Source organism: Pristiophorus japonicus, chromosome 27 (assembly GCF_044704955.1).
Source record: "Pristiophorus japonicus isolate sPriJap1 chromosome 27, sPriJap1.hap1, whole genome shotgun sequence".
Taxonomy (NCBI): Eukaryota; Metazoa; Chordata; class Chondrichthyes; family Pristiophoridae; genus Pristiophorus; species Pristiophorus japonicus.
In genome coordinates, this window is record NC_092003.1 from 8,732,862 (window position 1) to 8,804,950 (window position 72,089).

General features: G+C 45.0%; 1 protein-coding gene across 3 annotated transcripts; it reads right to left on the bottom strand.

Annotated features, from left to right (window-relative positions):
* Nucleotides 1-3,153: 3,153 nt before the first annotated feature.
* LOC139239466 (neuroblast differentiation-associated protein AHNAK-like) lies at nt 3,154-52,908 on the bottom strand. 3 transcript variants are annotated; one of them, XM_070868234.1, is made up of 6 exons: nt 52,799-52,908; nt 27,752-27,858; nt 25,272-25,425; nt 23,860-24,050; nt 13,817-21,980; nt 3,154-13,228 (listed from the first exon to the last, which is right to left on the bottom strand). In XM_070868234.1, exons 3-6 carry the CDS (start codon nt 25,423-25,425, stop codon nt 4,635-4,637), a joined length of 17,103 nt encoding a protein of 5,700 aa, XP_070724335.1. In that variant the 5' UTR covers nt 27,752-27,858; nt 52,799-52,908; the 3' UTR covers nt 3,154-4,634. The 3 variants fall into 3 exon arrangements, with proteins under 3 accessions (XP_070724335.1, XP_070724333.1, XP_070724334.1); XM_070868232.1 differs by having other exon boundaries at nt 3,154-21,980; XM_070868233.1 differs by lacking the exon at nt 27,752-27,858 and having other exon boundaries at nt 3,154-21,980.
* Nucleotides 52,909-72,089: the final 19,181 nt, after the last annotated feature.

The following is a 72,089-nucleotide window of genomic DNA, read 5'->3' on the forward strand; positions in this document are numbered from 1 at the left end:
TTCCAAAGATTCACGACCCTCATCACTTCTGTCTTAAATGGACGACTCCTTATTCTGAAACTATGCCTCCTAGTTCTAGATTCCCTCATGAGGGAAAACATCCTCTCTGCATCTACCCTGTCACGCCCCCTCCGAATCTTGTATGTTTCAATAAGCTCATCTCTCATTCTTCTAAACTCCAATGAGTAGAGGTCCAACCTTTCTTCATAAGACAACCGCTTCATCTCAGGAATCAACCTCGTGAACCTTCTCTGAAGTGCCTCCAATGCAAGTATATCCTTCCTTAAATAAGAAGACCAAAACTGTATGCAGTACTCTAGGTGTCCTGTACAGTTGGAGCAGGACTTTTTTGATTTTATACTCCACCGCCCTTGCAATAAAGGCCAACATTCAATTTGCCTTCCGGATTACTTGCTGTACCTGCATGCTAACTTTTTGGGTTTCATGTACAAGCACCCCCAGATCCCACTGTACTGCAGCATTTTGTAATCACTCCCCATTTAAATAGTAATTTGCTTTTTTATTTTTCCTACCAAAGTGGATAACCTCACATTTTCCCACATTATACTCCATCTGCCAATTTTTTGCCCACGCATGAGCATATCTTTTTCACTTTGTAGATTCTTTATGGCCTTCTCACATCTTGCTTTCCCACCCATTTTTGTCTCATCAGCAAACTTGGCTACATTACACTCGGTCCCTTCATCCAAGTCATTAATATAAATTGTAAATAGTTGAGGCCCCAGCACTGATCCCTGTGGCACCCCACTAGTTACAGTTTGCCAACCTGAAAATTACCCATTTATCCCGACTCTCTGTTTTCTTAGTATCGCCTCAAAAAACTGTCAACCTAATTTCCAGCCTGAAGAATGGAAATCCTATATGTAAAGTTTCCTGTAATGATGTAGTGCAGGCTCTGACCAGTAGATGACACTATGATTCTGAAGTCTCTCAACTCTGCGGAAATCGCGGCCTCCCCGGGTCTGTACGGCGTGTGTACGGACCCTGGAAGGCATCACAAAAGCCGGTTTTCAGCGCACAATACGCATGCGCTGAAAACAGGCTTTTCCGATCTGTCAAGCTGCAGCTTGACAAATCCTCCGCATCTTGGGAGCTAGGTTGCGGTATTTACCCATATCTTGCCCAGCAAATGTCCTGAAAACTCTTGCGCCTGATAAAAGCGTAAGTTTTAAAACATACACAAACATATTAAAATAAAATTTAAAAAACACATTTTATTGTTAAAAACCCTGCCCACTATGGTAAGTTTATTTTAAATCATAATTTAAAAATATATTTTTTTGTAAGACATAAATAACTAATTTAAATTAATCTTAAATATGTAGTGTATATTTTCTATTTTTTATTAGTGTTTTGTGTGGGGGAGGGTTCTCAATCATGATAATGGGAATTCCAACTTACGGAGTTTCCATTATTATGAATGAGAAAATACTGTACCTTGATTGGCTGCTCAGAGCCATGTGACTGTAGCTCCAGCTCTACGGATGCCCTGACGTGCACGTGCTCCGATGCGCAGTGAATGAAGGCCTCAGGACCGGGATCTCTCGTGGGCGCAGCAGGAACAGGTAGGTGCGCATCTTTCCTCTAGAATTGAGTCGAATGCCAGCGGGAAGAAGAAACCAGGATTTCAGGGCCAATATATTCATCAATGCCACCAGATTGGTTTGGAGATTCATAAGCACGATGATGAGTTTCTGCAAGTGTCAAGTCACCCAGCTGACCAAAAACATATATACCATGTTGCCATCCCTTTCTGCCTCACTTTATGGCAACCTTGAGCTCGCTCAATGGGTCAGTGAGTAAATATGGAGTATTTCCTGGTGGGGTGTAGCTCTGAACCAAGTGGATGAGGAAGATCCCAGGTTTGTCCCAAGAAAGCAGATCTTCAATTGGTCTCAATGAGAGCAAAAATAAATCAGTCAGAGTTCCTGATCCTGAACATTATCCAGTGATCATTATTGAAAAGTGAGTGGTGGTCGGCTGAGGGACACTGGACTTGGCTACTATGCTCTTCACGGTAAAATAACCTGCCAGTGCTCACTGTCTAGGATCACTTCTCAAGCATTGCCACTTGGCAAGGTACCAAAGGACAACCGTACTCCTCCAGGAGAAGAGAATACTCCGCTTCACATCTCTCCGTCAGATGGACAAAACTCCCTTCTAGGTTTATTATTAGGGATATATACAAGGTATATCAGAAATATTGCAAAGCAATCAGACAGCCTATTCTTGGAATAGGGAAGTGCTGGAGCAGGTGCTGTATGTGCAATAGCGTGTAAGATCACGGTGTGCCCCTGTTCTGAGTTTTTCCTCCCCACACCCCCATCACCCTCCATTTCTCCATTCCTTACCTGACAGTTGTGATTCCTGCCAGGGCGCAGGCTGCTCTTAGTACTTTGTCTTCAAGCAGCCATTCTTCAGGTCTGAGAGTGGACATTAGAACCCTGAAATTGATGGCCCTAAGAGGGCAGAACAAGGACGCAGATCAAGCAATGGGAGGGAAATAGAGTTAATTAGGGATGGGAACTGATTTGGTGAGTCTCTGACCCTTTTTCCTTACGTTGAGAAATTCAGACGAGAAAGGTTGGGTGCTTCTTGTGTCCACTCAGTTCGTTATAACGTAATTAAAAGAGGTGGGACTGACAGGATTACATTCCCTGTCTGAAATCCCACCAGTTCTTGTGACCAGGAGACAGTATGCCTGCAGGATTTCTTCTGAAAAGATGACTTTTTGTCTGGAATAGCCAATCTCCCACCAATCCTACTGGATCCTCCGTGGGGCAGGTGCCCATTCACACCGGGCCATGCCGGATGCCAGAAGTTCCACCGCACCACACTTCCACTGGCGGAGTGGGGCTCCAGAAATCTCAGGGCCTAGGTGTTGGAAGGCTGCTCGGCCATGAAGGGCACCACAGCCAAACCTAATGCTCCCCTCGCCCACGATTCACATGTGGACACACACTTTCCAGCAGAACTCAATGAATAGTATTCAGCAGCAAGGGACCCCGCTTAAATTATTTTTTCCACACCTCAGTCTTCAGGCCAACTGCAGCTTTCCTTCCGCTCAAATCAAAGATTCAGTCTTTTATTTCTTAATTTGAATAAAAACCAAGAGAGGGAGACAGACCAGCCTTTAATTCAGGGTAATGAACAATTTATTTGATTTATACAAGGTACACACTTGTCTTACATTCCCATCGTCTACTGTTTGCCGCAAAAGGGCAGACAGAATTATGAAAAAAAAGTTCTATTAACAACAGTTGTGGAACAAAGAAATGGTAAGAAAAACCTAGCAAAGTCACAATTCTCGCCATTCAAAACGTAAGGAAACTGCGTGTTATGTTACAAGGAATATTGGTGTTATCTGTAGACTAAGGCAAGGCGGTGCTTTACTGCAAGACAGTGAATCCTCATTACCCATGCAGGATAGGTATGTTCTCGTATTCTGCTTTACAATGCTAGCAAATTGGATGTTACAGACTCCTTCGGCGGCATGCCCATATGTGTGATCAGCTAACTCAGCTCACACCAGGCAATCCAACCTGAAATCTCCAGGGTTTGTTAGGCTCAGTTACAGCCAAGGCAGTGCACTTGCCAACCGAGCCATTCTAGAGTGAGGGGGGGGTGTGGGGGCGCAGGGAGATGACCTGGAAGGGGATGGGGCATTTGAAATGCAACTAAATTGGATAATTAATTTAGTTCTTCAGACGTTTTAATATCTGTGACTCACTCCAAACTATATGGTTGAGTATTGAGCAATTTACTTGGCTTTCACTCTTGTGGCTTTGGGTGGAAGGACATGAGAATAAAAGATTACAGCAGCAGCACTACCACGAGTTAAGGGGTGGGGGGAAGGTTGGTGGCATAAACACTCAAATTCACAGTGGAAACACGCCCTGACTAGATCCACAGACACTTACACATTTACAAAGCAGAAGAATTTAAGCTACCCAGAATAGAATTTTTTTTTGCAGCCCTGTTAATTTGAAATCGGCCAAACCTTACTTATTGCTGTTGGACCCTGGCAATACGGCCCCAATCACTGGACGAATTGAGTTTATTTTGGCTATTGCCAAATTTCATCTTGTATAGATTGGATGACATCTATTTGTCTAAAGACAGCTTAAACTCTTCCTCTACCAATGTCTCCATTTCTATTTTCCTCAGAAATCAATATTCAGTAAAACCTCTCCTATATTAGCTGGAACTCCATTGAATAAAGTAAGCTAGAGAGAGCACCAGTGATTACATGTCTTAACACCTCCATTTTACCAGTATATGAAAATAATAAACCGCTACATAGAAAATGTATCAAAATAGGTTTTATTTTTCCTGCTAGTAAGCTATTGCTCTCAGCTTGTAGTAATAGAACTTTAGTTTGTTTTTTTAGCTGGTACAGAAGTGTACTGAAATATCCGCAGGTCAAATCTGACTATGGTTCTATTCCTCGCATTGTAAAAAAAAACAATAGCTCAACACTTTAAATATTCCATCCTATTTTTGACCTGCAAATGAGATAGGGATGAAGTCGAATGGATCTCCATGCCTTGGCTTATCAGTAAAAAGTAATGCAGTTAATTTCTATTTACAAAGACTCAGCTCTATTTACAAAATTATGCTTTGTTTTTATTGATATTTAGTTCTACTTTAGGGAGGCGGAATCCTGCTCTGGATCCGCTCTCATTGCTAGAAGAGGAGGACATGCGGGACTTTTTGGAAACTAGAGAGATTCCGCTGCCCTCTACTGCCGCCTCACCTTCATTCAGAGTGACCTCATAGGAGCCCTTTGACTTGGCCCCGAAGCCTCCAAATGTTCCAAATTTCAGCTTTGACTTTTTGCCTTTTGCACCCGCAGCCCCTTCTCCAAATTCTATTCTGCCCTTGGAGGAAGAAGGTGAAAGTTCATGCTCATCACTCAGAGATGACGACCTATGACGTTCTGACTTTTTGCTTTTAAATAACGAGAAATCTAGTGTGCCTGATTTCCCTTTTGGGGAAGTGCTTGTGTCCAGACTGGAACCTTTCCCAGATGCTGAAATTTCTGGTCCTTCCATATCAATGTCACTGAAACCCAAGCTACCCTTTGAGCCCTTTATATCAATCTTGGCCCCAGACGCACTAAATTCACTCTCTGATCCTTCAATACTACTTTTCCCTTTAGACTTGGAGAAATTAAATTTGGGCATTTTAATTTTGCCTTTCTTTATTCTGATCCCTGAACTTTCCATCTCACCTTCTGGCAGGTTAACACTTGCCTGTGGTCCTTTAATGTTGACACTTGGACCTTGTGCACCTGAAACATTTAGCTGAGTTTCTGGAACACTGACACCCATTGCCATTTCTGGTCCTTCTCGATTCGGCCCTTTTGCTTGAAATTGAGAATGTTTGAATTTAGGTATTCTCATTTGGTCCAATGAAACACCAGCTATTGCTGTTTTAATATCTGCACCTGTGTCAGGAACTTGATCAAACTCTGCGCCTTTCAGGTCACCTTTGGAGCCAGGCACCCCAACACCGCCTTTTACATCAAACTTCACATCAGCTGTAGGGATTTTCACTTCAGAGCTCTTTACTTTACCACTTAGGTTCACATCTGGTGCACTGACATTTATATCTCCCTTCAAGTCGCCCTCGAACTTTGGTCCAGAAAATCCTATGTTGGCTTTTGATGCATTAAAATCAACACTGGGACCTTTTCCTTTTAGACCACCAAAGTTGATGTCTGGTCTGTCCATTTTCACATTTGGCCCTCTAATGTCTACTTTAGGGCATTTTATGTCAGTGTCTATCTTTGGACCAGAAAGATCAGCATCCAAATTCCCTTCTAGTTTAGGTCCCTTCGCGTTAATACCGAAATCAGACACAGTGACCCCAAATCCTGAAGAGTTGTCGCCTTTTATCTTCAGTCCTGTAGTGTCAATATGAGCTTTTGGAAAGTTGATCTGAGGCATCCTTAGCTTTCCTTCTGAACCTTTAATGTCAAAGTCTGGAGCATCAACATCTACACTGGGACATTTTACATTCACATCTAGTCCTCTGAAGTCTCCTTTGATATTTGGACTGGAAATATTGACATCGCCTTTTAGTTGTGGTTTCTTTAAATCTATGTCCAAATTAGGTGCTGTGATACCAACTGATGGCATTGCAATCTGGGTGCCTTTGAATTTACCATCAGCATTTATGTCCATTCCGGGTGTCTCAACATTTACATCTAAACCTGGTGTCTTAAAGTCACTTCCTATCTTTGGTGCATTTATGCCGAGATTCAGATCAGAACCTTGCAGTTTAGTACCAGAAATATTCATTTCAGGCATTTTCAGCTTTCCTTCTGGACCCTCAACATTAACATCTGGAGTCTTAAGATCCAACTTTGGTCCTTTCATGTCTATTTTAGGTCCTTTGATGTCACCTTTTAGATCGAAGTCAGGTGAGCTGATTTTGGGTCCTGAAACCTTCCATGATGGCATCTCAAAACTTGATCCTTTTACTTTAGCATCATGACCATCAATATGTAGATCTGGAGCAGAGATCTTGGGTTGAAGATCAATACTGGGTGCATTAATGTTAACGTCGGGTCCTTTAATTCCACTCTCTAATTTTGGTGTACCAACATCAATGTCCACACCTGAACCTTTAAATTTAGGTCCTGAAATATTAAACTTTGGCCTCTTCATTTTCATTTTTAATTTACCTTCTGGTTTTTCAATATCAACATTTGGAGCATCAACGTCAAAATCTATTTCTGGTCTCTTTATGTTGAGCGTTGGGCCTTTTACATCTCCTGATACTTCACCTTTCAGATTTGTGCCCTTCAAATTAATATCCAAATCTGGCTCAGATATTTTGGGTGACTTGATGTTCACTGAAGGAAATTTTAATTTTGTGCCTTTCGCTTTGAAACCAGATCCTTTCAAGTCAACATCTTTGTTGACATCTATTCCAGGTGCTTTAATGTCAACATGTGGACCTTTTATATCTCCAACTGAAAAGTCAATATCAGGTGCTTGTAAATTTCCTTCAATCTTTGGACTAGGTAGTTCACCTTTAATTTTTGGTGATGCCAGATCAAACTCAATATCTGGAAATGATAACTTCATTTTTCCAAATCGCGGTTTCTTTACTTTTGATGGCTTGATATTTAACTGTCCATCTGATGATCCAAGGCTTACATTTAGATCTGGGGACTTAATATCCACTTCTGGGTTGGATAAATCAAGGTCACTCTTTGGAACGATCACCTTCACATCTCCTGCAGGTTTCTTCGATTTGATGTTGAATTTAGGCATTTTAAATTTGCCCTTTTTCCCCTTAGTGCTAACATTTAAGTCTGGTGAATCAACATTCAAATCTACATCAGGACCTGTCATATCAAGAGATGGAGCATTTATGTCTCCTTGTGGCCCTTTCATTCCAAATCCAAATTTTGGCGCCTTCACTCTTGGCATTTTCAGATGTACTCCTTGACTATCTGTATCCAATTCAGGTGCACTAACACCCATACCAAAATTTGGAGATTTAATATCAACAGTACCTTCCAGTTTTGGGCCTTTGAAGTCAACATTCATGTCTGGTGAAGATATATTGGGAGCTGAAATGCCCAATGAAGGCAGCGAAAACTTGTGACCATTTCCTTTTACATCAGGCCCCTCAAAGTTCATGTCAGGCCCCTTGATATCTACTTTAGGACCTTTAATATCAAAATTTGGGCCTTTGATGTCACCCTCCATATTAATGTCAGGAGCATCAACATCACCTGTCAGTTTTGGACCTTTAAACCCAAGATCAAAGTTAGGAGCTTTAACTTTGGGTAACGAGATATTAAATCCTGGCATTTGAAATCCAGGGCCTTTGATTTTACCGTCAGCATCCATATCTACCTCAGGTACTTCAACCCCGCTTTTTATCTTTGGTCCAGATATATTAACATCTGCCTCGGGAAGCTTGGCATCAATATTCAGATCTGGACCTTCTACTTTAGCTCCCCCCATTTGGAATTTGGGCAATTTGATTTTTGGCATGCGGAACTGTCCATGTGCACCCTCCAGGTCAACATCAGGTGTTTCTACATCTACCTTTGGTCCTTTGATTTCTCCCTCTATATTTGGTGAAGAAATGTCAATATCTTGATCTCCTTTAAGCTTTGGGCCCTTGAAACTCAAATCAAGTTCTGGAGCCTTTATGTTGGGCAGATGTAGGGAAGGCATTGAAAACTTGGACCCACTTCCTTTGACATCAGGTCCCTCGATATCTAGTTTGGGACCTTTAATATTCACATTTGGGCCCTTGATGTCACCCTCCAGATTAACATCAGGGGCATCAACATCTCCTGTCAGTTTTGGACCTTTGAAGTGTAGATTAAAATCAGGCTTTTGGATCTTGGGTGCTGAGATATTGAAATCTGGCATTTTAAACTTAGGGCCTTTGATACCACCCTCCAGATTTACATCAGGGACATCAACATCTCCGCTCACTTTTGGACCTTTGAGCTCCAGATCAAAATCAGGCTTATGGAACGTGGGTGCTGAGATACCGAAACCCGGCATTTTAAATTTAGGGCCTTTGATTTTGCTCGAACCTCCATCAAGACCCAAATCTACGTCAGGTATTTCAACATCTCCTTCTATCTTTGGTCCGGATAGCTTAACATCTGCCTCGGGAAGATTAGCATCAATATTCAGATCTGGACCTTCTACTTTAGGTCCACCCATTCGGAAACTGGGCATTTTGAATTTAGGCATGTGGAACTTTCCACTAGGACTTTTTATCTCGCCCTCTGGCATATCTACATCTATCTTTGGTCCTTTGATCTCTCCCCCTATACTGGCAGAAGGAAGGTCAATATCATGGTCGCCAAATGTTAATTCGCGATCTAGTTTAGGACCTTTAATAGTCAAATTTGGGCCTTTGATGTCACCCTCCAGATTCACATCAGGGTCAATAATATCTCCGCTCACTTTTGGACCTTTGAGCTCCAAATCAAAATCAGGCTTATGGAACTTAGGTCCTGAGATCTTGAATCCCGGCAATTTAAATTTAGGGCCTTTGATTTTACCAGAACCTCCTTCAACATCCAAATCTACGTCAGGTACTTCAACACCTCCTTCTATCTTTGGCCCAGATAGCTTAACATCTGCTTTGGGAAGGTTAGCATCAATGTCTAGATCTGGTCCCTCTACTTTACCTCCACCCATTTGGAATTTGGGCAATCTGAACTTAGGCATTTGGAACCTTCCACTGCCGCCTTCAATGTCAGCCTCTGGCATATCTACGTCTACATCTATCTTAGGTCCTTTGATCTCTCCCCCTATATTTGCAGAAGGAAGGTTAATATCATGGCCACCTTTCACTTTTGGGCCTTTAAGACTCAAGTCCAATTCTGGAGCCTTGATGCTGGGCAAATTTATGGAAGGCATTGAAAACTTGGGTCCACTTCCCTTCATATCAGGTCCCTCGATATCTAGTTTAGGACCTTTAATATTCACATTTGGGCCTTTGATGTCACCCTCCAGATTAACATCAGGGATATCAACATCTCCGCTCACTTTTGGACTTCTGACGTGCAGATCAATATCAGGCTTATGGAACGTGGGTCCTGAGATATTGAAACCCGGCATCTTAAATTTAGGGCCTCTGATTTTACCAGAACCTCCTTCAACATCCAAATCTACGTCAGGTACTTCAACACCTCCTTCTATCTTTGGCCCAGATAGCTTAACATCTGCTTTGGGAAGGTTAGCATCAATGTCTAGATCTGGTCCCTCTATTTTACCTCCACCCATTTGGAATTTGGGCAATCTGAATTTAGGCATGTGGAACCTTCCACTGCCGCCTTCAATGTCAGCCTCTGGCATATCTACATCTACATCTAGCTTTGGTCCTTTGATCTCTCCCCCTATATCTGCAGAAGGAAGGTTAATATCATGGTCGCCTTTCACTTTTGGGCCTTTAAGACTCAAGTCAAATTCTGGAGCCTTGATGCTGGGCATATTTATGGAAGGCATTGAAAACTTGGGCCCACTTCCTTTTACATCAGGTCCCTCGATATCTAGTTTAGGACCTTTAATATTCATATTTGGGCCTTTGATGTCACCCTCCAGATTAACATCAGGGACAGCAACATCTCCGCTCACTTTTGGACTGTTCAGGTGAAGATCAATATCAGGCTTATGGAACGTGGGTCCTGAGATATTGAATCCTGGCATTTTAAATTTAGGGCCTTTGATTTTACCAGAACCTCCTTCAACATCCAAATCTACGTCAGGTATTTCAACACCTCCTTCTATCTTTGGCCCAGATAGCTTAACATCTGCTTTGGGAAGGTTAGCATCAATGTCTAGATCTGGTCCCTCTACTTTACCTCCACCCATTTGGAATTTGGGCAATCTGAATTTAGGCATGTGGAACCTTCCACTGCCACCTTCAATGTCAGCCTCTGGCATATCTACATCTACATCCAGCTTTGGTCCTTTGATCTCTCCCCCTATATCTGCAGAAGGAAAGTTAATATCATGGTCACCTTTCACTTTTGGGCCTTTAATATTCAACTCAAATTCTGGAGCCTTGATGCTGGGCAAATTTATGGAAGGCATTGAAAACTTGGGCCCACTTCCTTTTACATCAGGTCCCTCGATATCTAGTTTAGGACCTTTCATATTCATATTTGGGCCTTTGATGTCACCATCCAGATTAACATCAGGAACATTAACATCTCCACTCACTTTTGGACCTCTGAGGTGTAGATCAATATCAGGCTTATGGAACGTGGGTCCTGAGATATTGAAACCCGGCATCTTAAATTTAGGGCCTTTGATTTTACCAGAACCTCCTTCAACATCCAAATCTACGTCAGGTATTTCAACACCTCCTTCTATCTTTGGCCCAGATAGCTTAACATCTGCTTTGGGAAGGTTAGCATCAATGTCTACATCTGGTCCCTCTACTTTACCTCCACCCATTTGGAATTTGGGCAATTTGAATTTAGGCATGTGGAACCTTCCACTACCGCCTTCAATGTCAGCCTCTGGCATATCTACATCTACATCCAGCTTTGGTCCTTTGATCTCTCCCCCTATATCTGCAGAAGGAAGGTTAATATCATGGTCGCCTTTAACTTTTGGGCTTTTAAGATTCAAATCAAATTCTGGAGCCTTGATGTTGGGCAAATTTATGGAAGGCATTGAAAACTTGGGCCCACTTCCTTTTACATCAGGTCCCTTGTTATCTAGTTTAGGACCTTTAATATTCATATTTGGGCCTTTGATGTCACTCTCCAGATTAACATCAGGGACATCAACATCTCCACTCACTTTTGGACTTTTCAGGTGTAGATCAATATCAGGCTTATGGAACGTGGGTCCTGAGATATTGAAACCCGGCATTTTAAATTTAGGGCCTTTGATTTTACCAGAACCTCCTTCAACATCCAAATCTACGTCAGGTATTTCAACACCTCCTTCTATCTTTGGTCCAGATAACTTAACATCTGCTTCGGGAAGATTAGCATCAATATTCAGATCAGGACCTTCTACTTTAGGTCCACCCATTCGGAACCTGGGCATTTTGAATTTAGGCATGTGGAACTTTCCACTAGGACTTTTTATGTCAGCCTCTGGTGTCTTGATATCTAGCTTTGGTCCTTTGATCTCTCCCTCTAAACTAGCAGACGGAACTTCAATATCATGGTCACCTTTTAGTTTTGGGCCTTTAAGACCCAAGTCAAAGTCTGGAGCCTTAATGCTGGGCAATTGTATGGAAGGCATTGAAAACTTGGGCCCACTTCCTTTTATATCAGGTCCCTCGATATCTAGTTTAGGACCTTTCATATTCACATTTGGACCTTTGATGTCACCCTCCAGATTAACATCAGGGACATCAACATCTCCACTCACTTTTGGACCTTTGAACTCCAAATCAAAATCAGGCTTACGGAACGTGGGTCCTGAGATCTTGAATCCTGGCATTTTAAATTTAGGGCCTTTGATTTTACCAGAACCTCCATCAACATCCAAATCTACATCAGGTATTTCAACACCTCCTTCTATCTTTGGCCCAGATAGGTTAACATCTGCTTTGGGAAGGTTAGCATCAATGTCCAGATCTGGTCCCTCTACTTTACCTCCACCCATTTGGAATTTGGGCAACTTGAATTTAGGCATGTGGAACCATCCACTGCCGCCTTCAATGTCAGCCTCTGGAATATCTACGTCTACATCTACCTTTGGTCCTTTAATCTCTCCCTCTAAACTAGCAGACGGAACATCAATATCATGGTCACCTTTTAGTTTTGGGCCTTTAAGACCCAAGTCAAATTCTGGAGCCTGAATGCTGGGCAACTGTATGGAAGGCATTGAAAACTTGGGCCCACTTCCTTTTACATCAGGTCCCTCAATATCTAGTTTAGGACCTTTAATATTCACATTTGGGCCTTTGATGTCACCCTCCAGATTAACATCTGGGACATCAACATCTGCACTCACTTTTAGACCTTTGAGCTCCAAATTAAAATCAGGCTTATGGAACGTGGGTCCTGAGATCTTGAATCCCGGCATCTTAAATTTAGGGCCTCTGATTTTACCAGAACCTCCTTCAACATCCAAATCTACGTCAGGTACTTCAACACCTCCTTCTATCTTTGGCCCAGGTAGCTTAACATCTGCTTTGGGAATGTTAGCATCAATGTCTAGATCTGGTCCCTCTACTTTACCTCCACCCATTTGGAATTTGGGCAATCTGAATTTAGGCATGTGGAACCTTCCACTGCTGCCTTCAATGTCAGCCTCTGGCATATCTACATCTACATCTAGCTTTGGTCCTTTGATCTCGCCCCCTATATCTGCAGAAGGAAGGTTAATATCATGGTCGCCTTTAACTTTTGGACCTTTAAGACTCAAGTCAATTTCTGGAGCCTTAATTTTGGGAAAATGTATGGAAGGCATTGAAAACTTGGGTCCACTTCCTTTTACATCAGGTCCCTCGATATCTAGTTTAGGACCTTTAATATTCACATTCGGGCCTTTGATGTCACCCTCCAGATTAACATCAGGGACATCAACACCTCCACTCACTTTTGGACCTCTGAGGTGTAGATCAATATCAGGCTTATGGAACGTGGGTCCTGAGATATTGAAACCCGGCATCTTAAATTTAGGGCCTCTGATTTTACCAGAACCTCCTTCAACATCCAAATCTACGTCAGGTACTTCAACACCTCCTTCTATCTTAGGCCCAGATAGCTCAACATCTGCTTTGGGAAGGTTAGCATCAATGTCTAGATCTGGTCCTTCTGCTTTACCTCCACCCATTTGGAATTTGGGCAATCTGAATTTAGGCATGTGGAACCTTCCACTGCTGCCTTCAATGTCAGCCTCTGGCATATCTACATCTACATCTAGCTTAGGTCCTTTGATCTCTCCCCCTATATTTGCAGAAGGAAGGTTAATATCATGGTCGCCTTTAACTTTTGGACCTTTAAGACTCAAGTCCAATTCTGGAGCCTTGAAGCTGGGCAGATTTATGGATGGCATTGAAAACTTGGGCCCACTTCCTTTTACATCAGGTCCCTCGATATCTAGTTTAGGACCTTTAATATTCACATTTGGGCCTTTGATGTCACTCTCCAGATTAACATCAGGGACATCAACATTTCCGCTCATTTTTGGACCTCTGAGGTGTAGATCAATATCAGGCTTATGGAACGTGGGTCCTGAGATGTTGAAACCTGGCATTTTAAATTTAGGGCCTTTGATTTTACCAGAACCTCCTTCAACATCCAAATCTACATCAGGTATTTCAACACCTCCTTCTATCTTTGGCCCAGATAGCTTAACATCTGCTTTGGGAAGGTTAGCATCAATGTCTAGATCTGGTCCTTCTGCTTTACCTCCACCCATTTGAAATTTGGGCAATCTGAACTTAGGCATTTGGAATCTTCCACTGCTGCCTTCAATGTCAGCCTCTGGCATATCTACATCTACATCTAGCTTTTGTCCCTTGATCTCTCCTCCTATATCTGCAGAAGGAAGGTTAATATCGTGGTCACCTTTCCCTTTTGGGCCTTTAAAATTCAAGTCAAATTCTGGAGCCCTAATGCTGGGCAAATTTATGGATGGCATTGAAAACTTGGGCCCACTTCCTTTTACATCAGGTCCCTTGATATCTAGTTTAGGACCTTTAATATTCATATTTGGGCCTTTGATGTCACCCTCCAGATTAACATCAGGGACATTAACATCTCCACTCATCTTTGGACCTCTGAGGTGTAGATCAATATCAGGCTTATGGAACGTGGGTCCTGAGATATTGAAACCCGGCATCTTAAATTTAGGGCCTTTGATTTTACCAGAACTTCCGTCAACATCCAAATCTACGTCAGGTACTTCAACACCTCCTTCTATCTTTGGCCCAGATAGCTTAACATCTGCTTCGGGAAGGTTAGCATCAATGTCTAGATCTGGTCCCTCTACTTTACCTCCACCCATTTGGAATTTGGGCAATCTGAATTTAGGCATGTGGAACCTTCCACTGCTGCCTTCAATGTCAGCCTCTGGCATATCTACATCTACATCTAGCTTTGGTCCTTTGATCTCGCCCCCTATATCTGCAGAAGGAAGGTTAATCTCATGGTCGCCTTTAACTTTTGGGCCTTTAAGACTCAAGTCAATTTCTGGAGCCTTAATTTTGGGAAAATGTATGGAAGGCATTGAAAACTTGGGTCCACTTCCTTTTACATCAGGTCCCTCGATATCTAGTTTAGGACCTTTAATATTCACATTCGGGCCTTTGATGTCACCCTCCAGATTAACATCAGGGACATCAACACCTCCACTCACTTTTGGACCTCTGAGGTGTAGATCAATATCAGGCTTATGGAACGTGGGTCCTGAGATATTGAAACCCGGCATCTTAAATTTAGGGCCTCTGATTTTACCAGAACCTCCTTCAACATCCAAATCTACGTCAGGTACTTCAACACCTCCTTCTATCTTTGGCCCAGATAGCTCAACATCTGCTTTGGGAAGGTTAGCATCAATGTCTAGATCTGGTCCTTCTGCTTTTCCTCCACCCATTTGGAATTTGGGCAATCTGAATTTAGGCATGTGGAACCTTCCACTGCCGCCTTCAATGTCAGCCTCTGGCATATCTACATCTACATCTAGCTTAGGTCCTTTGATCTCTCCCCCTATATTTGCAGAAGGAAGGTTAATATCATGGTCGCCTTTAACTTTTGGACCTTTAAGACTCAAGTCCAATTCTGGAGCCTTGAAGCTGGGCAGATTTATGGATGGCATTGAAAACTTGGGCCCACTTCCTTTTACATCAGGTCCCTCGATATCTAGTTTAGGACCTTTAATATTCACATTTGAGCCTTTGATGTCACTCTCCAGATTAACATCAGGGACATCAACATTTCCGCTCATTTTTGGACCTCTGAGGTGTAGATCAATATCAGGCTTATGGAACGTGGGTCCTGAGATGTTGAAACCTGGCATTTTAAATTTAGGGCCTTTGATTTTACCAGAACCTCCTTCAACATCCAAATCTACATCAGGTATTTCAACACCTCCTTCTATCTTTGGCCCAGATAGCTTAACATCTGCTTTGGGAAGGTTAGCATCAATGTCTAGATCTGGTCCTTCTGCTTTACCTCCACCCATTTGAAATTTGGGCAATCTGAACTTAGGCATTTGGAATCTTCCACTGCTGCCTTCAATGTCAGCCTCTGGCATATCTACATCTACATCTAGCTTTTGTCCCTTGATCTCTCCTCCTATATCTGCAGAAGGAAGGTTAATATCGTGGTCACCTTTCCCTTTTGGGCCTTTAAAATTCAAGTCAAATTCTGGAGCCCTAATGCTGGGCAAATTTATGGATGGCATTGAAAACTTGGGCCCACTTCCTTTTACATCAGGTCCCTTGATATCTAGTTTAGGACCTTTAATATTCATATTTGGGCCTTTGATGTCACCCTCCAGATTAACATCAGGGACATTAACATCTCCACTCATCTTTGGACCTCTGAGGTGTAGATCAATATCAGGCTTATGGAACGTGGGTCCTGAGATATTGAAACCCGGCATCTTAAATTTAGGGCCTTTGATTTTACCAGAACTTCCGTCAACATCCAAATCTATGTCAGGTACTTCAACACCTCCTTCTATCTTTGGCCCAGATAGCTTAACATCTGCTTCGGGAAGGTTAGCATCAATGTCTAGATCTGGTCCCTCTACTTTACCTCCACCCATTTGGAATTTGGGCAATCTGAATTTAGGCATGTGGAACCTTCCACTGCTGCCTTCAATGTCAGCCTCTGGCATATCTACATCTACATCTAGCTTTGGTCCTTTGATCTCGCCCCCTATATCTGTAGAAGGAAGGTTAATCTCATGGTCGCCTTTAACTTTTGGGCCTTTAAGACTCAAGTCAATTTCTGGAGCCTTAATTTTGGGAAAATGTATGGAAGGCATTGAAAACTTGGGTCCACTTCCTTTTACATCAGGTCCCTCGATATCTAGTTTAGGACCTTTAATATTCACATTCGGGCCTTTGATGTCACCCTCCAGATTAACATCAGGGACATCAACACCTCCACTCACTTTTGGACCTCTGAGGTGTAGATCAATATCAGGCTTATGGAACGTGGGTCCTGAGATATTGAAACCCGGCATCTTAAATTTAGGGCCTCTGATTTTACCAGAACCTCCTTCAACATCCAAATCTACGTCAGGTACTTCAACACCTCCTTCTATCTTTGGCCCAGATAGCTCAACATCTGCTTTGGGAAGGTTAGCATCAATGTCTAGATCTGGTCCTTCTGCTTTTCCTCCACCCATTTGGAATTTGGGCAATCTGAATTTAGGCATGTGGAACCTTCCACTGCCGCCTTCAATGTCAGCCTCTGGCATATCTACATCTACATCTAGCTTAGGTCCTTTGATCTCTCCCCCTATATTTGCAGAAGGAAGGTTAATATCATGGTCGCCTTTAACTTTTGGACCTTTAAGACTCAAGTCCAATTCTGGAGCCTTGAAGCTGGGCAGATTTATGGATGGCATTGAAAACTTGGGCCCACTTCCTTTTACATCAGGTCCCTCGATATCTAGTTTAGGACCTTTAATATTCACATTTGAGCCTTTGATGTCACTCTCCAGATTAACATCAGGGACATCAACATTTCCGCTCATTTTTGGACCTCTAAGGTGTAGATCAATATCAGGCTTATGGAACGTGGGTCCTGAGATGTTGAAACCTGGCATTTTAAATTTAGGGCCTTTGATTTTACCAGAACCTCCTTCAACATCCAAATCTACATCAGGTATTTCAACACATCCTTCTATCTTTGGCCCAGATAGCTTAACATCTGCTTTGGGAAGGTTAGCATCAATGTCTAGATCTGGTCCCTCTACTTTACCTCCACCCATTTGAAATTTGGGCAATCTGAACTTAGGCATTTGGAATCTTCCACTGCTGCCTTCAATGTCAGCCTCTGGCATATCTACATCTACATCTAGCTTTTGTCCCTTGATCTCTCCCCTTATATCTGCAGAAGGAAGGTTAATATCGTGGTCACCTTTCCCTTTTGGGCCTTTAAAATTCAAGTCAAATTCTGGAGCCCTAATGCTGGGCAAATTTATGGATGGCATTGAAAACTTGGGCCCACTTCCTTTTACATCAGGTCCCTTGATATCTAGTTTAGGACCTTTAATATTCATATTTGGGCCTTTGATGTCACCCTCCAGATTAACATCAGGGACATTAACATCTCCACTCATCTTTGGACCTCTGAGGTGTAGATCAATATCAGGCTTATGGAACGTGGGTCCTGAGATATTGAAACCCGGCATCTTAAATTTAGGGCCTCTGATTTTACCAGAACCTCCTTCAACATCCAAATCTACGTCAGGTACTTCAACACCTCCTTCTATCTTTGGCCCAGATAGCTTAACATCTGCTTTGGGAAGGTTAGCATCAATGTCTAGATCTGGTCCCTCTACTTTACCTCCACCCATTTGGAATTTGGGCAATCTGAATTTAGGCATGTGGAACCTTCCACTGCTGCCTTCAGTGTCAGCCTCTGGCATATCTACATCTACATCGAGCTTTGGTCCCTTGATCTCTCCCCCTATGTTTTCAGAAGGAAGGTTAATATCATGGTCGCCTTTAACTTTTGGGCCTTTCAGACTCATGTCCAATTCTGGAGCCTTGAAGCTGGGCAAATTTATGGAAGGCATTGAAATCTTGGGCCCACTTCCTTTTACATCAGGTCCCTCGATATCTAGTTTAGGACCTTTAATATTCATATTTGGGCCTTTGATGTCACCCTCCAGATTAACATCAGGGACATCAACATCTGCGCTCACTTTTGGACCTCTGAGGTGTAGATCAATATCAGGCTTTTGGAACGTGGGTCCTGAGATATTGAAACCCGGAATCTTAAATTTAGGGCCTTTGATTTTACCAGAACCTGCTTCAACATCCAAATCTATGTCAGGTACTTCAACACCTCCTTCTATCTTTGGCACAGATAGCTTTACATCTGCTTTGGGAAGGTTAGCATCAATGTCTAGATCTGGTCCCTCTACTTTACCTCCACCCATTTGGAATTTGGGCAATCTGAATTTAGGCATGTGGAACCTTCCACTGCCGCCTTCAAGGTCAGCCTCTGGCATATCTACATCTACATCTAGCTTTGGTCCTTTGATCTCTCCCTCTATATCTGCAGAAGGAAGGTTAATATCATGGTCACCTTTAACTTTTGGACCTTTAAGATTCAAATCAATTTCTGGAGCCTTAACTTTGGGGAAATGTATGGAAGGCATTGAAAACTTGGGCACACTTCCTTTTACATCAGGTCCCTCGATATCTAGTTTAGGACCTTTAATATTCACATTTGGGCCTTTGACGTCACCCTCCAGATTAACATCAGGGACAGCAACATCTCCGCTCAATTTTGGACCTCTGAGGTGTAGATCAATATCAGGCTTATGGAACGTGGGTCCTGAGATATTGAAACCCGGCATCTTAAATTTAGGGTCTTTGATTTTACCAGAACGTCCTTCAACATCCAAATCTACGTCAGGTACTTCAACACCTCCTTCTATCTTTGGCCCAGATAGCTTAACATCTGCTTTGGGAAGGTTAGCATCAATGTCTAGATCTGGTCCCTCTACTTTACCTCCACCCATTTGGAATTTGGGCAATCTGAATTTAGGCATTTGGAATCTTCCACTGCTGCCTTCAATGTCAGCCTCTGGCATATCTACATCTACATCTAACTTTGGTCCTTTGATCTCTCCCCCTATGTTTGCAGAAGGAAGGTTAATATCCTGGTTGCCTTTCACTTTTGGGCCTTTAAGACTCAAGTCCAATTCTGGAGCCTTGATGTTGGGCAAATTTATGGAAGGCATTGAAAACTTGGGCCCACTTCCTTTTACATCAGGTCCCTCGATATCTAGTTTAGGACCTTTAATATTCATATTTGGGCCTTCGATGTCACCCTCCAGATTAACATCAGGGACATCAACACCTCCGCTCACTTTTGGACCTCTGAGGTGTAGATCAATATCAGGCTTATGGAACGTGGGTCCTGAGATATTGAAACCCGGCATTTTAAATTTAGGGCCTTTGATTTTACCAGAACCTCCTTCAACATCCAAATCTACGTCAGGTACTTCAACACCTCCTTCTATCTTTGGCCCAGATAGCTTAACATCTGCTTTGGGAAGGTTAGCATCAATGTCTAGATCTGGTCGCTCTACTTTACCTCCACCCATTTGGAATTTGGGCAATCTGAATTTAGGCATTTGGAACCTTCCACTGCTGCCTTCAATGTCAGCCTCTGGCATATCTACATCTACATCTAGCTTTGGTCCTTTGATCTCTCCGCCTATATCTGCAGAAGGAAGGTTAATATCATGGTCGCCTTTCACTTTTGTGCCTTTAAAATTCAAATCAATGTCTGGAGCCTTTATGTTGGGCATCTGCATGGAAGGCACTGAAAACTTGGACCGACTTCCTTTGACATCAGGTCCCTTGATATCTAGTTTAGGACCTTTAATATTCACATTTGGGCCCTTGATGTCACCCTCCAGATGAACATCAGTGACATCAACGTCTCCACTCACTTTTGAACCTTTGAACTCCAGATCAAAATCAGGCTTATTGAACTTGGGTCCTGAGATAGTAAATCCCGGCATTTTAAATTTAGAGCCTTTGATTTTACCAGAACCTCCTCCAAGATCCAAATCTACATCAGGTATTTCAACACCTCCTTCTATCTTTTGCCCAGATAGCTTAACATCTGCTTTGGGAAGGTTAGCATCAATGTCTAGATCTGATCCCTCTACTTTACCTCCACCCATTTGGAATTTGGGCAATCTGAACTTAGGCATCTCAATTTGTTGACTTCCATCCCCTAGTTGAACTTCTGGTGCATGTACATCTACCTTTGGACGTTTGATCTCTCCCGTTATATTTCGAGCAGGAAGATTAATATCCTGAGCCCCTTTCAGCTTTGGGCCTTTAAAACTCGAATCAAAATCTGGAGCCTTAATTTTGGGCATATCTATTGAAGGCGTTGAAAACTTGAGCCCACTTCCTTTTACATCAGTTCCCTCGATATCTACTTTGGGACCTTTAATATTCATAATTGGGCCTGTGATGTCACCCTCTAGATTGATGTCAGGGGCGTCAAAATCTCCTGTCTCTTTTGTACCTTTGAGGTGTAAATGAAAATCTGGCTTTTGGATTTTGGGTCCTGACATACTGATTCCTGGCATTTTCAATTTAGCACTCTCCATATTAACATCAGGGACATCAACATCTCCTGTCACTTTTGGGCCTTTGACTTCCAGATCAAAATCAGGCTTTTGAATCGTCGTTCCTGAGACACTGAATCCCGGCATTTTAAATTGAGGGGCTTTGATTTTACCAGCACCTCCTTCACCATCCAGATCTACATCAGGTATCTGAACACCGCCTTCTATCTTTGGTCCAGACAGCTTAACATCTGCCTCGGTAAAGTTGGCGCCGATGTTCAGATTTGGTCCTTCTACTTTCGTCCACTTGGTTGTGACTTGGGCATTTGGAATCTCTTTCACATTGGAACCTGAAATATTGAAGTTTGGTGTCTTCGTTTTGATACTTAGTTTCCCATCTTGCGCATTGAAACCTGAACCATCAACATGTATTTTTGATGTTTGAACATCAATCTTTGGACCTTTTAAATCATGATTTCCAGATGTATTTAGATCGGCTTCGATGTTGGGAACAGAAATGTCTGTTTTTGCTATACTTGTCTGAATATCAACAACTGGACCTCTCACTTTTGACCCAGAAATACTCAACTCCGGCATCTTGATTGAAGGCATTTTGGTTTTCCTATCTGAACCTCCAATGTCAACATCCAGTTTTGTTCTTGTATCAGTAACAGGTATTTGTAGATCTGTTGTAACTTTTGGTGCAGAAAAATCCACATTTGTCTTTGCATGTCTGACATCAAAATCTGATGTTTGCACTGTTCCTCCTGATAAATTGATCTGGGGCATATGAAACGTAGTCTGTCCATGTTCTGTATCCGGTCCAGATACCTCTACAACTTTTGTTTTCACAATGTGCATTGTGTGTGTTGTCCGCTGGCTGTCTCCCATTGGAAAGTGCAGACCTTCAGTGCCCGAGAGATTAACATCTACATCCATCTCTGACGTTTCCAGTTTTGGTCCTGATCGCTCAACGGTGACTTGCTCATATCTTGGAACTTTTATTTTAAAGTCTGGATTCTGGATGTCCATGTCTGTCATGACTGTGGGGCCGGATGTATGAACTTTACGTGTAATGACCTTTCTGGTGATATGTACACTGGAAGATCTGTCACCTTGATCTGATGCCTCAATACCATCTTCTGACTTCAGACGAGGCTTGATTTTTGTTCTGAAAATCCTCTGATAGTCTTCATCATCTCCACTCTAGAGGAAATAGAAAATCTGTGTCATATCCAGCTTCATACTTTAGTTTTTACTTAAGAGAAACTGTTAAGCTCCCATGTAGGCCAGGAAAGTCCAAGTTTCAGGCCTGTGTTGAGCTAGCTGAATTCAGCTAGTGTGGCAGTGCAAGAGCTAGGAAGGGAAAAAAAGGTCAACCAGTATACCCACTCTGCTCCCTGTCCAGTGATTCTGTTGAAGAGCATATGTGTGCACATCCAATGAGGATAGGAACAAGCTTAGCTGTGATGTCCTCCCTTGCCCAAAGTTGAACATCCTACCAATATTCATTATCTTGACGCACCCACCTCCTAGTCTTATGTCTCATTGTACGTCCTATGGTGTTCTAAATCCAGTCTCCAGTACTTCCTTCCTTACCACTCTCCACCTGCCCACCTTTCCACGCGCAGTGGTCGAGCCTTCAAGCCTCTCAGGGCTACACTCTCCTTACAGCCCTCTACCTTGCTACCTTTCTCCACACATTTAAAAGCCTTTTAAAAACCGCTTTCAGTGAGCTCTTCTAACTATCCCCTATTGCTCGGCATCTGTATTCTCCAATACGAAGTGCCTCAAGAGGTTTTCTACGTTTAAAGGTATTTCTATAAATGCGAGATGTTGCTGCTGTTTTTTTTGCCTTAAAAATGTCAAATAGCCCTTGAGTGAGGTACGGAGGATCCCTTGCCTCAGGAAAAATCAGTTCCTTCAGGAGAGACATAGAGAAAATGGGGGAAATTTATTTGGGAAATATGATATAGTACTAGATGGTTACCCATGATGCTGCGGCGGGAGGGTGTAATTACTGTGTGATAACTTTACATTGGCAGTCTCCATTTAAATGTGGATATATGAATTTATAACAGAAAAAGTTGACGTGAAATATGCACGGATGTTAGTGAAGTGCGATAAGCAGTGTGGGATTAGTCAGGAATTCTGTTTTTACAGAGAAAGATGTAAAAAAGCTGTGTGTTATATTACAGTACCTTTAACTTACAGCTGTCACCTGTGGCAGCATTGTAAGGTAAATGAGGAGGTGTAACCACCCATGTGAGCATTGAAACTCTACTGAAGAGGTGCTTTTCACTGGTGCCTCCAGAGGGCAGCATTAGTAGCAGAGGAAACGGTAAGTCCTTGCTTCTCCAGTTATTGGGGAAGAACATAGGAATTTTTGGGAACAGGATTTTAGGCCATAAACTCCCTCCTTTATTTCTTTTAATGTTTTTCTCTACAATTTTCTCCCCTCCCTCCAGGAGGCGCTGTGTCCCTTACTTACCATCTGGTACTTCACTCAAGTTGCCAACTATTATGTTTTGTTTGGCTGTGGGTGAGCAGACTATCCAACTGTGATGGCATCACAGCCAAGCCCGATCCTGTCCGCATGCATACTTCCAGTAGATGTTGCTTATTTCAATCAGGAGTAGGAACCCTGGCCAATTTCCCCTCCCCCAATCCTAGGCACCGAGACCAACTGTAGTGACCCCAAGCACTGTCCCAGTTGAGATCAGCTAACTCAGCACAGACCATGAGGGAATCTTGATCCTTCCTGGTGTGCATCACATCAGGGAGTCTGCCTGTCCTTTATTTCATAGATCAACCCCACATTCTTACCAGCTAACGTCAAGCAGCCAGAAAATAAATCTGCTAAATGCCACTTTCAAATGCTAGACCTGCATGTGCTGGCTGCTCTTGTGCCACGAAATGTGCCATACAATGTAAATGGGCAGATTCCACAGCACCGGTGGCTCTGGTCTACTTCAGACCTACTCTTGAAGCAGTTATGCATTATAAAGGTGGTGGTATCCTGTAATACCAACTTGTTTAAAAATAAGCTTCCTTTTAATGTGACTTTACTCAACACTGCACGTACCAGTACAGCATCTGGACTTGTAGCCCCAAGCCGATCGGGGTCCCAAGAATAACTTCCCCCAGGAGAAAGCTTTTCTCCTTTCCGATGTAACTTCAGTCCCACAGTGTGTCGGTCCACTGTCCGTAGTATTTTCTGTGCTTCTTCGTATCCCATTTCATCAAAGTAAATAGTTGCACTCACGATTTGGTCACCTGAAAAGGAAAGGGAAAAAGAGCTCATATTTACATAGCGCCTTTCAGGTTGTCAAAGTGTTGAGGCTTGAAATAGTGATGGTAAAAGCCTAGCTCAGCCAGTGAGTTAGACAACAGCAGGCTGCACAAAAGGAACAAGGGTGCTATGGACAGAAACTACCAAAGCTCACCTGGTGAGTGCACTGTCCAATGTGGAACTGAGACACAGGACTATCTTGGGTTTGATCTTAGCTGAGGGGGCAGCAGTGATGTTATAATTGGCGTCAGTGCCCCAGTATTCATGTGGCTGAATTCTATTCAGTGCTGGAAAGTGCATGTGTTTCTGGATATTAGTTGAGGACAAAATTGGCTGTGATACCTTCCCCCCCCACCTCCCCCCTCCACCCAGCCTCCCCCTCCAGTCACAGTCAAATAGCTTGCCAACACTCATTGTCTGAGTGCACATATGAAAAGTAGTCACCTGTGTACAGTACCAGAGGCAGACTGGTACTTTGAGCATGAGTCAGTGTCTTCAGAAAGAAAGTTGTCCGTAGAAATTTAAAAAAAGCAACAATTACCCGTTAATTCATACTTATTTCTTACACTTTGACAAAACATCTTAGTTCCTTTTGTCCATTAGCAGCGGAAAATTAATAATTTAAACTTACTGATACAAGTGACATAGAGGCCGACGTAGAAAACAATCTTATCATGATGCATACCTTTGAGCTAGAGCTTGAATCTGACTAACAGATTTCAAAGTTCCCTGACAAAGCAGCAATTATTCTCCGAGTGACCTCAGCCTGCATTTACTTAACAATACTTGAACCTTGTAGCTTTAAAGGGGCATCGCTACCATAGTAAAAAAAAATGTATAATATATAGTGTAACATTCATGTCCTTATAAAGCAGTACATCATCCAATTTACAATAAGTACAGCTGTGGAAGATCCATCAGTATATCTTAAATTCTGTGACTATGGGACTGTACGAACCCAGAAGAGGTTTCTGAGCACCTATAGGATTTTTAATAAGCTGCTTATTTTTAAATTACTCACAGCAAATTCTCTAAGAGTGAAGGTAATTATGAATTTTTAATTTATTTGAACAAATTGCACAATAAAATGTGGGACGTAGAGGCTGCCTTTGCTTAAGACCATCAGTTCAGAGTGTTCCATTTCAACCTTAACTACTAGGGTGCGGTGTGAGAAAGGAAGACTAGTTGAGAAGCCGGGACCATACCTTCCTTCATCACTCCACTCTTTCCTACTGGGGAATTCTGCACCACATCCTTGATGAAGATCCCATCATCACTACCACTTATACTGAACCCGTGTGCAGCTGCTCCTGACCAGTTTGGGAGCAGCACGTCTAGATCGTCCTCCTTTTTAGCCATCTGTCGAAATCAGAAGGAGCAAAGTGTTAGTCAGCCCTTTTTTCACTGAAGGAAAAATGCTTACTGGAAGGTCCGAGATTTATCACTGTCAGGGTGTCTGTCGCCAGATTGGTGAAGGAGTCTGAACTCTTTAACAACGGTGTTAGAAGCCAAGTTCAACACAGAAAAGTGTGAGGTAATACATTTTGGTAGGAAGAATGAGGAGAGACAATACAAGCTAAATGATACAATTTTAGAAGGGGTGCAAGAACAGAGACCTGGGGGTGCTTGTGCACAAATCTTTGAAGGTGGCAGGACATGTTAACAAAGCAGTTAATAAAGCTTATGGGATCCTGGGGTTATAGAGGCATAGAGTACAAAAGCCAAGAAGTTATGCTAAACCTATATAAAACACTAGTTCGACCCCAGCTGGAGTATTGTGTCCAATTCTGAGCACCACACTTTAGCAAGGATGTGACGGCTTTGGAGAGGGTACAGAAGAGATTTACAAGAATGGTTCCAGGGATGAGGCATTACAGTTATCTGGATAGACTGGAGAAGCTGGGGTTGTTCTCCTTAAAGAAAGGACGGCTAAGAGGAGATTTGATAGAGGTGTTCAAGATCATGAAGGTTTCAGATAGAGTAAAGAGAAACTGTTTCCAATGCTGAAGGGTCGATAACCAGCGGGCACAGATTTAAGGTGATTGGCAAAAGAACCAGAGGCAACATGATGAAAAACTTTTTTATGCAACGAGTGGTTAGGATTAGGAAAGCACTGCCTGATAGAAACAGATTCAATAGTAGCTTTCAAAAGGGAATTGGATAAATACTTGGAAGGAGAAAAATCTGCAGCGTTATGGGGAAAGAGCGGGGTAGTAGGACTAACTGGATTGCTCTTCGAAAGAGCCAGTGCAGACTCGATGAGCAGAATGGACTCCTTCTCTGCTGTCCTATTTCTATGATTCTAATTTCGGCTCCCTTTCCACCTAGATGGCTCAGTGGGTGGATGCACTGCCTGGTGTGGTACTAAATCATATAGACAAGGAAGGTCTCAGGTTCCAACCCTGTCTGAGCTAAGTTAGCTTATCAGGCTAACAGTAGTGGCCTTACATTTGGCCTTAGTACTCTTGAATTAGGAGGGAGGGAAGGGGTGGGTGTGGTGGGGGTCCCTCTCCTGATGCTATGGATTGAAAGTGCACGTTTGTCGATATTGGATGGGGACAGATGTCAGTTTTGAGAGTGATACCTCCACAGTTGAAAAGCTTGCCAACACATGAAGGAAAGTTGACCACTTGAGCAAAGTGGCAACAGTTGTGCAACAACACTCTAGCAACCTTCAACAGAGGAAAGGAGAAAGATAAATTATAGCACGACATAAGAAGGTTGCCAATATAACTGTGTATATAAGAATTTATAATGGAAGAAGTTGACACAGAAGCATGACAAAAATGTGACAATAGGAAGTAAGGATTTGTAGGCAGAAATTGCTTACAGGTATTAGATTATCTTATTATTATTCCAAGTATGGCTTTCAGGTAAAATGGGATGAAAGGACAAGGGGTAATTGGACCAGGTTGCATGGACATAATTCAGTCTCTATTTTAACAGATACTTTCTATCCTTGTTTTGTATGATTTTATAGTTAATTAGCAAAGCTTAGAGGAATTTTGGAAGTAGAGTTGGTTGAAGCACTGGAGTTTCTCTCCAGTGCAGGCTGAGGAGAGATGTAAATCTGAGACAATGCAACGACACCACTGGCAGGAGGGTATGATTACTGCATGACAAGTTAACATTGGCAGTTTCAATTAAAACCATATATATACATATCTAGGAATGTAAAGTGGGAAAGTTGACAACAGGCTTTGTAAACAGGAAGTGTTTTTAATATATTATAGATTTTTTATATATTATAAATCCATCTGTCTCGCTCTAGTTTTGAGATATGTCTGTTATACTTCAGATTTTATGATTTGCATCAACCATTTTAAAAACTTAGCCAGCAACAGAAAATATTCTCTAATTAACTTCAGGATGTTCCTCAGAGCAATTAGCCTCTAACTGTCCTGGAGATAAACAATTTACAGCAATTGGACTTTGGGATCTTAAAGGGACAGATCAGACACACACATATGCTCATTAGCAGCAGAATAATACAATGTATGTCACATGGAACATGGAACAATGCTCCTGTTCTTATAAGGCTGTGCATCATCTGACTTACTGTAAGCAATGCCATGGGAGAATGTATTTATGAAATATGCAACCACTTTTAATAACAATGTTCACAAAGTTTTCTCTGCGCCACTGCACCTACGGGGTTGAGGGGAGACAATCAGAAAGGACATACGTTTGTGTAGTTTCCCCGTCTCTGAAAGTATGAAACAAAATCGCTGCCGCTTCTTCGGCTGGTACAAAGTCTGTTGCTTTACTTGTGCTTGCTTCAGGCTCACAGCACTGGAAGAGAGAAGGAGCAGCAGTCAGACTCGGCAGACGTCAGAAACTGTAAGGTTTATTTCTAGCCCTGCGCACCATTCATAAATCTGGTCATTTGTGGGATGGCACCAGAAAAATTACCATAAAAGTTTCTGGAATGTCGGAAAAACCGAACTGGTTCAGAGAAGGGAACCTGTCACCCCTACCTGGTCTGACCTACATGTGACTCAGTCCCACTTACTTGGTACTCTATGCTCACTGAAGTGGTCTAGCAAATTACTTAAGAAGACCCACCACCAATTTCTCTGTGGCAATACAACAGATCCTGAGTTTCAAATGGTTTCCTTGTACCTTACAAATCTCCTGGTCTGTCAGGAAGGGCACTGAATTCCTAGCACTATCCGGATCTCAGCACTGCACGACAAACCTCCCAACTGAGCTGTCCCAGTGCAACAAGTAATGACTCGTAGGCTCTTAGGGTCTGTATCTTGCTTTCTGTCAGATTAATGATGATGACTAAAGCCCCACCCCCTCCCCGATGGCTCCGTGATCAACTGAGCCAAACAGACCCAGGTACAAACTCCAGGAAATACTGAGTTAACTGATTACAGTAGTTAGGCCTCTTCAATTGGTGTTGATGCCCTCAGCCAAGGGAAGGCTAAATCAACTAAGGATAATTTTCCGACTTGTTAGATTTCTAGAATGTGAACATCAAGTGACGACAGGATCAGGCTCGGCTATAATGGCCAGCACGGTTTATTGGCCTGCTGATGGTCACTTACATAGACTCCCTTGTAAAGTAAGGCCACTCAATGAAAGACTTGCATTTCTAGAGCACCTTTCACAACCACCAAACGTCCCAAAGCACTTTACAGCTAATTAAGTACTTTTTTGAAGTGTAGTCACTGTTGTAATGTAGGAAACGCAGCAGCCAATTTGTGCATAGCAAGATCCCACAAACAGCTCTGTGATAATGACCAGATAATCTGTTTTAGTGATATTGATTGAGAGATATTGGCCAGGTCACCGGGGATAACTCCCCTGCTCGGTTTAACGTCTTATCCGAAAGATGCACTTCCTCAGTACTGCAATGGAGTGTCAGCCTAGACTTTGTGCTCAAGTCTCCGGGGTGAATCAAAGGCGTGGGTGCTGCCAACTGAGCCACAGCTGACAAAGTGAGGCAAGATAGGCAGAACAACATCCAAGGAATCGTTCACCAGCACGAATCAGTACCTTCAAGAGAAGGAAATGCTTGATGTTGACAATTGGGAGTTGGGGGGGCTAAAATTCCATGCGCATTTCACTGGAGTCCCGCAGTAACTCTGGTGGGAGATTTGCGAAACCCTTGCAGAATCTCAGCATCTGGGTGCCTGAAATGGTAAGTGTTGTTTTCCCTAGTTCGAATACTTTGATGAGCACTGAAGCTTCAAAAAGACTCTAGACCAGAACAATCTGCTTTGGAAACAGAATTATTTTTTGCACCAGTTATATTCTACGGCATAAAAGGCTTGTGTTTTGACAGCTGTGAAGGAAGTACCGTTTACAAAGGGTGAAATTCGGTTCTATCCAGTGATTATCCAGCAACGCTTCCCTGGTAAACAGCATGTTGGGGCCAGTCTCATATTACTGCCAACATTAAGTCAACAACTACTCTTCTAATGTGACAAAACTCTGCCTTAATCTGATTAAAACGTCTTTCTGACTATCACAAAAAGAAAAAGAACAATCTTTCAATAACTTGTGAGTTTGCAACCTCCCAGCCAAGTCAGTAGTTTGAGATCAAGGGCTGCCTCACTCATTCTGTTCAGTTTTATCAATTCCTGCCTCCAATCTGCCAGTGAATTTTGTCATCCTTTCTGAAAAAAGATCTACCTTCCCTGGAGAAGGAACCTGCATGCTCAGTGACAAAACCTGTCTTGCTCATTCAGTTCACTCCACCAGGATCTATAATAGTAAGCGTGCGTCCATTGTCAGACTAGACTGTTTGCAAGCAGTCTGTGAAGGGTGAGGAAACTTGTCGTAAACGGACAGAAACAGTAAACATTCTAAAAAGGCTCTGCTCCCTCAATGTGTCAATGCACTGCCTAGATGTGGAATTGGGCTATATAGACCATATGATCCCAAGATCGATTCGCTGAGTTAGCTGACTTCTGCCAGAACAACATTGGGCGGCGCTACAATCAGCCTCAACGGACCTGGGTAGGGATGGGGGAAATTAGTTGGGATTCCCGTTCCTGATCGCTATGTGGATATCAGGGGAGGACAGGATCAGGGTTGACTCAGAACCACCCTGCAGTCAAACAATTTGACAACACTCATTATCTAGGCCCATATATGAGGAACTGGTTGAGGTATCGAAGGGCTCCATGTGGATCTGTACCTCAGCACGAGAGAGGGCGAAAAGGGCACTGCATAAAGTGCTTTGAAATGTTTTAAGAAGTTTTTTTTTAAACTAAATGTTGGCATGCACCAGCATAAATAAAAATGGTTTTAAGAACATAAGAAATAGGAGCAGGAGTAGGCCATACGGCCCCCTCGAGCCTGCTCCGCCATTTAACACGATCATGGCTGATCCGATCATGGACTCAGGTCCACTTCCCCGCCCGCTCCCCATAACCCCTTATTCCCTTATCGTTTAAGAAACTGTCTATTTCTGTCTTAAATTTGTTCAATGTCCCAGCTTCCACAGCTCTCTGAGGCAGCGAATTCCACAGATTTACATCCCTCTGAGAGAAGAAATTTCTCCTCATCTCAGTTTTAAATGGTCGGCCCCTTATTCTAAGATTATGTCCCCTAGTTCTAGTCTCCCCTATCAGTGGAAACATCCTCTCTGCATCCACCTTGTCAAGCTCCCTCATAATCTTATACGTTTCAATAAGATCACTTCTCATTCTTCTGAACTCCAATGAGTAGCGACCCAACCTACTCAACCTTTCCTCATAAGTCAACCCTTTATCCCCGGAATCAACCTAGTGAACTTTCTCTGAACTGACTCCAAAGCAAGTATATCCTTTCGTAAATATGGAAACCAAAACTGCACGCAGTATTCCAGGTGTGGCCTCACCAATACCTTGTATAATTGTAGCAAGACTTCCCTGCTTTTATACTCCATCCCCTTTGCAATAAAGGCCAAGATTCCAATGGCATTCCTGATCACTTGCTGTACCTGCATACTAACCTTTTGTGTTTCATGCACAAGTATCTCCAGATCCCGCTGTAGTGCAGCACTTTGCAATCTTTCTCCATTTAAATAATAACAAATTATTATTTTGTGGCTGAGCTACCCATAATCTTGTTCCCAATAATTTGAGGAATCATACGAGATTGATTTTTACCCATTCCAAATTGGAGAGGACACCTAAGGAGTCAGTGTACCTTCCTGTCACTGGCTGGCAATTTGCTTTTTTGTCAGCCTTGGCTCAGTGGTAGCGCCTCTCTAGTAAATAGGAGATGCTGACTTTGAATCTCAGTGGTACCTTAATGCATGTTTTTGATTGTGTGACATGGCTCAGTTGGTAGCATTCTAGTCTCTGAGTTAGAAGGTTGTGGGTCCAAATCCCATTCCAGAGACTTGAACCCACAACCAAGGCTGACATTCCAGCGCCTTACTGAGGGAGTGTTGCATTGTCGGAGGTATTGTCTTTCAGGTGAGACGTTAAACCACCTGTTCAGGTGAAAGCAAAAGATTCCATGGTACTATTTGCAGAGCAGTGAGTTCCCAACGGTGTCTTGGCTAACATTCCTCCCTCAATGAACAGCACCAAAATCAGATTAACTGGCCATTCGCTCAATTGCTGTTTGTAGAATCGGGCTGTGTGTATTTGGCTGCCATGTTTACCTGCAAAACAATACTTCTAAAGTAAGTCATTGGTTGTGAAGCACTTTGAGATACCCCAAGGGTGTGATAAAATGCTTTATTATGCCGTGTTTGCTTGTCCAACCTTGTCAGGGTCCCACCTGCTATTGTAGGATTTCAGTCTGTCTGCCCTAGGACTACAAATCCACCCTAAATCACATTCCTACAAGGTGACGGAAGCCCTAAAGAGATTTAGTCATGCATCGGCAACAATGAATTATCTCAATGGAGCATTAAAGCATCAGCCGCAGCTGTAAAGGGCTGATTCCTTCCGCAACACGGCTGACCCCTTAACTGTGACATGTACAAGAGGACACAGCATGTCCCACAACCATACTTTGTGTACAATATAACTGAGGGGTACGCGGGCGTGGTGATTAGTTGGTTAAAGCGCCTCTTTAGTAAATAGGAAATCCTGACTTTGGATCTCAGCGGTACCTTAATGCATGTTTTAGATTGTGTGACATGGCTCAGTTGGTAGCATTCTAGCCTCTGAGTTAGACGGTTGTGAGTCCAAGTCACATTCCAGAGACTTGAGCACAAAATCCAAGCTTACACACCCAGTGCAGTACTGAGGTTATGCTGAATTGTCGGGAGGTGCCGTCTTTCAGATGAGACGTTAAACCGAGGCCCCGTCTGCTCTCTCAGGTGGACGAAAAAGATCCCATGGCAGTATTTCGAAGAACAGCAGGGGAGTTCTCCTCAGTGTCCTGGCCAATGTTTATCCTTCAATAAACATCACTAAAACAGATTATCTGGTCATTATCACATTGCTGTTTGTGGGAGCTTGCTGTGCGCAAAGTGGCTGCTGCTTCTCCTAAATTACAACGGTGATTACACTCCAAAAAGTACTTAATTGGCTATAAAGCGCTTTGGGGTGTCATGTGATCGTGAAAGGCACTGTATAAAAGCAAGTCTTTCTTACTGAATCACACAGAACAGGAAGGCTCTGGGTTTGATCAAACCCACCGCCATCTGTACTGAGTTAAGTGAATGTTGGGAAGCGGGGCTACAGTTTACTTCTAGGCTACGGACAGGTGGGGGGAAATCGGCCAGTACCCCACTACTGATCACTGGTGTAGTGACCTCATGGAGAATGTGGTTACATGTGGAGGTTTTGGGTGCTGACGGGATCAGGCAGACCTGTTATGCCCTATGCAGTCAAATATCCTGACATGAAGAACAAGAATGGGCACTTAGGTGAGGGACCTGAGTGGAAATGCAACAAACAATTACTCCTCTTAGGACCTATCGTGGATCTGATGCCACTCGCCGTGATAAAACCGCATTTTTCCTGCAAGGTGGGTGTGCGCTCACAAAGGCACTACTGTACACACAGGGCATGGCCACCTCCTGAAAACAAACACGGGCCACTACTGAGCGACGGCAGCTCACTCAGGTAAAAATATCATCCGCTGATCAAATATAAACGAAAAGGAATTTGCAGATAGGCCTGTGTCAACAGGAGGAACAAGGAAATATAAATGGAACAAGAACAAGTGAAATGGTGAACAATGGCATGGTCTCCAGGATACTCTGGTAGAAAGTGAACAGATCGAACCATCCCTCTCCATGCGTAGCTATACTTCCCAGTTTGGGTACTGAGCCATACAGACAAGAGGGGTCCCAGGTTTGAATTCCACCTGTGCTGTGCTGAGGTGCTGCAACTGCTCCTGATGATTATCTGGTGATTCCTAGAAAATGCGTGGGTATGAACATCAAGGCAGAGGGCTTGTTGTGATCCCCACCCCACTAGTTGAACTGCCTGCTGCCACTCGCTGCCTAGGCTAATACTGCAACGAGGTACTTGCGCTATTAAACAAAGTGGCTTCGAGGCTGATCAAGAAAAATGGTTCATACCCGTGCCGGGTTCAATTCCCAGGGTACACGGGTATGAAAATGAGGAAGTTGGGAGCAAGAAGAGAAGTCTGGGTGAAAATGTTTGCCCTAAGGGTGATGGAGTTGTGGAGTAAGTTGCCATGGAACAATATATATATCTGTAATATATTACATCTGTCAACTTTTCCTACATAAATGTCCGTAACCACATTTAAAATGGAAACTGCCGATGGAAATCTTCTCAGGCTGCAATTATACCCTGCCCCAGTGGAGGCACTAATGCACCACTACTGCCAGGAGGGTACAATTACAGCACGACCCGCGCACACATGCAGTTTCCACTATGAATGTATACATAAGAATTTATAACAGCATTGTAAAAAATAAGGCTTTAAAATAGGGACTGAATTACATCTGCGCACACTGATCCAATTATCCTTCGCTTCTAACCCTGCTTCAGCTGAAGATTGTACATGGTCTTGACTCCCCAGGACTGATTTTTAACTTTCGACTGCAATGGAAAGGAAAATCAGGCAGGCGGCTGATCTTCTATCACCACTTTTCCACCACTGCTGAAAGTTAAAATCAGCCCTTCCTGTGCAATGCCACAGGAGATTAACTGGTAATTTTTTATATACTTTCACTGAAGTAGGTGGAATGAAAATGATTTTTTGTTTTTTTACTAACTCTCTACCTTCTGATCCTGAAAGTGCCGGCTCTTGCTAGGGTGTGGTTTTATGCACGCCTGCGTTCTTCTGACACCTCATCCAATATCATTCTTCATGGGTGAGTCTAGGCAGGCTATTCAAACACAGTGTGTGTGGGGTAGGGGGCAATCTTCCGACATCCACTGAGACACTGAATAGCAATACGAAGTGGGAAGTGTGGGTGATTTTCCCCCTCCCTAACCCACTGAGGTCAACTACAACAGGCCCTACCTCACCCTGGCTGAAATCACCCAGATCGGTACAGAGCGGGATTCAAACCTGGGTTTCCAACAAAAGTTTGAATGTTCTTATTTGTTTGAAAGGAGTGGATGTCAAATCCTCAACTGGCAAAGTGCAGGCCTGCCCAGATCTGCGCAGCCAGTCTGAGACATGGATTGGTATGCAGGTCTAATCTATCGGTGCTGTCACCTATATTCTAGCACACTCAGCACCTTACACCTGTACAGTCTACTGCAAATTCTGAGTTTTCTCTGGCAAGTTGACTTCAAAGCAAAATTTCTTACTGAGACTGCAGCAGCCAAGTATCCAAAAACACACACGGAATGTTGATTGCATAATGATCTGGTGATATAAAATGGTGTCTCACCTGGCCAAGGTACTGTCCTATGGATGCCTACCATTCCCTTAAACTTCAGCCAAATAGCCATTTCTTATATGTGCGTGGACTATTCAACCATGGGGTGGGGGGTGGGGTGCGGTATCAGGCTCTTGCCCAAATCGAGCCCTCAGCTACACATACACACTTGCTTTCCAGCACGAGTCACTGGATAGCAATCAGGAACTCCTCCCTAGACCAGAGGTTCTCAGACCAACGGTAGTGCCCACCCTGACTGGGATCAGCTACCTCAGCACCGACTGGCTGTGTCACCTAGTTTGTATGGCTCAGCACCACACTGGGGATGGCTTTACCCATTCAGGCTATCAGGAGATTCTGGCTGTAAAACTGGGTCGATTGCATCAAGCTCTCATTGTATTGCTCTACGGTTATCTTATTTCTCTAATTGTTTAATAACGGGCAATATTGGCCTTTAAAGAAGTCACTGCAAACAAATCAATGACTGCTTTATTGCACAATCATGTTGGTGTGGATGAAAGTTAGCGGTGATTTAGATCCACTAACCTTCATGGCATCAAAGCATATTACACTGAGTACTCGTGGAAGACCATCACAGCTATAGCTGTCAAACACACAGCCACTTATTGCCTAAGTTATTATCTACTGCACCAGCTGTCCCAACATGCTCCAACATGCAATTCCTAACAAATCACAGCTGCCTTAAGACTTGAACACTGATGCCACATTTGAGAGGCTCTTCAATACCGCTCTCATATTAATCATCCGTCAGATCATCTATCCTTCCTTCACCTTGAACACCCCCCCCCCCCCCCGCCACCCACCCCAATGCACCGTTCTTGTCTGCCTACTGATGGTGCAGTAGTCAATGCACTTTCTTCTCCTAAACTCCAAACACACCGTTGCCACCCTTTCTCTGCCGTGCATTCATGCTGTGTTAAAATTAAGACTCATTGCACTGCTTCCAATTCTAACTCCTCATTTCCGACAACCTCAAAACTAGGAACTCCTAATTCTATCCAGCGAGCAGCTGAGCCATAGACGAGAAGGGTCCATCCCCCATCAGTGCTGACGGACGTTGATCTCAGCAAGTGGGGTGGTAGGAGTGCTATAATTGGTTTCAGTGCCACTACTGTTGGGGAGGAAATTTGTCCAGAGTTCCCATTCCTGAATATTATTCAATGAAACTCTCTTCCCCCACACCAACACCTCCCTCTCCCCGTCCCCATCACCCACAATTGGGTGTGTCCACGACTGAAGATTCAATTATAACGTCCCAATCGTCCAGTCACCTGCTGGCACTTTCTTTCCAGACTCGCACATAATTAATGGCCTCTTGGGCATGGTGATAAGGGGCAAGCAGGGCCGCTAAAACACTAAACCAGGCAAACACCTTTGGAGCAAGGGCGAGAAAGTTGCTGAGAAAAATGACTTTCCTTCCTCCCAAAATCTACAGGCATTTAAACCAAAGCCTAGCGTCACCTAATCACTGCTTCTTGATTTATTTTGACTTCTCTTTTGAACCTTGGAGCAGCCTCCACCACCCACCGCTGCCCCCACCCCCACCACCGCCACATGGCCCTTGGCCTTTTGCCTGGGTTTCTCCTTTCCTTTCACACTTTTCTTCCCGCTTCCTCTCCTGCAGACACTGATCCTTGCTGCCAACAGTCCCACCAGCCTCAGGTACACCAAGGTACATCCATTGTAGGTAAAGCCTAGGCAAGTGAATGTTAGCTGGCTATTTGACCATTGCATTGAGAGCATCAAAAATTAGCACGATCCTGTACTCAGTTGATGCCCACTTTCCAGGGATAGAAGTGGGTCCTCTTGTCAGAATAGCTCAATGCGATACTGGACAATATTTTTGCAGTACTTTGATGTGGTTTCCTTAGGTATCCGGTCACTCTCAACATAACCATGTGGCTACCTCCATTAGCTGAACCCCTCTCCCTCTCTCTTTGCTCACCTTTATTAGACTGTACTCCCTGAATTCCCTTTCCACTGATGCATGCAAAAGGCAGCAGTTAGCAAATGGTTACACTCACTGTAACATTCTCTGAAATATCCGCGCCATCACTAAGGCCACCTACTTCCACCTCCAGAACATCGCCCGACTCTGCTCCTGCCTCAGCTCACCTGCTGCCGAAAATTCATGCCTTAGTTACCTCTAGACTTGACTATTTCCATGCACTTCTGGCCAGGTTCCCACTTTGCCCATATCCTAACTTGCACCAAGACCCGTTCATCCATCACCCTTGTGCTCACTGACCTACATTGGTTCCCAGTTAAGCAACGCCTCGATTTTAAAATTCTCAACCTTGCTTTTAAATCCCTCCATCATCCAAGGCCTCGTCCTCCTTAACTCTGAAAGCTCCTCCAGCCCTACAATCCTCTGATATATCTGCGCTCCTCCAATTCTGGCCTCTTGCACATCCCCCGATTTTATTCGCTCCACCATTGGTGGCCGTGCCTTCAGCTGCTGAGGCTTTAAGCTCTGGAATACCCTCACTAAACCTTTATACCTTGCTACCTCTCTTTCCTCCTTTAAGACGCTCCTTAAAACCTATCTCTTTGACCAAGCTTTTGGTCCCCTGCCCTAATATCTCCTTATGTGGCTTGGTAACAAATTTTGTTTGATCACGCAACTGTGAAGCACCTTAGGATGTTTTACTGCAAGTTGTTGTTTAAATACCCCACACCCCTCACTGTAACACTCTGATATACCCGCACCCCTCACTGTAACACTCTGATATACCCCACACCCCTCACTGTAACACTGATATACCCCACACCCCTCACTGTAACACTGATATACCCCACACCCTTCACTGTAACACTGATATACCCCACACCCCTCATTGTAACACTGATATACCCCACACCTCTCTGTAACACTCTGATATACTCCACACCCCTCACTGTAACACTCTGATATACCCCACACCCCTCATTGTAACGCTCTGATATAAGCCACACCCTCACTGGAACACTCTCTGATACACCCCACACCCCTCACTGCAACTCTGATATACCCCACAACCCTCACTGTAACACTGATATACCCCACACCCCTCACTGTAACACTCTGATATACCCCACACCCCTCACTGTAATACTCTCTGATATACCCCGCACCCCTCACTGTAACACTCTGATATAACCCACACCCCTCACTGTAAAACTCTGATATAACCCACACCCCTCACTGTAACACTCTGATTTACCCATATAATCATACACCCTGCTCTGTAACATCTCTTAATAAACTGTTCATAAATATCAAAACAAGTTCCTTCCTTTTTGGTTTAAAAGTAACTTTCAAACCAATTTTTGGACTCTCGTGATAAAGTTTGTTGGGTGTAATCACAAAGCAGATGGTCTGTACTGTAACACAAGAGCATTGTGTATGTTTGAGAGGCTTATTAACCACATGACCCAAGGCACTGTCTGAGTGTTTAGAAGTAGGGATTGGGAACAAAACCTCCACATAGAGAGACAGGAAAAGAAAGTCACAGCGAGAGAGAGATAAGCAGACATATAGTGTTAAATAGAGAAACAAGCACAGACAGTGAGAGAGATATAAACAGGATCATTGAGAAACTGACAGTGAGGTACGTGGATAGAGTGAGAGAAAACAAGTAAAAATGTAATAGTTTGAGAAACGAGGCAAGAGAAATAGAGAAACAGGAAAATAAAGAGCGAAAGATAAACAGGCAGAGAAAACGAGTGAAAGAGTGACAGCAGAAAGATCATCAGAGGGAGAAGGCAGGAATAAAACTGAGGCTGAAAAAAACAAGGGTGGAACGGAAGAATGAGAGGAGAGAATGCTGTCAGAGAATAACTTGGTGAATGAGACTAAAGAGTGGGGGAGACGGTAAGGAGGGGAGGGCAGGCGATGGAAAGAGGAGCTAGGCATGGTGGTTGAGAGGGAGCAGTTTTCTGACCTCAAAAGCATTACATCCACAAGAGGCCTAAAAACAAGCTGCCCTTTGAAGAAGAGCAGGTTTGATGGACCCCACGTGTTTCTCTGATGAATCATCGGAATTGGTTTCAGGGTCTCATTATTCCAATTAATCTCATTCCGTTTCACATGTACCAGAAAAATGCCCACATTAGCTTCTCTTGGGGTAACACAGAGGCCAATCTGTCAAAACAGTTCCAAGCGTTTACTCTGGAAAAGTCAGTAGGACAACAGCAGGCTTAACCAGATAGTATCCTCCTTTGTTAGCAGTTAATTCGATGAATTTAATTTGTTTTATTCTGTTCTCTACATTTTTTTTGAACAGGATATGTATCACCCGCAGCCCTGAATTCAGTAACATTTGGCACACAGCATTTTGTCACTTTTCTTTATTTTCAGTTTCTTTTCCCCCTAAAATCACGGGTCCCACACCTGGCAGTCGCCCTACAGTCCCTCGGTCAGAGTGGTCATTCTTCTCCTGTACTCCTAGATGATGAGTGTCAGCTGATTATTTGACTGTGGCGGGCATTCCTGCTAAGCCAATCCTAACCTCATACAGAGAACCATGGAATTTTACACCATAGAAATAGGTCATTTGGTCTATCGGGCATCATTTGGTCCATCAGGCATGTGCAAGCTGTTTGATAAGCTATCTCCTTAGTCCATTTCCCCATACCCTTCGATACTTATCAACTTCCTTTTTAAAATCTATTATTGATTCTGCATCCGCCACTGTTTCTGATCAGGCATTCCACATCCTAACAACCCTCTGCCTAAAAAAAAATTTCCCCAACCTCTCCCTTCATTCTTTAGGTGATGTAAATGTATGTCCTCTAATTACTGACTTACAACCAGTGGAAATAAATTTTCCCTGGTTACCTCATCCATAATTCTAAATACCTCTAACAGATCTCCTCTTAACCTTCGTTGTTCCAATGACAAAAGCCCCAGTTTCTCTCTTCTCCCCTCTTAACTAAAGCCTCGTGTCGCTGGTATAATCTTAATGATTGGCATTTGCTCCTTCTCCACATACACTTTCCGACCGGGGGCGGGGGGGGCCACTGAATGGTGATTCGGAGCAAGAAACTTGGTCAAATTATTTCCTCTATCTAGCCTGAGCACACCGAGTGCTGTAACAACACGCTTTGTTGCTAGGGTTGCTGCTCCTGATCACTATCTAGTGACTTCTGCTGCAAAGTACGCGTGCGTAGTATCAACTGAGGACACAGTTGGTTTGATTCAAGGACTCGGTTGTGATACCTCCTACAGTCAAATAGCCTGCTCACAGTCTAGGCTCACACTTAAAGAATGGCCGGCAGATGAGGGACAGCACTCAGGAGAGCTGCTGATGCCCACAGAACTGTACCCCAGCCCCATTTAGCACCGTCAGGAGAGGACCCAGCAGGGAGGGGTTGAAAACCCTGAAAATTGGTCCGCCGGCCTCATTAGAATAGTACTGGTGAGCTGCAGGCGTCAGTCGCAGCCCCAGAGGCCGCTCGTGGTGGTAGGGGGATACTGAATTTGGCTTGTTAGAAAGCCAGCCGAGGGTCTTAGGTGAGTACGGGAGGGTGGTTTTAATGTGGAGCCAGGAAGAGAACTCCTGATCCGCCCCATTCCACAATTAGCGTAATTTAGTTGGCCGCCAGGAACGCCTCTATAGCACCCGAATCAACATGACCTCGGACATGTTTTCGACGTTGTTCCAGAGCGGGAGGTTGGCCCTCTTTAATGAATAGGACCTCTTTGCACCCATTTTCCACGATGTCCAATTTCACAGCCAGTAAGTTTCTAGTTGAGACTTAATGGGGGTTTTAACAAGGAGCTTAATGTAGCTAAGGGTTTGATTAGGACTCAGGATGTGCTTTTCCTCTCTACTGTCTACTCCTGTGTAAGCAGCAACGGCAATCAGTGGCTTCAAAGGAAATCAGCAGATCTGGACCCTGCACTCATGACATTCTCTGCTGCATTCCACAGATTCTTGGGTCTGTCTGAAGGATGCCTCGGGCAGATGGGGGTCTGTGCCTTGTACACTGTGCAGCTGCACAGATAAACATAATCCCATCAACTCAAAGACTTTCTTGTCTCCTCAGTCCCTGGATTGGATAGTCCCACTGACCTTCATTGGCTCCCGCTCCCCTAAAGCCACAAATTTAAAATGTTAATTCTTGTATCACAAATCTCTCCATGACCTCACCCCTCTATAGCTCTGTAACCTGCTCCAACCCTATAAACCACTCCCCACCCCCAGAACTGTCTGTTCCTCTGATTCTTGTCCCATTATCCACTTCCTTCTCTTTGCCCCATCATCTAGACTCCACACTCTGGAATTCCCTCCCATCTTCCTCTCTTCATTTTAAACCTTAAAGCCTAGCTCGTTTACCAAGCTTTTGATCACCCCTCCTAATGCCTCCTTTCATTGGTTCGGCCTCCATTTATTTCTTTGCGTCTCTGTGAAGCACCTTGGGATCTTTTTCTACATGAAAGGCACTTATAGAAATGTGAGTTGTTTTGGGTACACACAGAACTGATAGTGTTTTTGGTATTTGGAAAAGTTATCAAGCAGATGGGTAATGAGTTGATTCAGTGCAAGACCAGTTCCAAGGAGAACGCCCACCTTCATGGAAATACACAGATGCCTGACTGGCAGGCCTCATGATGATCCCATCTGAAACCACAAGACCTCACTGGATTTAGCCAGTTTAGAAGGAGATTAAAACGGCAGGTTTCACCCCAACTGGTCATAATCCTCAAACACATAACTGTACCGATCCCAAAACAATGAAAGACTCTTAATTTCTATCAAAGGAAAACAAATATTGTCCCCGAACTCACTGATTTTCTCCATACATTAGTGAGCGATTGTACATCCAGCCCAACTCTAGACCTAGGCAGATCCCAGACCTCGACTGGCTCCAGGCTCAGAACAATTTAATCTAAGACACCAGAACTCTCAGATCATGCCCACCCTACTGTAGGCCTCATGCCTTAGGTGATGTAGGGCATCCTTACAATGGTCTTAAGTGCTATCTCCCATTGCCAGAAGGGAGACATAGCAAGCTGCAGTAAGACCACAGGAGCCAGTGGGGCGAATCTTCAGTCCAAAGCCAAACCTTTGGAGTCAATTTTCAAACCAGTAAAAGAAACTCATACTGTGCAGCTCGCTTTAACATGGAGTCACTCCTGGATTTAGTCTGGTTTGAGCAGAAGTCACTCCCAAATCGATTCTGAATTCACTCCAGCAACTCTCTGACTTGACTCCCGTGTTATAAAAGGTCAGCTGGGTGAGTACCAGAACTGCACCACAGCATAAGTCTGGCCTTTCAGGAAAACAAAATTGGAGGAGGGGTGGGGGAGAAAGAAATTATTTTTCCTTCATTTTTTTTCATTGCTGATTGGAAAAAGTCAGCGTCAGCCATGTCACACGGAACAGGAATCTTCTGGCTCTGTGCGCGAGAGAAAAAAAGGTGAACAGAATTCAACGACGGCCTGTTAATAAAAAAATTCCAAAGAGAAAAAAACAACTTTCTTCTCTGCTTCCTCGGAATTACGAGTTCCTTCTCTGCCAGTTTCCAAAGCTCCCCCTGAAGGGAGAGCAAACTGAACTCCTCCAACTAACATCAACAGGGCTTTGAGAGACGAAGCCAAGAAAAATAACACAGCTCCTTTCAGTTTAGCCGAGCCAGACTCCCTTGACCTACATACAATTTGTGGCAGGGCAGTTACTTGTTTACTGCATTTTAGGCTTAATGCAGATTGAGAGCTGAGCTGAGCAATTAGCCAAATTCTATTAAGAAAAGACAATCTGGCTGCTTTTGCCACCTCCTGTGAAGGTACCCGTTCTTGTGAACATAAGAACATAAGAAATAGGAGCAGGAGTAGGCCATATGGTACCTCGAGCCTGCTCCGCCATTCAAGTTCATGGCTGATCCGATCTTTCCTGCCCTTTCCTACCTGTTCCCCATAACCCTTGACTCACCTATAGTGAAGTTTTGGTTCTGCCAGCTATCTCCCAGTACCTCACCACAGACAATTTGGTCCTTACCACAGTGCTGTTTGTGGGAGCTTGCTGTGTGCAAATTGGCTGTCACGCTTCCTATGTTACAATAGTGTCTACACTTCAAAAAGCATGTCATTGGGTGTAAAGCGTTTGGGACTTCCTGAGGTGTCTAAACGCAAGCTCTTCTTTCCTTTTACCCAGGTGCCGACTCACGGTTCTCTGATCTTGGTCTCCCGGAGGCCGAACTACAACATTGGCAATAATTATATATACACATATTAAAGTAATGGTTTAAGGTCATCTCATCTCGGGTAGTGCTAAGGGCACCAAAATTTGTCCCAACACTACATAGGAAAATCAGCCCGGCTTTCCTGCTCCTGAAAGTCATGACTGTTGGAAGGTGAAAGGGTGAGGACTTTGGGTGAGATGGGGAATCTGGCTTGGCTACGTGCCCCATAACCCCCGCTCTTCCTCCGTTCACAGTCTAGCCTCACACATGAAGAATGGGCACTTGTATGTGGTTCAGGAGGGTTGCCAGAGCCCCTAGAACCCAAACCTCAGCGAGAGACAGCCCCTTCAGGCATAAATTGAGAGAGAAACACACCATCAACGCACTGAAAGCCAGTCAGAGCCAGACATGGAAAATTGCAATAAAAAAGCACAGAAAATACATTACTCGTGCAAATATTTGTAAGTAAATATTTAGATAGTTTACATCTTTGCAAGTTATCCTCTTGCTCTGCCTCAGCACTAAAGCCCAGAAACTCTGCCAACACCCAAAGCAGCAATAGCCAAATGGTGCATTGCGTTCCCACACAACTTTTCAAAGGCTCTTAACGAGACCCCACAGGAAAGTATCGGATTCCAACCAGAGATGGGGGGGGATGGAAATAAGCCAGTGTTCCTACTCCTGATTGCTCTCCAGTGAACCTCTGGCTGGAATGTACGTGTGGATTTCAGGCTCGGACTAGGATCGAGCTATCACCCTCCCATGTTGGTTGGATAGACACCGGAACTTATTGTCAAACCATGAGGAATAACCCCTTGTGAGACACACGGGAGGGTGCCAGACACCAAAGAAAGAGTCTTCTTCAGAAGAGAAAAAAATGCTGGACAAAAATGACATTTGAACACCATCACCTCCAAGTTTCCCTCCATGGTGCACACCACCCTGACTTGGGTATATAATCGCTGTTCCTTCATTTTGGCTTGGGTCAATATCCTGGATTTCCCTACCCAATACCATACCGAGAGCACGATCACCACAAGGAGGGCAGGAGTTGTAAAAAAAAGACCCACCATCGCCTTCTCAGAACCACGCGGGATGGCCAACACATGCAGTTTTGCCACATCCCGAGAGCAAATAATTTTTTAAAACCCAAATGGATTTTATCTGCCCAGGTGGATGCTCAGTATTCTAGCCATATGCCCCATCCCAACCAAGCAGGTAACATGCAGACAATGGCCCCCAGGACCATCTCAAACACCAACCAGTGAATGGATTAAGGGCAGGTCTTCAGGAGCAGGTCACCCACTGGCTAGTTAGAAAACTTACAAAACAAATGGGTTAAAAAAAAAACCCTCCTCTTTACAGCTTAGCTGCTTCATCCAGCTGAGCCAGCCAGACCAGTAAGGTTCCAGCTTAGATCCCTGTGCGAAGTTCCTGAGTTCCCCATGGACAGCAGTTGGGTGCCACCACTAGATGCAGTGCTCAGCGAGCTGGGAGGAGAACAAATTTAGCTGGAGAGCTGCTCCCAATCACTATATAGTGAGCCCTGCTCCACGGAGTATAATACCCTGCTGTATGGCTCTGATTCCACCTCCCCCCTCCCCACACATATTTTTGGGGCAATACATTCAGCACTGAAAAACGCTAGTGAAGGTGGGACCCTCCAAATTCCCAGTATGGTGACTCTCGGCTACATCACAATACTGCCCTTTACTCTAATTTCAGGACACAGCTCCAAGCCCATACAGGCAAGCAATCCTGAATTATTTGTGATCTAACAGTACTCCCAATAATAGCATTAGCCGATGGACTCCCTGTTACTGAGATAATAGCTGCAGCAGCTGCTCTTTGAAGTGTTTCTTGGTCTCTCTTGTGGCCTGTAGATATGTTGTTCCAATTTCATCCCCTCCTCTCCTGAAGGTTCTGACTCCTGTTCAGGCGCAAGTCCTTGGACCCCAGCGGGCCATTCTTCATGCTACGGCAGAATACACCACCATGGGGGGGCATCACAGCTGAGGCAAATCATGTTTTCATCCCACATCCACACACATACATCATCCAGCACACAGTGATCAGGAGAACGGACTATCCCTGATTTCTTTTTCCCCCTCATTTGCTAGGTGGCTCTATAATCTATCCTGACATCCAACTGCAATGACACCGAACATACACCAGGAATTGAAACTTGCATTGGTTTTTCTGTTTGGCTATAGCGTAGATTCTCAAATTGGGGTCTCTGGAGCTTAACAGCATCTGTATCAGATCGAATGGGGTGTAAATATTTGAACAGGAACCACAGCAAAGTGTCACTGTTTACAGAGAGTCCCTAGGAGTGTGTCGCTATTTGAATGGGTTGCACTAAACGATGTCAGCATTTGCAGGGAGGGCATCAGTTTTTTCAGGGTGTCCTTCGGAGTGTGTCAGTATTTGCAGGGAGTCCCCAGAAGGGCGACATCGGGAATGTGTCAGCATTTGCAGGGGAAAAGTTTGAAATCACTAGGCGATCATCTAAAATATGAACTCTCTATCACTGTGCATTATTAACAATCTTGTAAAGGCTCTGAATTAGATGTGCACGAATGTGGCTAGATGCACTATGTGGAGCATAAACACCGACATGGGCTGAATGGCCTGTTTCTGTGCTGCAAATACTATGTAATACTAGTATGCACAAGTCTGCCAATGCTTATACATAATTTGTCAGCGTGCCAGTCCCAGATTGCTTAAATTATTCAATAAAGGATTATAAATTATAAAAATTATTTTATTATTAATAAATTAGAATTAAATATTTAAAAAATTGTGTAATAACATACTCCTGTTATTATAGAGCTGTCAGGTTTATGCTTAACAATCCCTACACCAAGTTTTTACACAACTTTACATACGTTACATGTTTCGCGTACGAGTTCCTTTTGAAGAGCAGTCACTATTGATATGCTGGCAAACCACGGCAGCCATTTTGTGAACAGCACAAATAGTCATAAAATGAATGGCCAGTTCATCTCTTTTTGGTGGTGTTTATTGAGCGAGGAATGTTGGCTGGAATACCAGGAGAACTCCCCTGCTGTTCTTCCAACAGTGCCCTGGGGCCTTTAACATCCACCTGATCAGGCAGGTGGGGCCTTAGCTTAACGTCTCATCCAAAAGACGACACCTCCGACAATGCAGCACCGACTGGAGTGCCAGCCTAGATTTATGGGCTCAAGTGTTTCCGAGAAACAGATATAAAGGTCCCCACTTCTCGGCAGTAAAGGAAATGACCCTAGCCAGCACCATGCTCACGGCGGCAACAGTATTTTGACATCAAAGTAAAAGACTTAAAACTCTTAGCAAGCACAACAGCCTTTTAAGCACTTCTTTCTGACTATCTATTATTTTGATAGAACCTGCTTGACGCTACCTTCCCCGACACCTTATCCCCATTACCACAGGTGGACGGGAACAGCCAGGAAATTCTGCTCCTGGGTCACTATCCGGTGAGCTCTGCCGAATAGGGCTCGTGGATGTGGGGCCTCGGAGGAAGTCAAGACCAGGCTTAGCTGGCACCCCCCCTCTCATCGAGCAAATAGCCTTCCAACACTCACTGTCTAGGCTGCGACGGCAAAGAAGAGCAACCTGGCCTGCAGGTGACTGACGTCTCTGTACCCCAGCTCGAGGAGAATTGGAAAGAAAATGGACCAAACAAAATGGTGCCCACATCTTGAAAGTGCCACCATTTTGTCATGTTGCTGAGAAAGCTGTAACCATGGTGTGCTCTTAACCGATTCAAATCGGGCTTCCCTCACTTGAGATCTTTTTATATTTAGTTTCCATTTTGTGTGAACTTACATTAGATTCAGATCAGCTTCTCTTCGCTCCTTAAAAATGGAAATGTTATCACAAACTGAAAAGCTGCACAAACTCTCGGGGATACAGATGTAAAATTCCTGATTGCTATTTAAAAATCAGTCACTAACCCACTTTTAAAATGGTGAACAGAAATTTTACATGAGCACGTAAACCCAGTGGTTAAAAGATTGTTGTAACTGGAGTAGTTCCTCTCCACCCCCAGAGTTTAACAAGCCCCAGGGGCAATATTCTACAAAATACTCTTCACCAGAAACTGACAGTAAATATTTACAATTTTTTCCCCACTGTCAATGCTCTAAAATACTCTCTCGCAAAGTCATTTGTAAAATTATGATTTTTTTTTAAATCAATTGCCATGCATCACTGGTTGTTTTCTGCATTCTCAGAGTTAACTTGACAGATTCTATAAAAGATAGCAGGGAATCAGAGTTTTATATTTTCTGTTTTTTTTTAACTCCCTTCCCTCTGCATGTCTGTACAAATATTGTCACATTTCCAAATCTCCTTGTTACAATATCTTCTCTTTTGAACAGAGTACAATTTTTAAAGGAAGCCCTTGCATCCATGCAGCGCCTTATCCCATATCTCAGAGATGTCTCAAACTGCTTCACGCACAATGAATTAACTTTGAACTGTTGTTATGTTGGTGAACATAACAGCTATTTTTGCACACAGCAAGATCAACAACAACTTGACTTTAACGTAGGAAAATGTTACAAGGCGCTTCACAGGAGCATAACCAACAACTGACACTGGACCAAAGAAGGAGATAGTAGCTGAGGTGACTAAAAGCTTGCAATAAGATAAATGCCACTTATCCTGATTTTGGTGGTGTCGGTTGAGGGATGAATATTGGCCCAGACACTGGGAGAACTCCCCTGCTCTTCTTCGAATAGTGCCATATGATCATGTGAACAAGGGTCTTGGTTTCAAATATTGTTGAAAGGGCAATACCCTCCGACAACAAAGCACATGCATCTTTTTTGACAGCTTCATTTAAACAATTTAGTTCACATTTTTTTCATACATTTTTCACAAGCAAGATGTCTGGAGTGTGTTCCCATTTGATCCTCCAGTTGAAAGATTCTTGTGCTAAAGTTGTTTGTAAAGGTTTTTCTCCTTACGTTGATAAAACACAGAGTGCAAACTTTTATTTAAATCACATCTTTGGTCTACATGTTTACATGAAAATTATCATTGGCAAAACTATTCAGCCTCATTATTCCCGGCTTTCCCACTATGTTTAAAATTGGCACCGTGACAAATACATTTAGCTTCTCCCTGTGCATGTCTCACTGGTGTCTGTGCTTCAGTGTTTCTCTGTATCTTTCATTGGGTCTTTATCTCTCAGTACCCATGTTTCTGTGGTTCTCAAGTGCCCGTGTTTCAGAGTTTGTGTCTCTCAATAACTGTTTCAGTATGACTCTCAATGTCTGCGAGTGTCTGTATCTCTTAGTTTTTGTGTGCATTTCAGTGTCTGTGTGTCTCTCAGAACCTGCCTGTGTGTCAGTGTATGTGTCTCAGTATGTCTTTCAGTGTCCGTCTGTGTCCCTCAGTAACTGTCTCTCAGTGCCTGTCTGTGTTCCTCAGTAACTGTGTCTTTCAGTGCCTGCCTGTGTGTCAGTGTCTGTGTCCCTCAGTAATGTGTCTCTCAGTGTGTCAATGTCTGTTTGTGTCCCTCAGTAATGTGTCTCTCAGTGTGTCAATGTCTGTTTGTGTCCCTCAGTAATGTGTCTCTCAGTGCCTGTCTGTGTGTCAGTGTCTGTGACTCTCAGTGCCTGTCTGTATCCCTCAGTAACTGTGCCTCTCAGTGCCTGTCTGTGTGTCAGTGTCTGTGTCCCTCAGTGTGTCAGTGGATGTTTGTGTCCCTCAGTAACTGTGTCTTTCAGTGCCTGTCTGTGTGTCAGTGTGTAAATGTCTATCTGTGTCCCTCAGTAACTGTGTCTTTCAGTGCCTGTCTATGTGTCAGTGTCTGTCAGTGTGTAAATGTCTGTCTGTGTCCCTCAGTAACTGTGTCTCTCAGTGCCTGCCTGTGTGTCAGTATCTGTGTCCCTCAGTAATGTGTCTCTCAGTGTGTCAATGTCTGTCTGTGTCCCTCAGTAACGTACCTCTCAGCGTGTAAATGTCTGTCTGTGTCCCTCAGTAACTGTGTCTCTCTCAGTGCCTGTCTGTGTGTCAGTGTTGCTGTGTCCACCTGTTCCTAATTAACTTTCATTGTGAACCCTCACTGAAAAAGTAATAATCTTACACCCTCAAGATTACTTTTTGGAGCTGGGGAGGGAGGCTGAGTACTCTCAAAAAACACAGAACAAAGGATCAGGCCATAACCCAATGCACAGAAACATTTCTCAAAATTTCCTGGAACGGATCAGACTTGAGCTTGGGGACTGAATACTAAAAACTCAGAAATATTAACACTGCAATATGACTGGGCGGTGTTACTTTCTGGTGTGTGTGTGTGCTTAATCACACAAGTAAGAAATTCAGCAACTCATTGGCAAAAATGTAAAAGTGTGATTTGGCATGCCAAAGTTCCCAAAATATCTATATTCAAAATGTTACATCTGCACACACTTCCTGTTAACTTTTTCCAGAAGAACTTATCGCTGTGACCACTGGGAACTATGTAAATGAGCGACGCTGTCATTACACCCTCTGGCCAGTGGAGGCGCAGGAGCGCCATCACTGGCCGGAGGGTGTAATTACAACGTGACAAGTTTACATGGCAGTTTCTATTATAAATGTGGAGATATGCATTTGTAATAAGGAGCGAGGATTAAACGTATGTCTTTTTAAAACGGGGACTGAATTACATCTGCACAGTGCATCACTTTGCCCTAACTCCGTGTATGCAATACCATGGCAGATTGACTGGTATACTTTAAAGCTGGGATGATGGGGAGGAGTGTGATCACTGAAATTCACTCTAATCCTGCGCCAGGCCGCTGGTTTGCAATATTCATGGAAGTGGCCGGAATGGCGGAGATCCAGTCATGGCAGGGAGCAAAGACTGAACCTGACATGTTGTGTAACTAACTCACGCAGTCCCTTCAGTGACATTTCACACAGCCAGGAACTGAAACCAGAATGCCATTCAACAGGACCTCTGCGCAAATTTGCCGTTTAAAATGCACATTCAAGCGTCTCCCTAACTGGGCAGAGAGCTAGCCATATCGGCAAACATGAGCCCCAAGTGGCTCAACCTCCAGTTAAGAGAGCGACCTCCCCTCCCAGTAAAAGTTTTGTCAAAAAACCTGCCACTCCCACTGCAGAAACATCACCACATGCCACATGTGCCTGACATCAATACGTGCAACTCTTTCCTCTTCCCAAAATGATCATTCACTTTCCGCGCCCCTCTCTTTTCCCAACTCAATGGAGGACGTGTGTGGAACTCCTGGAGCAATTTCGGAATCGGATTACTTGCATTTCTCTTTTCAAACTCCCCACTCCCTCTCCCCTCGTAATTTTTCTTCTCTCCAAAAGGTGAGGGCGGTTTTCGCTTGGGTTATGGGTCCACGGGTAACTGCTGCCCTCGGGTATCTTCCCCAAGGGGCCACTCCTGGCGCGGGAGTCTGGACAGTGTGCCGTCCTGCGGGCTATTTGGCCATGCATGGCATCACGGCGAGTCTGATCTTCACCTTACACCTCCATACCAGCACATGCCAGCAAAGGGCGTCTGGATGGTGACCCAGGAGTGTCATTTCACCCCCCACCCTACCTTCCAAGCCCCAGTTGTAGATACACTAAATCATTACAGGCGGGGTGGGGTTGAATCTACGATCGTCCTGTTCTGTAGAGCTCAGGGAATGCAGTTACCCGCCGGTCCTTTTGCAAATGGGATTTTAAAAATATGAACCGCAGCCGTCTTAAACACAAAATAAATCAGCTCGCAACCCGGTTTGAAATGAGTGTTGGCGAGGTCAGAACTGCTCGAGTTAGTTTTCTGCAACAAATATAAATGGGAACATGCCCGGTAGCAAAGACCACCCCCACCCAATCAAGAATGGGGATGGTTAGCAGATGCAAAATACAAAGAAAGCGCCCACTCTGCAAGTCACAGCGTCAACAGGCAAGTGTGACCCTCCGGAGTCTTGCAGGGTTTCTACAAACACGGCCCCACCCAAAGAAAACTTCACCAAGAGCTTCTTTGAGAGAGGGGGAGGGCGATGGCTCCTCTTCAGACCCCTCCTTTGCAAATCACCCTCTTTGCAGTTTTGCCTCGGGGGTGGAGGGGATTCTAACCTTACTTTATGGAAAACAGAATCTCGTCTGGACTCTCAAGAAATGATTGCGAAGGAGTTTCATGTTAATTCTATCAACCTGCCTCCTCACCCCCCCCCCCCCCGCCTCCCGCCAAAATAACAAACCATGTAACTTTTTAATTATAAAAAGAGACATTTCGCTCTGAAAATTCTTTTGATTTTTCAAACGGATTTCGTTGACTTTTTTTAAGCCATATCCCGATCGGGTGGCATACACCCCTTTGCACAAAAACAGGCGGTTGCTCAATCCTTACACGGTTACACAACTGCACCCCTCGACGCGCGCACATGCACAGTGACACACCCTTACACATAAGGGAACTTTCTTCCTGCTTAACGCGTTCGTGTGTGCTCTGCATTTTTTTTTTACAATTGAGCTAAAACAGGGCGCAGATGGACTTTTGTTGTAAACCCTGCTGTGCATTAACCCATACTGTGCCGGTGGACATTAAGCCAAAGGGAATGTAGAACGGGAACAAGGCAACTGGCTCCAAGGTGAACACTTTTAACAGTGTCCCCAACAGTTTCACCAAACGCAAACGAGACCCAATCTCGATTCCAAAATTCGATTCCGGAACATTCGTTTTTTGTGCAAAATCAAATAGCACTTAAAAGGAAATAACATTTAAAACTCCTTTAAACTTTCCCCAGTCTGGCTGGAAAGAGAAAAAAAATGTTTGCCTGCTATATTTTGAAGATGCATTCAGACAGGAGAGTACTGTAAAAACAAACTTCCCTTCAAATAATATTTGCACCTTGGGTGCTTTGACAAAAAAACCACCCTGCCTGATATCTCACGGCTCTATACTGGTTCTACTTGTTTAATCTTCAAGTTACCTCACCACACCCACTGAATCTCTCTTCACTCCTGCCTCTCGCCCCGATTTAAAGTCACTCTGCTGTCTCTCTCTCCCTACGTGTGTCGTTCCTTCATCAGATATAAAGTTCTGGCAGTAGTTACGATTTTTTTTTCTCTCTCTCTCCCCTTGTCCTCTTCTTTCAAAAGTCTGCTTTGAGTTACCCTGTCTTTCCAACCACAGCCACGAATTCCAAGGTTAGACCTTGGCTCTGTGCCCAGAGGCTGGGGGAGGGAAAGAGAAGCGTTTTTTCCCCCTTCTTTTCCACACCCATGTCAAACACGATGCAGAAACTTCCAAAAAAAAGCTTATAACTTGTCAACACCGTCTTTTCTCCCTTTTTTTGAACCAGTTCTCCACGTCTGTTTTAAAATTGGAATTAACGAAAATAATCTCCTTGCCTGCAACTTTGAAAACAAACTTTTTGACATATATTTACAAATGTAGATATTCTGATTCCTGCAAGTTTGATACTTTCGCCTGCTTGATCTGCGAACTTTTTGAGTCTTCAGTTGATTTCTGTCTATGCAGAAGGCAGGCGAGCGAGCCCGGAGGCAACTTATAAAATCCACGCCCATGTTAGAGCTATCGTCTGTCCAATCCAGCCGCCAACAGCTGGAAACCACCTATTTTTTGCTTGCAAAACTTTGCAAATAAACTTTCTGACAAGTTTGCAATTCGAGAACGAATCACTGATTCCACTTAGTAACTTTTTTGTTGCAAATCAAAACCTTTAAACAACATATTTCTGCATTAAATTTCCACCATTTAAATATATATCTTATAGATTGCTGTGCGTTTACCTGGTGGCAGCGATTTATGGGCTAAAGCCCCGCCGTCTCATGGTGCCGGGACACCCAATGCGTGTGGAATAGCCCGTTATTGAATGCAGCACTCAAGTGTAGCTCCAGCCTCCAGATACTCGATAATAAAGCTCTTCTGTTACAGGGCTGGGTTCTTGTACACGACCGGGTGTGTCCTTTAGGGGTGGAGACTCGCTTCGTGTTGAGAGAGAGAAAAAAAGTAGAAGCTTACATCAGGGATGTGTCAGAGCAGTCATGCGCCCTGGCAAGCCCACCTCTCCAATATGTTGCAGAAACACCAACAGGCAGCACCGCACCAGACCTGAGGGGCACAGTACAGTCTGGATCCTACTATGTCGACCAAAACAGCTTAGATCCAGCCATGTCTATCAGATCTGAGGGGCACGGTACAGTCTGGGTCCTGCCTTGACTACAAGAAGTGAAGGGCACAGTACAATCTGAGTCCTGCCTTATCTATCAGATCTGAGGGGCACAATACAGTCTAGTCCATCCATGCTTACCAGAGCTGTGAAGCGCTTTGGGATGTCCTGAGGTCGTGAACAGCACTATAAATTCAAGCTCTTTTCTTCGAAAGCCGTGATCCTTACCAACGAATCCATTACAGATCCAATTCACGTCCGGACCGGCGTCAAACAGGCTGCGTCATCGCTCCAACCCTCTTCTCAATCTTCCTCACCACCATGCTCCACCTCACAATCAACAAGCTCCCCGCTGGAGTGGAACTAAACCAGTGGGAAGCTGTTTAACCTACGCCGCCTCCAGGCCAGGTCCAAGATCACCCCAACCTCTGTCATTGAGCTGCAGTACGCGGACGATGCCTGCGTCTGCACACATACAGAGGCTGAACTCCAGGGTATAGTCAATGTATTCACTGAGGCATATGAAAGCATGGGCCTTACGCTTAACATCCGTAAGACAAAAGCTGTCCCCGCCGCACAGCACTGCCCTCCAATCATCAAGATTTCATGTTGGGGGCAGCCTCAAAACCCTTCGAGTAAAGAATCTTAAGAAAAAGCGAGAAAATCAGGGGAAATTGGGAAGAGTTACTGTAAATAGGACAATTAATAAAATTGCAAGGAATGTGAATCAAACAAAAGTCAGCAAAGGATAAATAAAATGAGCATGAGAGGGGGTAAGATACCAGCAAGAGCGGTGAAAAGGACTTGTTTTAACTGGATAGAGGGCCCCCTGAATCCAGCGCCACAGGGCCCCAGGGCCCTGGCTGTTTACAAAGTGCAGAAGGGCTGTTAGATCCATTAAGTGATAAGTTCAGGAGGGGGATGGGGAACAATCAGGCAAATTCCAGTTCCAATCAACCTTGTCTTGTTGATATCTTCAAGAGCTCTACAAATACAGAGGCTATAATCAGGACTGGAGAGCGGATTACTTCATTTTGATAGTCAAAAAAAGCACTGGGACTTAATCCGAAGTTACACAGAAGGCTCATGTTTGGCCCTTGGATGAGATATTAAACCGGGGGCCCCAAATGTACGTTCAAGTGGGCATTAAAGACTGCATGGCGCCATCCGAAGAAGAGTAGCGAGTTCTCCAGGTGTCCTGGCCAATATTCCTCCCTCAGCCAACATCACCAAAAAAAAACAATAGATAAACTGATAAAAAGAAAAACTTGCATTTAGACAGCGCCTTTCATGACCACCGCATGTTCCAAAGCGCTTTACAGCCAATGAAGTACTTTTCAAGTGTAGTCACTGTTGTAATGTAGGAAACGCGGCAGTCAATTTGCGCACAGCAAGCTCCCACAAACAACAATGAGATAAATGATCAGGTAATCTGTTTTAGTGACGTTTGTTGAGGAATAAAATTTGACCAGACACTAGGCAAACTCCCTTGCTCTTCGTTCAATAGTGAGCGCAGACGTTTAACATCTCACCCGAAAGACGGCACCTCCGACATTGTGGGACTCCCTCAGTACTCCACTGGGAGTGTCGGCCTGGATCACATGCTCACGGTAACACAAAATATGGAATCAAACCTGAGTTCTACCTCGTCGGTTTGACTCAGCGAGTGCACTTACCAACTGAGCCATCAGGGGAATGTGTTAACGGAAAGGACACCATTAAAAAGAGGTAGGATGGCTATCTGGTTACCACAGGGGCACTTCAGGGATCAGTGCTTGGGCCCCAGCTATTCACAATATATATATTAATGATTTGGATGAGGGAACCAAATGTAATATTTCCAAGTTTGCTAATGATACAAAACTAGGTGGGATTGTGAGGTGTGAGGAGGATGCAAAACCGCTGCAAGGCGATTTAGATCGGTTGAGTGAGTGGGCAAACACATGGCAGATGCAGTATAACGTGGATAAATGTGAAGTTATCCACTTTAGTAGGAAAAACATAAGGATAAAATATTATTTAAATGGTGATGGCTTAGGAAGTGTCGATGTACAGAGGGACCTGGGTGTCCTTGTACACCAGTCATTGAAAGCAAACATGTAGGTGCAGCAAGCAGTTAGGAAGGCAAATGGTATATTCGCCTTCATTGCAAGAGGATTTGAGTACAGGAGCAAGGATGTCTTACTACAGTTATACAGGGCCTTGGTGAGACCACACCTGGAGTATTGTGTGCAGTTTTGGTCTCCTTACCTAAGAAAGGATATACTTGCCATAGAGGGAGTGTAGCGAAGGTTCACCAGACTGACTCCTGGGATGGCAGGACTGTCGTATGAGGAGAGATTGGATTGATTAGGCCTGTATTCACTAGAGTTTAGAAGAATAAGAGGGGATCTAATTGAAACGTATAAAATTCTGACTGGGTTAGATAGACTGGATGCGGGGAGGATGTTTCCCCCAGGCTGGGAAGTCTAGAACAAGGGGTCACAGTCTCAGGATACGGGGTGGGAAATTTAGGACCGAGATGAGGAGAAATGTTTTCACTCAGAGAGTGGTGAACCTGTGGAATTCTCCACCACAGAAGGCTGTGGAGGCCAAGTCACTGAATATACTTAAGAGGGAGATAGATAGATTTCTAGAAACAAAAGACATCAAGGGGTATGGGGAAAAAGCGGGAATATGGTGTTGAGATAGAGGATCAGCCATGATCATATTGAATGGCGGCGCAGGCTTGAAGGGCCGACTGGCCTACTCGTGCTCCTATTTTCTATGTTTCTATGAATGGGGACCAAAGGTCATGGGGCAGAACAGGCAGAAGTGATAAATGTGCTACGTAACACTGACCAGTAAGAATGTCATTTGTGGAATGCAACAGGGCCAGGACTAAAAAAAATTACTTTGTTATCGCAGAGATTGTCAACGTGATTGCCTTCAATGTGAGGGAGGTTCATCTTCATGTAGGTTATACTTGGGTTGCTTCACATCTCCGTAAGAAAATGACTGACTTCATCACACAAAGGGTAAAAAAGAAAAGAAAGACTTGCATTTATATAGCACCTTTCACGACCACCGGATGTCTCAAAGCGCTTTACAGCCAATAAAGTACTTTTTGAAGTGTAGTCGCTGCTGTAATGTGAGAAACGCAGCAGCCAATTTGCGCACAGCAAGCTCCCACAAACAGCAATGTAATAATGACTAGATAATTTGTTTTTGTTATGCTGATTGAGGGATAAATATTGGCCCCAGGACACTGGGGATAACTCCCCTGCTCTTCTTCAAAATAGTGCCATGGGATATTTTACACCCACCTGAGAGGACAGACAGGGCCTCGGTTTAGCATCGCATTTGTAAGACAGCAACTCCGACAGTGCAGCACTCCCTCAGTACTGCACTGGAGTGTCAGCCCACATTTATGTACTCAAAGTCCCTGGATTGGGACCTGTACCCACAACCTTCTGATTCAGAAGCCACTGTGCTATCCATGGAGCCACAGCTGCAGTCTGAAACTTGCTCCCCCATAAAAGTTGTTGAGTCTGTGGGTCAATTGAACATTTCCAAAGTGAGATTGATGGATTTTTGTTAGACAGGAGTATAAAGGGTTATGGAACCAAGACGGGTAGGTGAGAGTTTGGATGCAGATCAGCCACAATGTAAATGAATGGCGGAGCAGGCTCAAGGGGCTGAACAGCCTCCTCCTGTTCCTGTGTTCCCATGTCGCTTCGTTCATGCTGGTGGCTGGTTGCTGCACAGGAGAAGGTGAGAATTGTGATGTCCATATGATCATCGTGGGAATCCGGGCTGCTTTCTACCCCCCACCCCTCCAGGGGTGTTGAGGCCAACCTGCAACATTCCTCCACAATTGAGATCAGCTCGCTCAGCACAGCCCCGAGGGATTGAAATCAAAGACCCCCCCTTGGTCTAGACAGCTCTATAGCAAACCAGGCAGTGGAGCTACCAAACCAGCTACAGAGGGAAGGTGCATCGACTTGTAACCATATGCCCCCGAGATGCCCCCAACAATTAATTAAAACTAGTATGTTCTAGACAGTGGGAGCTCAATATCTTGCCTGACAGATACACTAAGAGAAGGGAAACTCTGGCGTTCAAACCCTTGGATGGCAGGCTCACATGGTGACAGAAAGAAAGAGGAAAGAACTTGCACTTGTACAGCACCTTTCATGATCTCAAGATGTCCCCAAGCACTTTATAGCCAATTACTCTTGGGGGGCGAAATTGCCCTGTCCCCCCCGATTGGAAGCGGTAACCAGCTGGGGCCAGGACTTTCTGCAGCCGGTGCAGAAGTTCCGCCCCCCCACCCGCTGCTGAATTGGGCTGACCGTCCGTCAAAGGACACGAAGCGCAATCTCGCGCGCTCCATTTCTTTGGGGGCGGTTCCTGGGGCGCTACTGGGGTTGTGAGTCAAACGCTACGTGGATGCACCACATAGCGCTAACGCGCTTCCCCAACGCCCCTCCCCTTTGCTTAAAGGGGAGGGCCTCTGCGCACTCTGCAAGGCCACTGATGGCCTCTACTAGGCCACCAGGGTAGTGTGGGACTGGGTCTGTAGCCCGGCACCCAAACTGGAGTTTGCATGATAGCGACCTGGACCACACTAGGGCCACCATCCTGGAGCCGACCCAAGAGTCGGCAATGCAGAAAAGATGGCGTCCCGGGGCTCTGGCACCCTTCCCTTTAAGTAGCGCCCCAAGAGCGGATATTGGCCAGCCTCATGGCCTGCGGGGCAATTTCCTCCACGGGCTCGGTGTCAAATTTTGTCTGATAATGCTCCTGTGCAGTGCCTTGGGACATTTTCCTACATTAAAGTTGTTATTTATACCCCTCATGGTCTGTATTGCTCAGTTCTATACTTAACAAGTGGGCACATGCACGAGGTAAGTGAGGGAGTCTAGTGCCTGTGACACGATATTGCCTTCAGAAGAGGGAAGAAGACAAAAAAAGGAACATGACACAGAGAGATGGGCTTTATCATTTGGAATGCCAGAATGTTAAGTTGGGATCAGCCCTGCATTTATTTGCAGCCGTCTATAATCAGAATGGAACTGACTCTCCTTCATTTCTTCACATATTTGCCAAACCAGGAAAACCACCCACCACAAACTGAATGACTTCCTGACATAATTTATTCCAAGCCCAGAGAGAGACGGTCACAGCCCTCTCTTAGATATCCTCTCCTATCATTGCGCCTTGTGCTGACTTTGAAGCACACTGCCACAGCTGCTCCCGTGGCTAAACGCACTGCCCCAGTGTGACACCGAGCCACGCACAGACCAGGTAAGCTGCCGTTCTCTTCCCACCACCCAGCCTGTGCAGAGTCAGTTGATTTCAGCCAAAATGGTGATCAGCCCTCTGAATCCTCCTGAGCCAAGGAGAGCAAAGAATCGACGCTGCTCCTTATCGCTATCCAGTGACTCCATGCTGGATCAAGAGAAAGAACTTGTGTTTACAACAACAACAACTTGTATTTATATAGTGCCTTTAACGTAGTGAAACGTCCCAAGGTGCTTCACAGGAGTATTATGCGATAAAAAATTTGCCCTCATAAGTAGAACTTAGCGCAGGTAACCAAAAGCTTGGTCAAAGAGGTAGGTTTTAAGGAGCGCCTTGAAGGAAGAAAGAGAGATAGAGAGGTTTAGGGAGGGAGTTCCAGAGCTTGGGGCCCAGGCAACAGAAGGCACGGCCACCGATGGTGGAGCGATTATAATCAGGGATGCTCAGGAGGGCAGAATTAGAGGAGCGCAGACATCTCGGGAGTTTGTGGGGCTGGAGAAGATTACAGAGATAGGGAGGGGCGAATCCATGGAGGGATTTGAAAACAAGGATGAGAATTTTGAATTCGAGGCATTGCTTAACTGGAAGCCAATGTAGGTCAGCGAGCACAGGGAGTGCTGGGTGAACGGGACTTGGTGCGAGTTAGGACACGGGCAGCCAAGTTTTGGATCACTTCTAGTTTACGTCGGGTAGAATGTGGGAGGCCAGCCAGGAGTGCATTGAAACAGTCAAGTCTAGAGGTAACAAAGGCACAGATGAGGGCTTCAGCAACGGATGAGCTGAGGCAGGGGCGGAGATTGGTGATGTTACGGAGGTGGAAATAGGCGGTTTTAGTTATGCTGCGGCTATGTGGTCGAAAGCTCAGTTCAGGCGCCTTTCGCGTCCCCAGGATTGCCTGAGAGCAACTAGCGAATTACATTTGAAGTGCGGTTGCTGTTGTTGCATGGACAACGGCAGCAGCCAATTAGTGCACAGCAAGATCCCACAAACAGCAAAAGCAATAAATAATAACAGATAGATGATCCGTTTTGGTGGTGTTGGTTGAGGGAGGAAATTCGATCAGAACATGGGGAGAATTTCCTGCTCATCTTGGAATAGTGCCATAGCATCTGTAATATCCACCTGGACAATGGTCCAACGTCTCATTCGAAAAACAGCACCTTCGACAATGCAGGACTCTCTCAGTGCCGCACTGGAATGTCAACCGAGATTAAGTGCCGAAATGCCGGAGTGGGGCTAGAACCCTGACTCAGAGACGAGAGTGCTACCAACTGAGCCGAGCTGGTGCAAGTTGGAATGTGCCATGGGGTGGATGCAGGGCAAGGAGGAATCAAGCTCTCTGTGATGCCCTCTTTAGCCGACCAGTCTGCTGACAGGAAGTGTAGCCACTTGGGCAAGGTATTTGAGGAATCCAACATCTTCACAGGAGAGAATGAAAGAAAAAGAAAAATTACATTTATATAGCACCTTTCACGACTACCGGACGTTTTAAAGTGCTTTACAGACTACTTTTGAAGTGTAGTCACTGTTGTAATATGGGAAATGCGGCTGCCAATTTTCACACGGCAAGCTCCCAAAAACAGCTGATAATGACCAGATGATCTGTTTTTGTTATGTTGATTGAGGGATAAATATTCACCAGGAGACCGGGGAGAACTCCCCTGCTCTTCTTCGATTTAGTGCCATGGGATCTTTTACGTCCACCTGAGAGAACGGACAGAGCCTGGGTTTAACGTCCCAGATGAAAGATGGCACATCCGACATTGCAGCGCTCCCTCAGCGCAGCACTGGGGATGTCAGTCTAGATTCATATGATTCAAGTACAGCGGGAGCGGTGAAGTCGGGGCGAAGGAGCGGCGAGAGATTGTAGAGTGATTGGGGCCTTGAAGAGGCGAGGGCCCAGGGGCAGCACGGGCGAGCCCACACTGCGATATGTGTGCACACTAGGTCCGTGCAGCAGAGCTGGTCTCCAGTCGTCTTGGTTAACCCTTGCCACTGGACCAAGACTTCGCTCTGTCAAGCCCGTGTGGTGGCTGTTGTGCAACGGCCACCCCACGTTAAAAAAATCCACGCACAGGCATCTTCCACCCTTCAGGATGTAGTTCGGGATCTGGAATATTAGGTCCTTCATTGAAACATCTGGAAACTCATCCCTTTTTGGTGGTAGCACGTCATCCTTGATACGAGGGACCGCCTATGATGATGATGTGCTCAGGTCCCTGGAGTGGAATTTGAACCTTGCTTGATTTGAGCTTGCTACCCACTGAGCCACAGCTGACACTGATAATTTTGACTTGAGAGCAACAACTTGAATTTATATAACATTTTCCATGCTTCCCACCCCTTCTGCTGTAACCATTTACACCTCCTCTGAATCTATCTTTTGTTTTTTGACTTGTCCTTTGGGTGGTAATGGGCCTTGTACCATCACCCCTTTTGTCATTTAATCACTCCTGCCCTCCACCTCATCACAGACCTTTTATTCTTACCTTCCCTCCCCCTCCCCCTTTTACCTGGTTTCATCATCATCATAGGCAGTCCCTCGGAATCGAGGAAGACTTGCTTCCACTCCCAAAGTGAGTTCTCTGGTGGCTGAACAGTCCAATACGAGAGCCACAGACCCTGTCACACGTGGGGCAGACATTCGTCGAGTGAAAAGGTGGGTGGGGCTGGTTTGCCGCGTGTTCTTTCCGCTATCTGCGCTTGACCTCTTCACGCTCTTTGCGTTGAGACTCGAAGAACTCAACGCCCTCCCGGATGCACGTTCTCCACCTCGGGCGGTCTTCGGCCAGGGTCTCCCAGGTGTCAGTGGTGATGTCGCACTTTACCAGGGAGGCTTTGGGGGTGTCCTTGTAACGCTGCCCACCTTTGGCTCGTTTACCATGAAGGAGCTCTGCATAAAGCATTTTCTTTGGGAGTCTCGTATCTGGCATGCGAACTATGTGGCCTGCCCAGCGGAGCTGATCGAGTGTGGTCAGTGTTTCAGTACTGGGGATGTTAGCCTGTTCGAGGACACTGATGTTGGTGGGCCTGTCCCCACTTTTTACACTTGCTTAAAAACTGTTAATCTCTAACTTCTTCCAGATCTTATGAAAGGTCATCGACTTGAAACGTTAACTCTGTTTTTGTCTCTCCACAAATGCTGGGTGTTTCCAGCACTTTTTGTTTTTATTTCAGAGGTCCAGCATCCGAAAGTATTTTGCTTTTTTAAATTCATTCACGGGATGTGGGCGTCCTTAATTGCCCTTGTGAAGGTGTCCGTGAGCCGCCTTCTTGAACACGCTGCAGGATTACAATGAGGATTATAGTTTTTCGTAGCGGTTTTTGATACAACTGAGTTGCTTGGCCATATAACTAGGCCATTTCAGAGAGCAGTTAAGAGTCAACAGGGACAAGAGCAGGTATCGACGATGAGATCCAACACCGCCTCCAGTGCACCAGTGCAGCCTTCGGCCGTCTGAGGAAAAGGGTTTTTGAAGACCAGGCCTTCAAATCTGCCACCAAGCTAATGGTCTACAGGGCCGTAGTAATACCTGCCCTCCTGTATGGCTCAGAGACATGGACCATGTACAGTAAACACCTCAAGTTGCTGGAGAAATACCACCAACGATGTCTCCGCAAGATCCTACAAATCCCCTGGGAGGACAGGCGCATCAACATCAGCGTCCTTGTTCAGGCTAACATCCCCAGCATTGAAGCACTGACCACACTCGATCAGCTCTGCTGGGCAGGCCACATAGTCTGCATGCCAGACACGAGACTCCCAAAGCAAGTGCTCTACTTGGAACTCCTTCATGGCAAACGAGCCAAAGGTGGGCAGAGGAAAGGTTTCAAGGACACCCTCAAAAGCCTCCCTAATAAAGTGCTTCATCCCCACCGACACCTGGGAGTCCCTGGCCCAAGACCGCCCTAAGTGGAGGAAGTGCATCCGGGAGGGCGCTGAGCACCTCAAGTCTCGTCGCCGAGAGCATGCAGAAACCAAGCGCAGGCAGCGGAAGGAGCGTACGGCAAACCAGTCCCACCCACCCGTTCCCTCAATGACTATCTGTCCCACCTGTGACACAGTCTGTGGTTCTCGTATTGGACTGTTCAGCCAGCAAAGAACTCACTTCAGGAGTGGAAGCAAGTCGTCCTCGATTCTCAGGAACTACCTGTGAACTCATCCCTTTTTGGCGTGGAAGCAAGTCATCCTCATTTCGAGGGACCACCTATGATGATGATGATGATGAGGGATCTGGAGTCACATACAGGCCAGACCAGTTGAGGGTGGCAGATTTCCTTTCCTTAAGGACATTAGTGAACCAGTTTTGTTTTTACTACAATCCGGTAGTTTCATGGCATCATCATCATCATCATCATCATAGGCAGTCCCTCGAAACGAGGATGACTTGCTTCCACGCCAAAAAGGGATGGGTTCACAGGTGTTTCAATGAAGGATCTAATATTCCAGGTCCCGAACTACATCCAGAAGGGTAGAAGATGCCTGTGGGTGGATTTTTTTAACGTGTGGTGGCCGTTGCACACCAGCCACCACACGGGCTTGACAGAGCTAGGTTTAGGACACCATCACTGATACTAGCTTTTTATTCCAGATTTATTTAACTGAATTTAAATTCCACAACTGCTGTGGTGGGATTTGAACTCACGTTTGCGGATTATTAGTACAGGCCTCTGGATTACGATTCCAGGATCATAACCACTATGCGACCATCCTCCATACATTTGGATTTAAATAATGCCTGTAATGTAGTAAAATGTCCCAAGGTGCTTCTCAGGAGCATAAGTCAACAAGAATTGACACCAAGTCAAAGACATTAGGACAGGTGACCAAAAGCTTGGTCAAAGAGGCAGGTTTTTGTTTTGGATCGATAATAATAGATCCAGGTTTGGGATCTGGATGAATGTTAAATAAGAGACAAGACAAATGAAGTAAGAATAAAATACCGTTTACTAAGAGAAAAGAAACATAATAATAATTTATGAAGAAAAGAGAAGTATGATAAGATGCAACAAAGCTCACGGCCTTCAGCCCGTCGGGAACTCCACAACGACGGCTGGTCTGGAGTCTTGAGGGTCCCGGCACCGCTCACGAATCACGGTCCAAGGTGAAGTTCGAAGAGCTACGGGACAGTGCCGCTCCCATATACTATTAAACAAACATACTATTGAACAAAACATGGGTGCATGTGGCTTATGGCCAACTCCTAATCTGTAAGGCCCCAACTGCTTGTCCACAAAGCGTGAGATCTCGAAGCGCTGACCGTCTCATAACAAGCTGGTGTGCATCCCATGGTCGCTTCCCTCTCTCTCTAGAGCAACAACATTCTACGGGGTATGGGACAGAGACACACTGTAAATGTCTAAATATCATAATTAACAGTATGTGATTAACCCCATACAATACAATCCACCCTTGATATTTAGACATTCTAAGTGATATAATCAAGTTGAAGGCATATTGCATCAGTTACATGAGTATGAGTATGCGCAAGCACCGCCCGCAATCTACACGAAAGAATACATACAAGCAGTAATATCAGTAATAACGCGCTGAGTAAAACAACGATAGGATGTATTAACAGCTTCAAAGTGGCGGATGTTTTTGGGGACCATCCGTAAAAGATGTCCCACCAATACAATCCACCCTTGTTTGTCTTGCGTACGATCAGTGTTAGCTAACCGCCACCCTATATGGCCATCCCATGCTGTGTTTGAGGATGGAAGTAGCACAGTCACAGATAACGAGACACAGAGACTTGCCAGCACGAGTTGGTAAGTCGCCATTTTGGGCAGAATCCCTGTGGGAGGAAGCATAAGTATATTAATTTCAGCCTCGTTTAGTCAATTTACCCTTGTCAACACAGAGAGGAATATCTTGACCAGTCAGGAGCACCCAATAAGTATTTCCTTCTCCTTTCGCGAAGATTTTCCCTGCTTGTAAGGGTTTCTGGGGGTACTGCACCCACACTTTTCCTCCTTCACAAACTGTGTCCTGAGTCTGATTTTCTTTTTCGGGACGGACACTAACTTTGCCTAACATGTGACTTATGGGAGTTCCCCCCCGCAATGGTCGGTGATTCAGATTGCGCACTGCTTGTGGTAAGACCTTTAACCACCCTTGCAATGTGTTAGTGGGAGTTAATATTTTAATCTGTTGCTTAAGTAGTCCATTCATGCGTTCTATTAACCCTGCAGCTTGTGGATAGTATGTGAAACATCCAATAGATCCCGTTGTCTACCGCCCACTGTTGCACTGTTTGACCTGTGAAGTGCGACCCATTATCGGATTGTACTTCTGCTGGCTCACTGTAGTATGTGATTAAATTCTCCAGTCCTTTAATTCGCTTTAGTCACTGGATAAGCTATCAAAAGTCCAGAATAGATATCAACAGCAGTGAGCAAATATTGGAACCGTTGTTGCAATGGTAAAGGTCCTACATAATCAACTTGCCATATTTGTGCTGGTTGAGTCCCTCTCTTAATATGGGCACCGGGTTGTTGTTGAAGGGGAAAATGCTTCACCTTTTGACAAATTCCACAGGTGTTTATGAATTGTTTAACACCATCCGTAGTCAAATGTAACCCCCTATTTCGTGCCCATTGTATCGTACCCTGAATGCCAAAATGTCCAGATTTGTGGTGGGCCCACTTGCCTATGCCATATTCTTCCTCTTCCGTCTCTTTGACAGCCCGTACCCGGGTTATATTATCAATGGTGTTATTTTATTCAGAGGTTTTTGAAGTGTTTTTCATGTGAGCGTCCACATGATATACAGTTATTTTCATCTTCTGGGCTTTGGACCATATTTGTTCCCATAGGTGCTTTCTCCACAAGTCTTTCCCAGTTATTTGCCAGTTATGTTCATGCCAGTTTCGCATCCAGTTCGCCATGCCATTGGCTACTGCCCATGAGTCAGTATATATGTGTACTTGTTGCTGTTCCTCTTCTAACGCAAGGACTACAGCTGCTAGTTCTGCTAGCTGGCTGGAGCCTCCCACGCCCTCATCATGCACAATTGTCTGGGTTTTTGGATTGAAGGCAGCGGCTCACCATCGCTGAAGGCCGTTTCGCCAGACCGCTGAGCTATCTGTGAACCAGGCATGGCTACGCTCTTCAGATGTTAACTGTTCAAAAGACACGCCCCAGGAGATCGGTGACTCTTGGGTTAAACTGACAGACGACTGCGTAAGTTCACTCTCAGCTGTTTGTGGGTATTCAGCCACATGCTCATGTAGTTGGGTGATTCCTTCTTTTCCTTTACTTGCTCTGTCTGCGATATACCATTTCCAGTGCACTATGGAGCTTTGCTGCAGTCGCCCGACCTTGTTGTCTCATTTTCTGAGAGAACCCAGGATAATATGGGTAGGTCTGGTCTTAAACTGACTTTGTCGTCCCCTGCCTGTCCTTCTGATTCTGTTAGGGCCCAATAACATGCTAACAATTGTTTCTCAAATGGAGTGTAACGAGTAGCAGCATCTGTCAATTTTCTAGACCAGAACCCTAACGGTATACGAGTGCCATGTTGAACCTGCCATAAACTCCATACTGCAGTATCATTGGTAACGGATACCTGTAGCTCAAAAGCCTGTCCAGGCACATGCGGGGCTAGGAGTAAAGCTTGAGCTGCAGCTTCTTTGGCTGCATCAAAGGCCACCTGTTGTCCCTTTCCCCACTCGAAGTGGGTCTTTTTTCGTGTTACGGCGTGAGGTGAGGTATGTGTCTCCTCCAGTAACCCAATAGTCCCACAAACCGTTGTGTCTCAGTTTTAGTCGTGGGGGTGGCCATTTCTTGAATTCTATTCTTTACAGGCTCGGGTATGATGCGCTCACCCCGAGACCATTGGATCCCCAGAAACTGGACAGTCTGGCTAGGGCCCTGCACCTTCTTTGGATTTATCTCCCAGCCCCTGTCTCGCATGTGTTGGACTAAAGTAGCTAGGGCTTCTGACACCACTGCCTCGGTGGGACCCCTTATTAGTACATCATCGATGTAGTATGCCAGTGAGACATTAGGAGCCAACGTGCACATGTCCAGGTCCCGGGCCACCAATCCGTGGCATAGGGTAGGGCTATGTAGGTAACCTTGAGGTAGGCGTTTAAACGTGTATTGCCTCCCTTCCCAAGTGAATGCAAACTGGTCCTGGGATTCTTCTGCTATTGGAGAAAAAGGCATTAGCCAGGTCGATTACCGCATACCACTCTGCACCCTTTTCAGACAGCCGCTCTGTTATAGTTACTACATCTGGGACAGCGGTTGCCAGGGGAGGGGCAAATTTGTTCAGTTGTTGGTAGTCCACAGTCATCCTCCAACTTTTGTCGGGTTTCTGCACAGGCCAAACAGGGCTATTGTAGGGAGACACCGCATGTCTAATGATACCCGCCTCCAAGAGCCCTTGTATGGTTTCCCCTATTTCTTTGTGTCCCCCAGGTATTCGGTACTGTTTCATAGTCACTATACGCGATGGTCGTGGTATTACCACTGGTTCCCACTTTGCTTCCCCTGCAATCACAGTGATCGCCCGTATCCCGAATGAGAATCGCCCAAACGAGGTGTTGTGTATGGTTCCCTTTAAAAGGTCCATCCCAATAATATGTTCCTTTACTGCCGATATTAGGACCATTACCCAGCGCGGAGGCCCATTTCCCAACGCCATTCTGATAGTTGTTCGGACAGCGGGCGTTTCTGCCCCTCCAAACCCATTAATCATCATACGGGTCCCTGTGTGGTTCCTTGGGTTTCCATGGATAATATTAACTTCTGCCCCTGTATCTAGTAAAGCCACATCTCTGTGTATGTTTCCCCCCCGCCCCCTGCCAATGTATCGTAATCAGAATGTGTGGCCTCAGATCCCCGGGAGCTTGGGTTGATGTGGTTCTAACGGGGGGTACTCCCGGATCCCGGCCACACCCCTAGTCGAGGGGATTACTAGCCTTCCACAGCTCTTCTACGTTGGGGTATAGGCTAGTGGGAGATGGTTTCTCCGCATCCGCAGACTTATCGCTATCCGACTTAGTCTCCCTTACCTCCTTCCTTTCACCCTTCTCTGTTCCCGGGATGCAGTGTTGCTTCCACATAGAATACATCGCTCCTGTTGGGATTCCATCAATTTTTCCCTTGGGGACCCCTGCCTTCGGTAAAGCCGCGAACTTGTCCCTCCGCGTAATTCTTTTTTTTGTCTTTCCTGACCCTGTACCTTGTTGCTGGTCTCGATCCCCCTCTACATTAGCCGTTCTCGACTCTCGCACACTATCTTCTGCATCCTCTAACTGTCCTAACAATAGGCAAACGTGCCCCACCCGCTGGTCCCAATAATGCAAGTAGTGCACCCTTCATCATAGGAGGGCCTGCTCCGCATTCCTAACATAAAGAGCTCCTGATCTGGCCCCCCATATTGTTGGTGATACGTTCCTCCCTGTGTTGTCATGTTGCGCAACTGTATCGCACCCTCTGCCATAGTAGTCCAAGGTTTTACCTCCCCTTCCCAATCAATGGCAGAGGGATATTTTTGCCGGACCCCATGTCCCATAGCGAACTTGTGCCCTGGACATTCCATAGAACTGCTGTGATATGGTGGTCCGTAGTCATATTCCCCATTTTTGTTAACTCTTCGGGGTTAAGTATTATGCCTGATGCTCCCTGGTCCCAAATCCGGGTTAGCCCTTCTGACAATGATTCCCCGGGTTTTTGACGAAATCGAGACCCTATTTCTTGTAACTCACTAGTGGTGAAGTCACGCACCCCTCTAGTGGTTACCGGCTGTTCCCCATCTTGCTGTTTCATCTTATTTGTCATAAGGGGTCTAGCTTCCATGCTCGGAGCATATGGGGGGGGTTTAGTTTCCTCCCGTTCTCTCCCCTCTCCATCTGTCCACTCATATTCTATGAGTTAAAGGAGTACCAGATATTTTTGCTGCACCCCCCCACAATTTTTTCCAGCTTGTATACATTCCCCACATGATTCTGCATTGGCTTTTAAACACTCACTGAGATCTGATTGAATAAGTACAAACCACATGCAGCAGCAAATCAGTGCAGTACAAAGGATATATTTCAAATCCGTCTGTAATTTCCGTGATCTGGCTTTCTTTTTATTTTGTACTGTCGCCAGACGGCATATTAAAGTTTCTGATTGTTCATTGACCTTGTCCGCCCGCTCTTGTGCAGTGCGGACCGCTTCAGTCAGGGTCGAGTTTTGACTTTCCAAAACCTTAACAGCTGTTTTTAACTGTAGGTTTTCTGCCTCACTTTCCTTAAGTTGTTTACACATCACCCTTAAGGCTGTCAACAAAATCCATCCCATTTGTGGGGGACTATTTTTCCCCTGTGGGAAGCCTGCTTCCTCCAGGAGAGACAGTACCGCGTGGGGTACGGTTCTATCTTTGCTCTATTCCAATAACTGCGTATCCCCATGTTGCGGAGGTCCAAACCGGGCTAGCACCTTGGCAAGAGAGCCAAAACACTCATCCCTCATGCCCCACCCTGGTATTCTATACTTCTCTCCCGCAGCAGGAGACTGCTTCTTGTCTTTTCTCTTAAACATTTTACCAGATCCTGTTCGTGACGCCAAAATGTTTTGGATCGATAATAATAGATCCAGCTTTGGGATCTGGATGAATGTTAAATAAGAAACAAGACAAATGAAGTAAAGAATAAAATACCATTTACTGAGAGAAAAGAAACATAATAATACAGTTTACAAAGAAAAGAGAAGTATGATAAGATACAACAAAGCTCACGGCCTTCAGCCCATCGGGAACTCCACAACGACGGCTGGCCTGGAGCCTTGGGGGTCCCGGCACCGCTCGCGAATCACGGTCCAAGGTGAAGTTCGAAGAGCTACTGGACAGTGCAGCTCCTTTATACTATTAAACAAACATACTATTGAACAAACATGGGTGCATATGGCTTATGGCCAACTCCTAATCTGTAAGGCCCCAGCTGCTTGTCCACAAAGCGTGAGATCTCGAGGCGCCAACCGTCTCATAACAAGCTGGTGTGCGTCCCAAGGTCGCTTCCCTCTCTCTCTAGAGCAACAACATTCTACGGGGCATGGGACAGAGAAACACTGTAAATGTCTAAATATCATAATTAACAGTATGTGATTAACCCCATACAATACAGTTTTAAGAAGTGCCTTAAAGGAACAGAGAGAGGCAGAGAGGTTTCAGGAGGAAATTCCAGAGTTTAGGGCTGAGATAGCTGAAGGCATGGCTGCCAATGATTGAACGATTAAAATCAGGGATGCTCAAGAGGCCAGAATTAGAGGAGCGTAGAGATCTTGGAGGGTTGCAGGCAACGTTCCCTTTAAGCCGCATGACAACGCAGGGCTCTTGAGGTACCGCGCCGGTGAGATGACTTTTAAATTGAAAAAACGCACGTGTGGATTTTTGAATGGGCCGCTCGACCTCCAAAAAATTACAGGGAACATTGATTGCAGGGCTGGAGGAGGTTACAGAGAAAGGCAGTGTCATGTATTCAACTGTCATTGTAATCCGTGTATAAACTGACGTAAGTTGTACACCGTGAGAACACTGACCACTAGGTGGTAAACTTGTGGGAGACACTCCTAACCTGGACTTTCAGGTATAAAAGGGGAAGAAGCTCCACCCACCTTCATCACTTCAGTGCTGACAAATAAAGGTTACTAGTCACAGAGTGACCTTCTCTCTAGTATGGGCTTCGTGTGCATTTGTACTGTATAGTAAGGACATATGATTGGCGATGAGAAACTGGGATTTAAACCACGCAAGCATGGTCACTAGCAGCACAGATGAGAGGTACTGTGTTGGTGATGATTGGGACGATTTTATTGAGAGACTACAGCAAAGTTTCGTCACTAAGGAATGGCTGGGATAGGATTCGACCGACAAACGCAGGGCTCATCTCCTGACGGTTTGTGGATCCAGGACGTACTCCCTGATGAAGGACCTTCTAGAGCCAGAGAAGCTGGCGGACAAGACTTTTGAAGCGCTCAGTAAGTTGATCGGGGAACACTTTAAACCAGCGAGCAGCATGCACATGGCAAGACACTGGTTTTACACGCACCGGCGGCGAGAAGGGCAAAGCATTCCAGACTTCGTGGCAGACCTCCGGCAACTGGCGAGCCTATGTAAATTCTCAGATGCATGCAGAGCGGAGATGCTGCGAGACTTTTTTTATTGAGGGCATCGGGCACGCTGGGGTTTTCAGGAAACTGATTGAAACCAAAGATTTGACCCTGGAAACGGCGGCTTTGATGGCCCAGACATTTATCTCAGGGGAGGAAAAGACCAGAATGATGTTTGACAAAAATCTTGGTTTAAATGCAGCAAATGGACAGGAAGTCAACATTGTTAACGCAGCACACAGTTCTCCAGACAGACAGGGACAACCGAACATGCCCGAGCATGTAGTCGAACCCAAAGGGGGAATTCAACAGAGACAATGGCTAGCTGAACGGCGATTCATGCCATCGCAAGGGACAATGCGGCCAGTAATGAGGCCAGCAACACCTGTCAATGGTGCGTTTAAGGACAGTTACAGAGACAGTCAGAGACGATCGACTGGTAATGGACCTTTTGTTTCCAACAACGGCTCGTGTTGGAGGTGTGGAGGCAAACACACAGCCAGAGCTTGCAGGTATCAGCAATATACCTGCAGAAATTGCAACATCAGCGATCACTTGGCGCATATGTGCAGGAAGCCTGCAGCCAGGTTGATGTACGAGGAGGACAGGCCCGATGTAAGCCCTACGAGGCCAAATGGACACTGGGGGAAATCGCTGGAAGCTGAAGTTCAGCGAGTTGATGTGGAGGACAGATGCAATTCATACACCAGGACGCCACCGATAATGATGAACGTGCTCCTCAAAGGCATCCCAGTATCAATGGAGCTAGACACGGGGGCCAGCCAGTCCCTGATGAATATCAAACAGTTCGACAAGTTGTGGGCGTCCAAGGCCAGGAGGCCAAAATTATTGCCGATTGACGCACAGCTACGGACATATACAAAGGAGATCATTCCGGTGCTAGGCAGCACCACGGTAGTCATGGCCCACAAAGATTCGGAGAACAGGTTGCCACTCTGGATTGTCCCGGGGGACGGTCCCGCACTGCTGGGGAGGAGTTGGCTTGCTGTCATGAACTGTAAATGGGGCAATGTCAATGCAATTTCTTCTGTGGAGCGAGTATCATGCTCACAGGTCCTGGACAAATTTGACTCCCTATTTCAACCCGGCATTGGAACTTTCATGGGGACCAAGGTAGTGATTCACATAAACCCGGACGCCAGGCCAGTACACCACAAGGCCAGAACGGTGCCATACGTGATGCGGGAAAAGATAGAAGGCGAATTGGACCGCCTGTTGAGGGAAGGCATCATCTCGCCAATCGAATTCAGTGACTGGGCGAGCCCGATCGTGCCGGTGCTCAAGGCGGATGGGTCGGTCAGGATATGTGGTGATTACAAGGCCACCATCAATCGGGTGTCACTCCAAGACCAGTACCCGCTACCGAGAGCAGAGGACCTCTTTGCGACGCTATCCAGTGGCAAACATTTTTCAAAATTGGACCTGGATCAGCTTACATGACCCAGGAGCTGGCGAGTGAGTTGAAGAAGCTGAGTACAACAGATGTCCGTTTGGGATT

What these genes read in the sequence shown, in the direction of transcription:
- LOC139239466 (XM_070868233.1), bottom strand. Translation starts at nt 25,425, where the DNA reads ATGGCTAAAAAGGAGGACGATCTAGACGTGCTGCTCCCAAACTGGTCA. An exon ending in GAGTGGAGTGATGAAGGAAG is followed by an intron (nt 24,051 to 25,271) that starts GTATGGTCCCGG and finishes TTTCCTTTTCAG; the next exon opens with GTGACCAAATCGTGAGTGCA. An exon ending in CAAGTCCAGATGCTGTACTG is followed by an intron (nt 21,981 to 23,859) that starts GTACGTGCAGTG and finishes TATTTCCTCTAG; the next exon opens with AGTGGAGATGATGAAGACTA.